This window comes from Populus nigra, chromosome 16, assembly GCF_951802175.1.
Source record: "Populus nigra chromosome 16, ddPopNigr1.1, whole genome shotgun sequence".
In the NCBI taxonomy this organism is placed as follows: domain Eukaryota; kingdom Viridiplantae; phylum Streptophyta; class Magnoliopsida; order Malpighiales; family Salicaceae; genus Populus; species Populus nigra.
This window is the reverse complement of record NC_084867.1, coordinates 916,046-970,891: the sequence shown is the minus strand read 5'-3', so window position 1 is coordinate 970,891 and position 54,846 is coordinate 916,046. Positions and strand designations below refer to the sequence as shown.

At 32.6% G+C, this 54,846-nt stretch overlaps 2 protein-coding genes and 1 long non-coding RNA gene across 5 annotated transcripts; all 3 read right to left on the bottom strand.

The window, feature by feature from the left end:
• Positions 1-8,599: 8,599 nt before the first annotated feature.
• Positions 8,600-9,370, bottom strand: LOC133675399 (uncharacterized). The gene is made up of 3 exons (XR_009835405.1): positions 9,216-9,370; positions 9,052-9,102; positions 8,600-8,966 (listed from the first exon to the last, which is right to left on the bottom strand). It is a non-coding gene; the product is annotated as an uncharacterized LOC133675399 (long non-coding RNA).
• Positions 9,371-19,997: 10,627 nt separating this feature from the next.
• Positions 19,998-29,295, bottom strand: LOC133676205 (histone-lysine N-methyltransferase ATX5-like). Its single transcript, XM_062097823.1, has 23 exons — positions 27,739-29,295; positions 27,549-27,604; positions 27,246-27,456; positions 26,205-26,333; positions 26,020-26,088; positions 25,851-25,919; positions 25,668-25,759; positions 25,465-25,557; positions 25,203-25,338; positions 24,763-24,869; positions 24,556-24,651; positions 24,033-24,157; positions 23,644-23,789; positions 23,173-23,277; positions 22,898-22,962; positions 22,512-22,725; positions 21,468-21,554; positions 21,286-21,342; positions 21,116-21,205; positions 20,908-20,994; positions 20,601-20,675; positions 20,369-20,469; positions 19,998-20,289 (listed from the first exon to the last, which is right to left on the bottom strand). The coding sequence occupies exons 1-23, from the start codon at positions 28,789-28,791 to the stop codon at positions 20,199-20,201; spliced, it is 3,354 nt and encodes a 1,117-aa protein (XP_061953807.1). The 5' UTR covers positions 28,792-29,295; the 3' UTR covers positions 19,998-20,198.
• An 11,420-nt stretch (positions 29,296-40,715) lies between these two features.
• LOC133675389 (zinc finger protein CONSTANS-LIKE 3-like) lies at positions 40,716-44,624 on the bottom strand. Of its 3 annotated transcripts, none has more exons than XM_062096731.1 (4): positions 44,296-44,624; positions 42,143-42,649; positions 41,343-41,489; positions 40,716-41,109 (listed from the first exon to the last, which is right to left on the bottom strand). In XM_062096731.1, the coding sequence occupies exons 1-4, from the start codon at positions 44,398-44,400 to the stop codon at positions 41,017-41,019; spliced, it is 852 nt and encodes a 283-aa protein (XP_061952715.1). In that variant the 5' UTR covers positions 44,401-44,624; the 3' UTR covers positions 40,716-41,016. The 3 variants fall into 3 exon arrangements, with proteins under 3 accessions (XP_061952715.1, XP_061952716.1, XP_061952718.1); XM_062096732.1 differs by having other exon boundaries at positions 42,143-42,634; XM_062096734.1 differs by lacking the exon at positions 40,716-41,109 and having other exon boundaries at positions 41,389-41,527.
• Between the last annotated feature and the right edge of the window lie 10,222 nt (positions 44,625-54,846).

Here is a 54,846-nt window from a genome sequence, read left to right as displayed (position 1 = left end):
AGTGAATATATGGTCAACACTTTTTTTAAAACTTAAACACCTAAGAAATGATCGAATTACATGTTTAACTAAAGTTTGTCTAATTAAAGTTTTAACTCCAAAATTCAAACAATAAGTAAAAAAAAAAAATATTGGCTAATTTGAATTTTAATGAAAGATTAAAATATAATCATTTCTTCCTATATATATTAATTATCTTTGAATCATAGGAATGTCAGTAATTGTTCTTTTAATTTTTTGCGACAACTAATTTATAAAGATTACACCAAGAAGAAATTTAATCTTAATGCAAAAATAAATATAATAATTAATGGTTAATTTGAATTAAGGCTAATATTCCCTTAATTAAAGTGTTCAACCAAGCCCCATATCCGTAGAGCTTTAACGTTGGACACCAAGAATCCAAATCCCATGTGAAGTCTCTAATCCCTTCAACAGAGGGACTTTGACATTTCTCCAGGAAAGAAGATTGAACTTGAAACAGACTAGGAGAGCTAAGTTCCTATCTTTGGAAGTTAAAATATTCAAACATATTGATTAATTTATCAATTTCGGATTTTTCCCTTTTCTGATTATTGATTCTTTTTATTTTATTTCTTAAATAAATAATTAATTTCATGTTTTATTTTACTTCTATTAATCGATCAAAATCAAACGCATACATACAATGTATTTAAAACTCAAAATCGAAATACTCACATTATATTACATGTTAAATTAAAATATTTCTACAGTTATGATTGGCTATTTCTTTTCTTTCATTCACTTGGATTTGTGGAGTTATATATTTTATAGATTTACCCACGAGAATGCTATACGATGACGTGACAAGAGCAGGATCATGGTCGTTAGCAGTTGTAACAGAAATCCCAACAGGAAAGGGTTTTGGTTTCTACTTGAAATGAAACTCTTTTTTTCTCCCTTTCCGTTATGGTTTCTACCTTGACGACGTGAACAAAAGCGGCTGTAAAAGCTTCATAATATTCTGACAAGGATTTACTCCCAAATCAAACTCTATCCTGACAAGAATTTACATCAAGTACAATGCCCTCCCTCTTGTCTTTATAAATACTCCTGCAGGCTTCAAGTCTCAAACACAGGAAGCAAAAGCTTAGTCACCATGAAAAACATTGATTCTTCAACATCCAGAGTCGACGAACGCGAGAAAGAAAGCGAGGAGGAGGTGGACGTTTTGTTTGTGACTGAAAAGGATTTGAAGGATGGAAATATCGATATGGATGCTAAGGTGACTGGCTTTGATGCTTTAGTGGCGGTTTGCCATATTGCTTATAAGAAACTCGAGCAAAAGAAGAGGGAGGAGAAACAGAAAGTGGATGCAATATTGGGGGATGGAAAGATAGACGGGCTGGTGAGGGAGAAAGCTCTTAAAAAGCCTGCTGATTACTTTGAATTAAAGAAGAAAGAAAGGTTTGCGGGAGAGAAGCTACTCAGTTCTGCTACCAAGAGCGGTGGGACAAGTAACGGGGGAGGAATACTGAAGCGGAGATTTAATAAGGTGAATGAGCCTATGTCTGACCAGGTTCATGATGGCTTTACTACTAGGAAGAGAACTTCTGAGGAGAGGCCTTCTTGTTCTACGGAGAGGTATAAAAGGAATGGTTTTAGACAAGGAATTATGACTGGGGTTAGTGATGGAGGATCAAAACAAGACTTGTTTTTGAGAAAGGATACCGTTTTCAAACGATCCTACGCTCAAAGCAAGTCAAATAAGAGATTGAAGGAGGAGATGCCAAAGTGTGGTCTTGGCTCACCAGCAGAGTTGCCTCAAGAAGTCAAGGAAAGAATTGCTTCTATGAAAGGCAAAGATGTGGAGTTAGTGGTGGACAAACTGTTGTCTGCAACTGACGTGAACGCTGGCAACAGTCGTCTGTCGATCCCTCTTAGACAAGTTATAGCTAAGAATTTCTTGACAGATGAAGAGAAGAGGGCTCTTACAGATGCTAATTGTCTGAAAGTAAAGATTCTTGAACCCTCTTTGGAAATGGTTAGTGACATGAATCTCAAGCAATGGAACATGTTTAAGGAGAAGGGCAGTGTTAGTTCATCATATGTGTTCATAACACATTGGAATTCTCTAAGGAGAAGAAGTAATTTGCAAAGGCTAGACAGAATTCAGGTTTGGTCTTTCCGAGTAGAAAACGACCTCTACTTTGCTCTTGTTAAGGTTGGTGAAAGATAAGAAGAACGAAATTGTTCTAACAGAAGCAATACCGGTTCATCAACTGGTAGCCATGCTGGTGTGGTTGAATATGCGAGTCCTAGTTTAAGAGAAGGATTAGAAGATGGTGGCGGCGGCGGCAGTAGTCAGAATGGAGAAGAAGATCCACCGTATTCTGCTAGTCTGCTTGAAGATGTTGATTAACAACTTAGTCTCATGCCCATGATGCGGGAAGCTTTTTCTTCTTCACTTTATTTCTGATATCCTTGTTTTTTCCTTACGATCTTTATAGTAATTAATAAAGAGCAATTGTGAAAGTCGGATTATATATGGTGCAAAGTTTTCAGATTTAAATGCTTCGCCAATTTATCATCAGATTAGATTTTTAATAACTTGATTAATTTAAGTAAAATAAACATTAAAACTTTTTTAAAAATTGAAACCATTAACTAAAAAGCTAAAACGTGCTAAATACTATTTAGTTTACATTGTTTATATTCTTACAAAACATTATAAATATATTGTTTATTATCTAAAATAACCCATTTTAGTCGTCAAAGTTTTATTTATAGCGATTTAATTATAATTAAAAACCAATTATTTTTTATTTTTTAGATAAGTGTAAAATTAAAAGAAATGAAAAAGGTATACCAAAATGAATGTTGTGCTAGAATGTTTTTTAAAAATACATTTAAGTCCTTAAATTTTAAAAATAACACAAATTATATAATTTAGATCTCTTGAGATTTCACAAAAAATAATTTTGGTATAAAAATATATTTATAGTATTTTTCAGTTTTTAAATAGAAAAATAAAAAAAAGTCATCATATAATTAACACCGTGCAAAATATCAAAAAAACAAGAAATCTAAATGTAAAAAAAAAAAACTACAAACAAGAATGAAAAGCTCGTGAAATCTCCAAGACCAATTATTATATAGCTTATTCATCCATTTAACCATAACAGTCAAATCAAATTCAAAGAAGAACTTACCTCTAATTAACCTATCAGCCAAAATGGTTAAACTTTAACATGAAATTACTATCAGAACTGATATTGTATAGCTGGCAAACCATTGTTGCTGATGGATTTTTAATGGGCTTCCTACCTGGACCAACAACTCGATGGCACATGTCTATCCTATAGCGTTAATGCTTATCCTGTCTATATAATTTCTTTTTTAATTACTCCATTGCCTCAGTCGGAAATAGGATATAACTAGTGCTAATTTTTTTTTAGTATAAAAAATATTAAAAACACTGATATCCAATAGCGTTAAGTTTATTTGTAAAGTTAGATTTAAAAGTCTTGGATCCGGCTATTTAAAAGTCTTGGATTCGGCTACAATGCTTCATCCAAGAATAATATTTATAATACAAATAATAATATTTTTAATATTAATAATAATATTAAACTTGTCTGATCCAAGTTCTTATAGTATTTTATCCATTAAAATCAAATTTATGATTTTTCTTCGATAGTAATAATATATTTTTTTAAAACTTATTAATGATAATGATAATGATAACAATAATAATAACAATAAGAATAATACTAATGATTATAAACTTGGGTCCGGTGTCCCAGCCAAACCCAAGTTTCTGGGATCTGGTTCCCCTAATAATAATAATAAAAATAATATTTATAATAATAATAATAATAAACTTATTTAACTCAAATTTTTATAGTTTTTAATCTATTTAAATTAAATTTATGGTTTTTCTTCGATAATAATAATATATATATTTTAAATTTAATAATAATAAAAATAGTACCAATATTAAAAATAAGAATAACACTAATAATAATAATAATAATAATAATAATAATAATAATAATAATAAGAATAACAACAACGACGAGGACGACGACAATAACAATAACTTTTAATTTTACCCTTCAAATCAAATCTATGATTTTTTTCAATAGTAATCATATTTTTTTTCAAATTTATTAATAATTATATTAATAATAATGACAATAATAATATTTATAATAATAATAAACATGTCTGACCCAAGTTCTTATAGTTTTTAATTTTACACTTCAAATCAAATCTATGGTTGTTTTTCAATATTAATAATATTTTTTTTCAAATTTATTAATTATTATATTATCAATATTCATTATAATAAAAATAATAATATTTATAATACAAATAATAATATTTTTAATATTAATAATAATATTAAACTTGCATGACTCAAGTTTAAGTGAGTTTGGATACAACACCAGGCTCAAGAGCTTTGAGTCCGGTTACAACATAAGAACCAAGAGCCTTGGATGTAGGTTTGACTGCAAAGTTATGTCATAAAAGTGTAATAACTAAATAGAAAAAAATTTAATATTAAAGAATGAAATCAAAAAGAAAAAAATTTAATTGAAAAGGAAAAAAAAGAAAAAAAAAACAAAGCACTATTCTAATGAATAGTACTTTTACGAAGAGGGGTACAATAAAATTCCTTTATGAGATCACGATAATCTAATGAAAAGTAAATAAAACAAAAGATGAAGTTTAATTCTCTATCAAATTGATATTAAAAGATGAAATTAAAAGAAAATAACTAATTAAGAAAAAGGAAAAAAATTAAATCAACATCAAACTAGGTTAACTCGTCAAACCTGAGATTCGTGTCATGAGAGTGTAATAACTACATAGATTTTTTTTAATATTAACAAACTAAATAAAAAAAGATTAATTAAAAAAACAACAAAAAAACCTATAACTAAAAGCATCAGCCTTTTTACTGTGGATTACACAATGCAATCCATAGTAAAAAGCTGATATCCTTTAGTTATAGTTAATTATACGATTCTTTTGATAAGTTAAGCCATAATTGTTTAGCCATAATTGTTTTCTTAAATAATTTTTAAATTTATGTTTAAATTAATATCACTTATCTGTGATTTTTTTTTCTATTTAATTTTCTTGGATAAAGTTTTTTTTAATATTGTTGTGTGTATTTTCACATAATGATTTTTTTTAATATCATCCCCTCAAATTATGTTGACATTGTTTAATGTTTTGAAATTTGTTTATCTTAGATTGCTTTGTCATATGCAAAGTGTTTGAGGAAATTCTTATATCGAAGTAGAAATCAACTTTATAAAATAGAATTTAAAATTATAGAAATTTTTTGAAAGAATAAGGATTACAATAAACAAATAAAAAAACAAAGCCTTTTCATTTTCACACTAAAAACTTTAGTTTGGTTCCTTAAGTTTTAATTTACATGTATTTGGTCTTTTTAGTTTGAATATTTATATTTTGATTATAAACATTATTTGTTGTATATTTTAGACCGTAGTAGTTGAGAGAAAAGAAAAAACATTGTTAAAAAACAGGAAAAAGAAAAAAAGCTTCTTAATTGCTACATTCTAATCACATAAAAGGATGACAATCTTGGTATCGTTGATTTTGTATTAAAGAGGAGTTTCGTGAATATAGCATGGAACTTTAATCTACAGAAAAATTAGATCAAATTCAACCTAGCAAGGTTCTTTTTTATTCTGTTTGATTTTGAGTTTTTTTACCAATTAAAGATTTTTTTTCACGTGGGAAATAGGTTTATCTAGCATCCTAAGATTTTTTTAAGTGTTTTTAAGTGAAAACAAGTTAAAAATATTTTGGAAGTCTGATGTGATCCAAGCATCAAAGGATCTATTGGAGGTTCCGGTTGGTTCAGTTACAAGGCTTAGAGCTAAGAGGTTCAAAGAGACTTTTAATGAATTAATCTTATTCATGTTCAAGAGAAGCTTGTTGGTGGAATCAAGACCATTACACAAGAATTAGGAGAAGAAGACTAAATTCAGACAGTTAGACCTTTCACTATCTTTTTTTTTTAATATCATAATTGGAGCTACATGTTGAATTTTAAGGTGATTCCAATTGGGATGGAAACTAGACTTACATACTTTTCCAACGGTATATGACACACCTTCTAATTCTTTAAGACGAGAGAGAACCATCTATTTAAAGTTGGACTTTGTTGCTGCTAGACAAAATGCATAAATAACCGAACTTGTCTTATTAAATTAATTGAGCTATTAAACTTTCTTTATTTTATGAGAAAACACTTGTTTGGGTTTCAGACTTGTTTATTTTATTGATTTAATTAGTTTGGGCTAGTTTTAGTGTGGGTTAATTATTATTTAAATTGGGTTTATATACGACCCATTAGGAAAACTAGGGCTTTTGGCTTGGGGTATAAATACTCTTGAGAATAATTTTTAGCACACTTTATTTTAGCTAATAATATTCTGATTTTTGTAGACTTTTGGTTGTCAATCTTGGTTCTTGATTAAACTTTTAACTCTTCAAAGAATTGACCAATCTTTATTATGAATCTACACTTCTTTTGCTCATCTCCAGGTATAGGCATTGTGATTGGGTTGGTTTATAGTCTTGTTGCCTTGAAGCATGTCTTTCATTGTGTTAAGCTCATGTTAATTTCAGCAAAATTAGGTTAGATAGATCTTGGGTTCGCGAATTCCATTCAATTCCGCTAGGGTTCGCATCAAAGTCTCAAAACTTGAACCTTTAATTTCTAGTCATTGAAGGTGGCTGGAGGCTGCAATAGTGAGTGCCACGTAGTTTGCTTATTTAAAAAACTTTCTACATACAACAAGTCATTTACATGTGATTGTGTATTTTTAGTTATTTGAATTTTTTTTGTTTGAGAAATGTTTTAATTTGACAAGTGTAACATATCAACACTTGATTTTTTATGTTTATTACAGTTATTGAGTGAGTTTCTTATACACACATTTTATTGAGAAATCTTTGATTAGAAAATCTACTGAAATTTTAGTAGAGTTTCTTTTATACCGAGAAATCTTAAATTATCGGCTAAAAATCTATTTCACTTCAATACTTAACAATTTTATATCACAATAATTATCCAATCATCCTGGACTTATCATAACACCAAATCAAAGTATCTCAAATCTTAATTTTTCAAAATCTCATTCATCACAAATAATCATTTCATATAAAATTTGCATAACACAATATTCACATGCAATAATAATTTTGACACAATAAAAAAAACTAATATAATATCATAAGTTTACATAAAAAAATCTAATTAAAGCAAAATAAACTTCAATACGATCATCATTTGTGACATAACCTATTACAATACAACATGGTTTCTATTACATCTTCATTCAAAATTAACAAGAGCTATACTAAATATTTATCGTTAGGCTCATGGTTGTGAGTTATCTATAAATAATATATCACAATAAAAAATAATATTATTTCATAAAAATTAACAAACAAGAAGAACAACCATAATATTTCATTTAAATTGCAAACTTGCATTATCAACAATTCTATTATATTAATCAATAGATCTATCATTGGGCTCGTGACTATGAAGTGCCTATAAATAATTTATCACAATAAAAAATAATGTTATTTCATAAAAATTAACAAGAAAAACAACCATAATATTACATTTAAATTATAAACTCGCATTATCAACAATTCTATTTTATTAATCAATAGAATTCATTTATCATATCAAAATTTCATGGTCATCTTTAACCTAATGTGACCAACTCATTTTAGCCCCTCGCTATATATCAAATTTCCCAAGCCCATTTTCAAGGTAATACCCTTCATTGGATACCTTGTTTCTTCATTCATATCCGAACATTAATCTAATTACCAGGAGATTAATTCTTTCACTCCTTACTAGATATTAATCTCATTACCGAGAATCTAATCCCATCACCTTTTACGGGGCATCAGTCTCATTACCGGACATCTAATTCCATAGCCCCTTACTAGGCATTAGTCTCATTTTTTAGAATTTAATTCCATCGCCCCTTACCGGGCGTTAGTTCTATTACTGAGAATCTAATTCAATCGCTCCATGTTGTTGCACAAGTATACCACATTACTTTTTATTTTGTGCTCATTCCACCTAATAATATTCTAGGTTTACTTCTTTCAATTTAACTTTTATTTCCAATTCAATCCTCATTAAATTTTATTTTTTGATTTTCTCATTCTATTCAGTTTACTAAACAAGAAAAACTTTAATAACTCTCACACACATTTGCTTTTTATATTCTACAGACCATGTGCCGGTGACGTTCTGATTATGGGGGCAACATTTGACAAGAATAACATGGGAAAGGAAATAGATTATCCTTAGCAACATTTGATATTAATGTTATTAAATGAGGTCTAAAAGCTCCCCCGTAAGGCGGTTGAAGGTCATGGAATTTGTGTGGTGATGATTTGACATGAACCTTTAAGAATTAAGATGGTCTAAGCATGTTTTTTTCCAGTAACAAAAATATTTGGGAGGATGGCTTTTTGTCGATTTCTCAAGGTCAGAAAGCAAAGACGCAAGCAAAAAAAGTAATCAAGAACAAGCTTAATGAACTAATCTCTAATGGCAATATTCTTGAGTTCTGGGGATCAGACTTTGACATAGCATCCATCACCAGAACATCATTCAAATATGGTTATAACTTTGAAAGCAAATCGAACAAGTAAATTATAGTTGAGGCCAGCCGGAATAGAAAGCACTCAATTTAACTCGATGAGATTCAACTAAATGAAGTTCTGTCACTTCGTAGATTTGTCTGCTTTAAGATACAAGAACCATTCTATTCTGCTGAAGGAACAAAATGAGGCAAGCTTATCTCTGGCAGCCTTATCAACTTCTGGTTTCAAGTTAATCCTGACGCACTAGATGCCTCCATCCAGTCAGGATAAATTTCCTTAATTATTTTCTTCTGAGGGTGGGCCGTTGAGGCTTTGATCACCTGACACAATATTGAAATACATTTCATCAAAACCAGGAGGCAGACAGAAAGTCTAAGAACTCAAAGGAAAGAACTGGAAATTTACCATTGCTACTTGGCTCTCGAGAATCAATCAATGTAGTAGAAGCTGGAGTTTCTGTTCAAATTATGAAAGAACATTCATGGACTAGTTTAGAAAGAAACATGTCCATAGAATTTAACATAGCAGAGAACCATGAATAGTTTCAGAATATGATGAGTTCACCTCACCTTGTACACTGGAGCCAGTCCCTTGTTGCTCCATGAAATGTTGCCCCTGTTGCTGCGTGGAAGGTTGCCCTTGTTTCTCAAATACAGGGGCAAGAGAAGATGAAGAAAATGGATCACGAGATAAGATGAAATCATATTCTTTCAGGTGACGTCCAACTGATACAGGACTTGGAATCTGAAAAGGTGGTGCTTCATTCTCGGACGACGCCATCCTTTAACAAACAGAAAAGTAGTGAACTTGTTAGAAATATATTTGAAGCGGAAAAGGAAAGCATGCTGGAAGACAAATCTCATTCATAAATATATTAATAGTCTCAATGGACTTCGACTTCGACTTAGAATACTCCATACTTATATTTATACTATTCTAAGGATAATTCAAAAAACTTAAAAGATAAATACATATTTAATAATTACATGCATTTAACTAGGAGACACCTAAGAAAACTAAAAAACACTTTGAATGTAGACTTCAAAATTAATATAAGTACTCCCCCTTAATTTTGAAAGTGTCACACTTCTTGAAACTTGAAATGTAATGGAGGTCTTATGATAACTTTCAATATCTTTTGTTTTTGCATCTATAATTAATTTTCTGGAATTAACTTCCATCTTTATCTTGGAAAGATCTCTCTTCCATCTTTGTCTTAGCCGCTCCTTTCATCATGGCTATCTAATAGCATTTCATTGCCATTTCTTGAATTTGCTTTTCTTCAATCATTAATTGTCTGAATATGGCTAGTCCTAGCCATATTTCTCCTCTTGTGATTGTTGCCATGATTCTCTAGCTAAACATCTCTTTTCAACATTTGCCTTCTTCTTGTCATGGCTCTTTGGTCATTTCTCATGTCTTGCAGGAAGAGTTTTTCTCTTCTTCATGTGTGTTCTCTCTTGTACCATATCTTAATCATTTCATTTCTCCATGCTGCTGCCTTCTTCTTGTCATGGCTCTTTGGCCATTTCTCATCTCTTATAGGAAGAGTTCTTCTCTTCTCTTCTTCATGTGATGTCTCTCTCGTACCACATCTTGATCATTTCATTTCTCCATGCTGCTGCCTTCTTCTTGTCATTGTTCTTTGGCCATTTATCATCTCTTATAGGAAGAGTTCTTCTCTTCTTTTCTTCATGTGTGGTTGCTCTTGTACCAAATCTCATCTCTTGTGGGAAGAGTTCTTCTCTTCTTCTCTTCTCTTTTTGATGCAAGGTCTCAATTCTCTTGTTGGGAGCTATCATCTTGCACCTTTATTTTTCTTTTTTGAATATCATTTGTCCATTCATTCTATTTTGGGATTTCACATTCTAGTCCCTCTAAAAGTTCACTAAATCGAATTAGCTTTGATACCATGCTAGAAATATATTTGAAGGAGAAAAGGAAAGCATGGTGGAAGACAAATCTCATTCATAAATATATTACTCTCTTATGAGAGAAAGATTCAATGGACTTGGACGTGGACTTACTATATTCCATATATATATTTATACTACTCTAGGATAATTTAAAAGACTTAAAAGATAAACACATATTTAATAGTTACATGGATGTATCTAGAAGACATCTAGAAGAACTAAAACACACTTTACATATAGACTTCAAAATTAATTCCAAGAGAACTTTCATTTGTTATTTTTCATAATCATAATGTGTCCATAGAATTGTGTTTAGAGCATCTGAACGAAATATATGGGGAAAGAATCATGTCCGTCCATTTTATACTACTTTTTTTTTTTGTTGGAAATGTGTCCATTTTATATTACTCTAATATAAGAACAAGAAATATGCAAAAAAGAAAAAAGAAGTTGAAAATTAATGAGAATGAAATTTCACCCTCTCTCATAATTCATCTGTGCAGGGTGGAAACTGGAGCCAGTTCCTTGTTGCTCCATGAAATGTTGCCCCTGTTGCTGCGTGGAAGGTTGCCCTTGTTTCTCAAATACAGGGGCCAGAGAAGATGAAGAAAATGGATCACGAGATAAGATGAAATCATATTCTTTCAGGTGACGTCCAACTGATACAGGACTTGGAATCTGAAAAGGTGGTGCTTCATTCTCGTACGTCGCCATCCTTTAACAAACAGAAAAGTAGTGAACTTTCATTTGTTATTTTTCATAATCATAATGTGTCCATAGAATAGTGTTTGGAGCATACTGAACGAAATATATGGGAAAGAATCATGTCCGTCCGTTTTATATTACTTTTTTTTTTGGAAATGTGTCCATTTTACTCTAATATAAGAACAAGAAATATGCAAAAAAGAAAAAAGAAGTTGAAAATTAATGAGAATGAAGTTTCACCCTGTCTCATAATTCATCTGTGCAGGGTGGAAACTTCCAGGTGCCGGGTTTCCATTGTGGTAGTTGGAAATAGAGCAGCTGCTTGACTCTTGAGAACCAATCAATGTAGTAGAAGCTGGATTTTCTGTTCAAATTATGGAAGAACATGCACGGACTAGTTTAGAAAGAAACGTGCCCATGGAATTAACCTACCAGAGAACCATGAATGGTTTCAGATTATAATGAGTTCATCTCACCATGCGCACCGGTCAACTCATATATTCTCCTAGCAGAGGACCAATCAAACCCTTGTTGCTCAATGAAATGTTGCCATTGTGGCTCGATGAAATGTTGCCATTGTGGCTCGATGAAATGTTGCCATTGTTGCTCCACTGGAGGGGGTAGAGAAGATGTAGACAATGGATGACGGTCTTTTGCACCAGAATATGATGTCTCTGTCAAGTTATGGTTACCAAAATATGGAGTTCTATCAGCTGCGTTACTGTCCAACGCCATCCTTTAACAAACAGAAGAGACGTAAGCTTACATCATGGTAAACCGAAGTATCTCAAACTATTCCTGCAATCCTATTTGATAATCTTCATAACTTGTTATCTGTATGCATGTCAATATTCAATCCCTTAATTTGAATCAAAATTTATCATGAATAAATTCATCTGCTATACCAATTGTATTCCAAATACCTCAGTTAATCAATATGTAGTTGCAACATATAATGGATCACGGTTCAGGAAAATTCTAACAATTTACGACATTGATGTAGATCTCTAATAACAATAGAATAGCGTTTAGAGTACACTGAATACGTATCATGCATGATTCATACTTGCCCAAAAGTTTTTTTTCTTGCTAACCATATGGAAGAGAAACGGTTAAATGAAAAGAAGAGAAAATTACCCTCCTCCATTATTCATATGTGCTAGGTAGGAACTGTTGGATGCTGCATCTTCACTGTCATTGCTGGAAACTGTGCTCCTCTGGAGATGACCAGATGATGAACTTGGAAACTGTAGCCGACTGTCAACTGTTGTACAGGAAATGAAAAAAAAGTTTATCTAGCCAGGTGATGAAGGCTCAATTTCAAGCCATCAGAGACCCCACTCCAAATCTTCCATTCAACCTAAAAGTAGCTAGTAGCCACTACCAATGCAATATATATACGGATCATGACTATATGTTTATCTGTCCATACAGCTCAAATAATATTCAAAAGTTGAATGCATTCAAATTTATCCAACTTTCTGCTAGCATTTCTTAAGTTCATTATGTTTTGAACATAAAAGAATGCTGTGGCAACAATTTACCAGGCATGTGCTGATTGCCTTCTCGAAAGGGAGCCAATGAACCTTTTTGAGATGCAAGATTCTGCAGATGGCACTGCCTCTCAACTAATCGATTAAATGCTTCAATTTGATCTATCAAAATTAACTTCTTGTAATACTCCTCGAAAAATTCTGCATTTTCTCTTGTCATTTGATCCCACACTATGTCACAAGATAAAAAAAAAAGATGTCAGAGCTAAAGGAAAAGGAACATAGAAAATTGATATTTCAAGAGTTTACTTTAGTAAAAAATCATGGAACTTTTGTATCATGAAAGTTATTCAGAAGAGGAGAAGCTACTAACAAATGTTTAAGGTATTTACCTCCACTTGTAATGTTAGGCTCGATTCCTACTTGTTCGAAGACTGTTCTAATCACTCGTTTTTTATTCATATACAGTTGAAGGCATCTTTCAATCAAATCTTTGGCCTACAAAACCAATTATCATAAACAAAGAAAAAACTTGAACGCATTAGTTTCAGTTTCACTTGATATATTGATATATCAACATGAATTTTACACTGATACAGGTGAACATCAAATAAGATGACTTACAATCATAATTTTTTTAACTAGTTCAGGGGATACTGGACCATTTGTGAAATTTTGTACGTTTCTTGGTGGCCCACGAGATTCCCTAGCAGGGAATCTTTTTTCTGCTGGATGCTGTGGAAGTTTATTTCCATTGACAAGTAATTAAGAAAGACAATTAACAAGTCATCCCCATCTGGGATACTGCGATAGATTCCAAAAAAGACAGAAATCATGAGTGAAGGGAGTCAATACCTTCCTGTTCATTTCAATTCAACGCAAGAAATCACTTCATGCTGTCAGAAACTGGGAAAACTCTTGATGCTGAACAGAAAATGAATCGTTATCAGCAATTGATAATAGCGAAGACAATTCTTCAAAATTCTAGACATTTATATACTGTTTGTTTTCCTTATTTATGAAGTAACCAAAATTAAGAGAAGAAGAAGAAGAAGAAATCCACTAGTGCTAAACCATCAATGAAGTTCAAGATTCCAAATTTTCTTTCTTGCATTTTCCTAGCAACCAAACACAGACAGATTCTAAATAAAAAGGCGGGAGATCCAAAGTTAAGATTCTTTGAATCAAGGTAAAAAGAATCAAATTCTTAAAACCTACTTAGTTGGATGCTCTATTTTCTTTCGTTACTCACATCATAAAGAAACAGAACCCAAGGAAAGATTGAAAAATGACAATTGAATGAAGTTCAAGACTAACTTTATTTCTTGTATTTTTCAAGTAACCAAACACAGCCAATTATCCCACAAAGAATCAAAAGTGAAAGGAACTTGAGAACTCACCTTCGACACTACTTGTTTTCTTGTCACTCCCGTTTCTCGCTAACCAGCAAGAATTAGAAAGAGGGTTTATCAGTTTTCTTGTTTTCTCTCAAACTCTGCAGATTTTTTTATCACTGGATTGAGAGAGAGAGTGAGTAATGTTTCCGGCTATTTGACAATCAGTCTTTTATAGCTTTTGTGCAAGGCTACCTAAGCTGTTTTCATCAGAATTACATGGGGCTCAATAGAAATGGAGCAGCTGAGAGTTAGGGGGCTCGTGGCAGATGGTGAGGATTCAAGCTGTTAATACAACTTAGTTATAGAGTTGTCTCGACAGTTATTTTTGGAGGGAAAGCAGCTAGTCCATTTGCTAGTCGCGCTTGATTGTGGGTCAACAGCATAGATTTGTTTGTTTCAATATGCATGAATACGCATGAAACATTCTAGTCTGCTGCAAAAAGAAAAGGGGCAAGATAACCAGTGGAACTTTTCTAGGCTTAATCTTGCGTTAGGATTCTTCTTGTGATTGAGCGTCCGAGGAAGGAAGATTTGGGTGCTCATCAACTGACACAATAATGAAACACATTTTTTCAAAAAAATAATAATAATTAATTTACATTAGTAAAAACTGTTGTCAAAATCTGATGAGCACCCAAACCTTTAAAGAAAAGAAAGTTGAGAGAACTTCCTTCCAGCAGAACCAAGTCTTTGAAATGCTCATAACAAAATCATTGCTTCAGTATTTGCTTTGAATCCAAATGAAAGACTCGCTAGCAACCTTTTCTTGCGTCAAAAGTAATCAGAGCCTCCCTCCCTTTTCTTGTTTCTCTGGTTTGTCAGTTAAGAAGAAGGGGAGGAGCAGCTGAGAGAGTTGGGGGACACATGCCAGGTGGAAATGAGGGTTCAGGAAGTTAATACAGTTAACAGTTGGCTAGTTATCAGCAACGAGACTATCCTGAGACCTTGTACTACTGTGCTTGTTTGAAATCAAGCGGCAGATGAAAGAATTAATCCACCATTTAGAAATGACCATGAACAAAATTTGAAGAGAAACTTTGAGGTGGTTTTGAAGAGGAAGATGGATTTCAAGGGAAGATGGTTTATGTTTAAGAATCTTAAATCTATTCGGAAAATATGACACATCCCAAACAATTTTGTGAGGAGGCCCTCTGGAATCTTAGTCAAATAAAAAATTATGTTTATTATCTTAAAATTGATAGAGTTATTTTGTCTCATCTCATTTGCTATTTATGAATAATATGTATAGTATTTTTTATGAATACTACTTTTCACATGTATTTTTTCATATATATTTTTAGATATTTTACATATGTTTTCTAAGGCTATATATTCTCATATTTTAAGAGAGAAAATGAAGTTATTTATCTAAACAATATTACACTTAACACCTTTTCATTATACAAAGAACATACTCAATAAGACAGAGAACACATTGATATCTTCTTTACACACAAAAAATAGATATTCCATCCTCTTGATTTTTTTACATGTTTGTCACTTGATTAAATAAACTCAAGTATTGACTTAAGTTAGCATCAGAGTGTATCTCATTCCATGAAAGACTTGTTTTACAAGATCAACTCAGGCCTAAAACTCATCAGCCAAGAAAAGTCTTTATTCTGTGAAGTTTTTTTCATGATTTCATTAGTGGCACCACTTATAGGAACTTGAATAAAAAGCCAGTCTATTTCCTTTCAACTTCTACAAAAAAAAAATGTCTTGGCTAATAAGACTTTAGTACATAAAAGATTAATTAATCTGCCCACAGAAACTTCAATTCCTATAGGTATCCAACTTCTCTTCCAATATGTAGAATTACTCAACAGCAATGTTATATTTATATAGGAATAACTTCTTTCTTTTTAGTATAACCAATAAAAAATTTCAGTCATAATATTAGATGCACAAAGATAACTCCAAAGAAATTGGACAAAACAATATACTAAATAGATACCATACTCCAACTATCCAAATAAGTCAACACTTCCCAGCAAATCAAAGACATAAACATTATTATTTCCATCAATCTTCTTCTAAGTCTCATTGTTTTCATTCACATGCTCCTTATCACAAGAAACCTAGGCACGACATGCAGGAGATTACACCAACCTCAATTCCTACACACCATTCCCATAAAGTGGAAAAGTTTGCACTTTGTTATAGAATATTATAGATTCATCTCACTAAAGATTGTGTCACTACTAAAACCAACATAGACAACTATAATAGCCTTAAAAACCCAAAGAATCACACATAAAATTTTAGAAGTATCCTCAAGCTAGTGACAGGAGATGTCATGTACAAGATTTTCCTTATAATTTTCAATGGACATTCTACAACTTCATCACTATGCTAATTAATTTAATAGGCTCAAAACTCATCAATCAGGGAAAGTCTACTATTTTTCTATGAAGTTTTGCAACGACTTGATCAACACGCTAGTTAATTTAACAAAAAAAAAGGAAGATAAACATGTATGCCCCATGTTTGCTGTCAAATATATATATATATATATATATATGTTCGCAAGCTAATTCACAGAGGATTGGAAGGTGGAAATCTATAGGTTTTTTCCCTGAATCCAATTTAACTTTTTCATTCGAACATGATAATAGATCGGCTTCCTAGATCTCTGCAAAAGTCATCATAAAATCTGAAGATTTTTTTGTTAACTTCTTTCTTCAACTACTGTCATTGGATGAAAATTAACATGCAAAAAAGATATAAAAAATTTAAATGCTATTAATTAACAGAAATCAACTTCAATGTAAGGGTTTTGAAAAATGAGGTCTGACCTATATTTATATTGAGAATGCACCTAGTCTATAGTTTATACAGGAAATTGATAGGCTAGCAGTATAGAAAGTTTGGTTACAAGATGATCACTCAAATAGTATATAGGAATTTTTTCTCTTTTTTATTTGGTAGGAATATATAGTATAGGATATTTGAATAGCTACAAGCTTACAAAAATATTTTCTTTTGTCAAGAATGTTACTGTACACCAAATTCGACTGTAACTACATATTTATGTATTTATCACTCCTATTTTTCAGAACATTTTAATACAAAAAAGAACTCGTAAATTAAAGAAAGCAACAATATGAAATTATTTCAGGTTTTAATGTTAACTTCTATAAAAGCTCTAAGCTCATTAGCATCAAACACTAACAAAGTAGAGAAAGCTATAGGATAATTTTGTAATCCAAAAGTTATACCAATGTTCATACAAGTTTAGATTATAAATATGAAGTTATGGTTAACTTGCAAATAACACATAAAATATACAGAGATTCTAGCGTGTATATTAAGTATATATCCAAAGTAGTATAAGAGACTGAAAAACAATCCTAGTATGCATACTGATTATATAATGAACAAACTAAATAAGACTAAAATAAAGTATTTACTTGTTGAAATATTTTAAAAATGATTAAGCTTTGTTGCTGCAAATTATTAAAACTTTATTGCTCCTCAGTTGGTTCAAATAATGTTTGCAATAAGACTTTCAAGATTCCAACAACAACACCTTATTTAAATGCACTTCAATAAAACTGAATCTAAACTCTAGATTGGAAGGAAAACCAATATTTAAAACAAAGCTAAAAAAAAATAAAACTTGAAAATATAAGGTGAGGAAGAGTTAAAATTATGAAAAAAAATAGTACATAAAACTCTTTTTACAACCCTCTTTTTATAATAGATTTTTTTGACCAAAACTGATAAGAATTAATTATGGTAAATATTAAAATAAATTTCCTCTGGCTTTGGTTACTCGCCATAATACCAAAACTAATCTTGGTTGTTTTTTGTTGTAAAGAGCTAAATAAATATTCAAGTTATTGAAGAGTCAATTCTAAAAAAATAAAAAAATTGATTAGACATACTTGGATTGTACAAGACAATGGACTGGAAAAAATATTTTTCATGGACCAAACTCAAGTACAAAATTAAGTTGGTAAAAAAAATTATAGCTCAAAGTTTTATTTTACAATACACCTAGGCTAAGGTCCTATTCGAGTCGCATGCATGTGAGAGTTTAGTTTCAAATTTCATTTTGCTTAGGTTTTCTCCCCTTCAAAAACTTAGATGCTTTTTGAGCTTAAATGTATCCATTAATCATGTTTTCAACAAAATCTTCAACGTTCGAAGTCGAAGAACAGAAGAAAAAAAGCAAGGAGAAGGAGGAAAATGATGTTTTGTTGGTGACCGAAAAGGATTTAAAGCAAAGAGATATCAATATTGATGCTAAGGTGTCTCCCTTTTTAACTTTAGCTATAGTTTGCAATATTGCTTATGAGAAACTCAAGAAAAAGAAAAGGAAGGAGAAACCGAAAGAGCATGCAATATTAGATGATAGAAAGATAGACGGGTTGGTGAGGTAGAAAGCTTTTAACAAGCCTACTAATTAATTTTGCTTAAAGAAAGAAAGAAAAGTTGTGGGAGAGAAGCTACTCAATTCTGCTATCAAGAGTTATGGGATAACTTATGAAGAAAGGATAACATATTCAAGTGATGCTATGCTCATAGCAAGTCAAATAAGAGATTCAAAGAGGAGATGCCAAATCGTGATTTTATCACACTAGAGTTGCCTCAAGAAGTCAAAGAAAAAATTGCTTCTATGAAAGGAAAAGATGTGGAGTTAATGGTGAAGAAACAATTATATCAAATAGATATAAAAGATGGTAATAGTCGTTTGTTGATCACACTTACACAAGACATGGCTAGAAATTCCTTAAAAGATGAAGAAAAAAGTGTTCTTAGATATGGTAATTGTTTGAAAGTAAAGATTCTTGAACTCTCCTGAAAATGGTTAATGATGAAGTAGAAAAATCTTCATACAAACAAGGTGTTTTTCAAGGGGCCGGGCCATGATTCTAATTAAAATGCGAGCTTGATTATGAGTTTTATATTTAGACTCAAGTGTTTTTGGAAAAATTAGTGATTCATAAAATGAAGAATTTTTTCATACTTAAGGTACTAAATGTAAAAGGAAAAGGAAAAAAAAAACTTGAAGAAAATATTGAATCTGAAAAAATTATAATTTATAAGAACTTATCTTGTTTATCTAATGACCCAAGATATTAAAGATTTTTATTGATTTTTATCATGTTAATTTATCTCGGGAGATAAAGAGTTACACAATAATTGATTAGTGAAAACATTAGTATATATTTTTTTGTTATAGTACCTTTCACTTCATGGAAGATTATCAATTATATATTGGTGAGAGAAAAAATTGGTCGAGAAAGGAGATGCCTAACTTATATTGAATGGGGTGCATGTTTTACTATCGAGCATTGACTAGGAACAAAAATACTTATAGAAAATATATTAAAAAATATATTAGTTAATCATGAAAAATATAGTATGCACACAGTGCGACGTCATATTTCTGATTCCTCAAAAATAAAAAACAAAAAACACAATGATATATGCATGGAAGCAAGGAATTTTGTATTGTACTAGATCGGGACCAAAACCTGAGACAGCAGGAGAGAAACGAGGTGCTGTCCCCGCTCGGGTTGTCAACCCAAGCGAGGTGGCTGCGGCCAGTATCATGGTGGCAGCGGTCAGGTGGCAGCATATTCTGCTGGTCATCTTGAAGATATTGATTAACAACAAAGTCTCACACCCATGATGGGTTCCTTTTTCTTCTTTAATTTATTCTGAGATCTTTGTTTTTTTTTTTTTTTTCCTTTTGACGTTCATAGTAATCAATAAACAGCAATTGTGAAAATCGGATTATGGAGCAAAGTATTCTGATTAACAATTTTAATTCATCATAGAATGGATTAGCCTTTAACTATAATAAGAGAACTGTGAGGAGACAAATGTACACCATGCCTGACCTAAAACAGCAGGCAAGCCTATAAATTTTATTAAGCTCAGAGCATGTCAAAAAAAAAAAAAAATTACATTTTTTCTTTTGGCAAAAAAAAATTACAAATTACAAATTCTGTATGACTGTAAGATCCCCGGGCATGGGATAGGGTTAGAGCTCCTTGTGGAGAAACAATGGCTGATGTGTTTGCATCCTAATTCATGAACTTCCGGCAATTTGGAGCTTTACATAAACAGGGAACCTTGAATTCATCAGGCTCATCAGGATCGAACAAGTAATCGTACCTGCCACATGCAACTAAATTTAGTGAGCGATTGAACAGTTGAAAATTTATGAACTCTGACTGACAGGGAAGATGTATACGTTAGCTCATCGCCAGCAGGTACATTTGTCTTCGCGATAAGGACTATACGACTTTCATTATCGCCCACACTCATGATCCTTGCATAGCAATTTGGCATACACTGGAACACAGGCAAATACATCATGATAAGGAGAAAAGTAACATTATACTTCGCGCATAGAAGAGATAAAACATGTTTGAATTGAAAATTTGTAAATGCAGAAACGAAAGTTCAACTTGGATGCGACTCACAGAATGGTTTATTAAGCGCGCTATATTTCCTTTATCTGTGGCATCTACCACTACCTCTTCGCTGATCTTGAAAAGCTGTAAAAGAAAATTAGACCACAGTTTAGCTCAAAAAACGATGAAGGTAGATGAACATGGGGAAAAAAAGGAACAAAAGCAAGGAAGGTGGGGAAAGCATGTTCAACTTATAAAACTTCTTTCAATTTATTGGGAACCAGTATGATCGTAAGCAGAGGCTAGGGTAGTTACTACCACATAGTTTGCATCATCTTTTACTTAATACAAAGAGTAAAAGAAGAAGATAACTTACATAGCAGTCTTTGCCTTCTAATCGATAGCGCACCTCCCTCAGATCCGCAATACTGCCTCTCACTTGTTCACCCCGATACTCAAGAACCTGGACACAATCATGTATCAGCGATGGATTGCATTTCAGTTTTAGTGATTACACACACATGGAATTCACATCTGAAAATCACATTTCATGGTTTTTTCATTCATGAAAAAATCATATATACCATTTCTCCTTCTTGAATGTTTCTTCGTGCAAAGAGGCCCCATCCATGTATTCCAGATCTCCCAAAGCAAACTCGGTCATTTTCAGTTCTCTGTGATCATATGTACATCCAAGAGATATTTAGAAGGCAATCTAGAAAGTAATATTATTAACAGAAAGATGGAGACCTACCTGTAAGTGGTAAAGCCTTTCCCTGAAAGAAGAAAAACTTTTCGGCTCCTCTACTAACTGTCGAAGAATAAAACCAGGCACATTACCACTTACTTTGTTTCTCTTAGTTTCCATATCAAAAAAGATGAGAAGATAAAAAAAAATATGATATAATACTGAAAGGTAGGAAAAAGAAACTTTACTCTGAATGCATTCAAACTCTGTATCTCTAAGAAAGGATGATGACAAGGTCTTGTCAATCGATGGTAAATAGCTTCTTCTTCTGTTCGCTGGAAAATAAAAAAAATAAATAAATAACGGGAGGATAGATTTGATCTGAAGAGCTAGGAACTTCTATTGTGGTTGGATTTCGAAAATTCACAAGAAAAGGTTTTGTGAAGTACATGTATCATCTGTATACTAGGTATATCAATTCTGTTGCTATTCAAGGGAAAATTGTTGCAAGTTAAAATGGCTGTGTAATATGGACAGTTAAATAATTCAGTGGATGAACAGCCCACGGCTAGTAAGACTACAGCTTAATTCACATTTTCGTTTGATTATCTAAACTCTATAGTCTAAACCAGCTATTGATGATAATAACCAATTTCAGATCCATATAAAATGCCCACAGGTTAGGGAATATAATATGCTAACCTGCAACTCCTAACCATACCTGTTCATAGAGCCCCAACATTTATTTCAAGCACAAATTTGATATTGATCAATTCAACCAAATAACAATACCACAATATGTTTCCATAATTACATCCATCGTTTATTCATTCTTTTTAACAGCAACAGAGCACAATATGTTACCCCTACTTCCTGAATTTTTTTTCAAGGCAACAAATCTAGCCAATTTTCTCTTGCTCAACTGGTATCTTGTTTGTGCTTTGTTCCTTGTATGATCCCCTTCATAAGAAGTTTACCACCATGTCTACTTCTTAAAAGTAGGGGTAAAAGAGCATGAAATGGAGCCTCCCAGCCCACAGGATTGGATTAATCAATTATCACCCCAGCAAGCAACTCTTACAATTTCTAGACAATCATCCCCAACCCCACACCCCCCTAAAGTACCCAGAATATGCAATAGCTGGACCAGCTACAATATCATGTTCAGTTGAACTAACCCTCTTGTGTTTTATAAATGCATCGCAATCCCAGTGAAAAAAGCAGGAAAGAAAAAAAGAAGATATATCCACACACACAAGAAGAGACAGGCAGGGAAACAATTGTTTAGGTACCTTCTTGTTGCTGTTCACTCTTTTGAAGACCCGACACCTCGCAGCAGAGTGTGGCTCAGACTTTGTAGCTTCTTCCATTGACTCATCTTCAAGTTTTATTCTATTAGATGAAATTAGCCTTGTACCAGCCCTTTTCTTATTTTGAACAAGGCTTTTGGCAGAAAACACTCCTGCAGGAGTCTGTATGATCAAAACCGTGTCTGGATTTGGAGCCCTGCATCATGAAAGAAAACAATAAATTATTATAATATAGCTATAAATGATGTATATGTTTCTTGACAAATGTGAAGGTCAACAGAGGCTTTAATGTGCAAATTGACTCTAAACATCTAAGTATAGGAAGAGGAATGCTATTGGTTTAATCATAAAATATAAGGACTCTATACCTGTGATATGCACAATATGAAATCATTCTTGTTGTCTGTCTCCCATTTTTCTCCAAGCAGTGCAACTGCGATTTAGAAGGAAGATAATTTAATAACAAAGAGAGGATAATTGAGAGAGAGAATCCAATCCATGCCAATTGAAAGCTCAATAACTTGAACTTGTGAAAGAATTTTGCCAGGTGAAAAATGGTATGCATGCACTTTGCATGACTGGTAAAACAGGTGCATACAGCAAGTATTCCAACCCAAACCATTTAGGAGCAAGAGCAACTCACCTCCATGCGAAATCCTGCCCTCGAAGCACACATTGCATGGTAATAAGTGGAACACTTGCAACATTGAGTACACGAACCATGAATTTGTTGACAAATAACACAAATCTGGAGTTCCAAAAAAAGCACAATCAGAATTCATCAGCTACGATTTCAGATGCACCAAAGAGCTCACAAATCATAATTCATTGGCATATAGTCATTGATTAAAATCAGTAAGCAGAAAATTAAAGCAGGTTCAAAGCTCAATACAGTAGCAAAAAATGCAAAAAAATTAAATGTAAAATGACCAACTTCCAACTTATTCGCCACATGGTTCATTGAGTAAAGTAGGATGATGCTTTAAAACCACCAGTCCTCACATGATGCTAATTGAACTTCTACAGATTCCCAGGTTAAGTATGAGATGCATAAGATTTTCCAAGTTAAACTAGAGCAGCTCCAATGCAGTTTTTATGAGAATGAATATTCTACCTTTACAAAAGAATTTGAAGGGATGCTTAAAATTCCAAGAGCAGGTTCCATCTTTTCATCACTTGCAAATGAGACTTCGGGTTGAAACCAGGCACATGTAACATGAACCCATAATGACTCAACATCAGTTGGCTTTAGAGCACCACCTATGAAAAATTGGGAAAATAGATATAAGCTCAAAGAAAAAAAAATCACAGCCTACATGAAAAGCAACTAAAGAAATTCTCATATGAGTGTAATAAACCTATTAGTACATAGCAAAAAGTTTCTGGACAAATAACAGAGAGAAACTCGTTATAACCACTTTATGCAGAAGCAATCTATTTGTAACTGGCTCAAACCCAAGATGGAAAAAGAGAGATTCACTGCGGGATGACCAAAAAACAAACCTTTAACAGGACAAAGGCAACACTCCCTCCTAACATCTGGTGTTTCACATGCTTTGCAAACCCAAGAAGTAAAATCCTGCACGTTTCGTGCTCCATAACATTCTTGATGAACAGCTATCTGACATCTGACAGATGGATAGAATAACAAGTGATACTAAACATTACTATGAAATCTCCAGCCAACAAAAAAATTCCTTGCTCTAATTAGCAGATATATAAGCAGGACATTGTTATCCTCTCTTTTGGGGTCATTTAATCAGCAGACTGCATCAAATTGTAGCTGAAAGCAGATGATTGCGCCAAGAAAGAACTCTAATAATATTTAAATTATTCTCCATAAAGTTCTTTTCTTGTTAAGATAGCTTTGTTGCTTTAGACGTCAATGGAGATTTCTCCAAGTGTCAGAAACATGTCTAAAATACAGTTCAAAATTGGCTGAAGTGTCTTTAGCACCAAACATTTCCACCAGCACATGGTATTATGTGCACAGTAATTAGAATCCCTATTAAAATAGTCACAATACCTGTTGCAGATAATAATCTTGTTGTAGTCCCAATCTTCTACCCATCTACAAACAGCACAACGTTCTGTTGTCCACTTTGTAAAAACAGGATCGTATCTCACTGTCATGAAAATGGTAATAAAAAGCTCATTGAACAGAGCGAGAAATTCAGACAGTGTAGCTCAAGATAACATACTGATCAGGTTGTATCTATGCTAGAAAAGAAACATGCCTTGTAAGAAAGCATGCAGCTTCTGCTTCCGCTCTTTAATGGAAGGTCGTTTTTGAGGTTTAGTAGATGAGGCATGCGCATGGTACTCTGCTAACTGCATCATCTGCAAAGTCCAAGAGCAGCTCTAATGTTCGAATTGAAAATGATTGTAAGAAACTAAGTTTCATGATCTTTCTTTCTAAAAGCAAGTAATATACTTTTAGAGGTACAGCACCATGTAACCATCAAGAGACACAAACTTGTAAAAGAAAAAAGAAATATTCACCAGATACGGATAGATGCTCAGAAGATTTTGTACAAACCCAAATTGTAAAAGAAATAAGAAGTATCCACAGGATAAGGAAAGCAGCTCTAAAGATTTGGTACAGAACCAAACTTGTAAAAGAAATAAGTATCCACAAGATAAGAAAAGAAGCTCAAAAGATTTGGTACAAACCCATTGCTCTAGCAGTAGCATGGAATCTTTCACCCTAATACTGATCCTCCAATTCTTAATTTTGGAACCTGTGTGCTGTTCCCATTCACTAAGGGCTTGCTTTTCTGAACCACAGAACCCACATTTGCAAACAACCCTAAAAGAAGAAAGAAAAAATCTGTAAATAAACTTGACAAAAACACAGGAACCAAGGAAAAGGGAATTTCCCAGAAAGTGCAAGTGCTCAATATTCATGCACTTGTGAAGCTGTATTCCTTCTTACATGTGTAGACTTGGGAAATATGTGCCTTCCATTCCTGAGCAGATAACAGTAACCTTATTAGGTAGCGCTTGTTGACCATTAATTTTGTTTGATCTGTGCCAATGGCTCTAAGATATTAGATATAAACCCTTCAAATAAATTGTGAAAAGAAAATTCAAAACCTTTTGTTTCTTAATAAAAAAACAACATCAAAAGGAACCTACTTGCATTTCAGCTGCGATTTTTCTGAATCTGACAATTCAAAATTAAATTTTGCTTTGCAAGTAGGGCAGTAGTAATCAATGCCCCCCAGATCCTTCAAGCAAGAAAATTGACAAGGAAAGTCAGAAACTTCCATCTATGTTCTCATTATGCAGGTAGAAAAGAAAGTACAAGTACGGACAGACCTTAAAACGATTGCTGGAAATCCTGTCACACTCTGCATGGATCCAAACTTTACAACCATCACAGCGTGCCTGATTCAGAGAGAACAAGAAGACCAATTTGATAAGAAATAAACATTAGTTATGAGCAGAAAAAAATCACAACTCTAATATAAGTTGTAGGTTGACTCACCCAGCTCCCACTGTCTGAATGATTCCAAACCTTCTTGCAAGTGCCACAAAAATGTTTTAATTTTGTTAGCTGCAATACCAATTATGCAGATGTAAAAATTACCAATAGCCAACACACATATGAGTTAGACTATAGAGACAGGAGTTATTGCATAAAAAACTGAAGAAAATACAGGTGGTACCAACCCTAGCACATTTTTTACATAAGAACTGGCCACCAGGGTTTGAACCCTTCATTTTCTTTGCAGTTTTTAAAGAAAGGCTAGTGCCACAACCTTCACAGGGTCCCTTGTCTTTATTCTTCCAAATCATGTCCTGCATCAGAGAATCCAAATTTTATGAGATTCAGAAAATGGAAGGACAAACTAGCGCTTCCTATTTTCTTCTTTGTTTTTATAAAAATAGAAACCTTCATTTGAATCAAAACCTGAAGAAAACTGAGGAAAGCTAAAATTAATGTGAAAACATTTAGTTCGGTATCTCAGGTTCCATCACAGGAAAGAACCAGTGTAAAGAAAAGTAACAGCTGTTTCAAATGATAAGCTTCCACGCTAAACTCCCAATCAAGGAGTTAAAGAAATCACAAAAATTTGAGCATGTTTTGGTTTATTTTGTAAAATGGTAATCACAAAATCTTTCCAAGAAAAAGTGGAGGGCAAGAAATGTACAATTATACTGTGTTTTGGTATCTGTTCTTCTCAGTGCAAAAGAGACTGAGAATGTAGGGCTTTAGGAATGGTATTCCAAGTTCCCTAACTTGCCAAACTGTTTTCATGTTTCTAAAAAGGGAAATTACAGTTTAGAAAACATAACAGCTCTGCTGCTGAAAGCTGGGAGCTGGGGACCACATCCAGATTCCAGATCAACACTCCCCTAAAATCCTTCCAGAGGCGATAACACTAGAATGGCCCCCTAATCATTACGAGCAATCAAATCAAGCAAGCCTACACTCATGTGATAAAACATCCAAATTCTGATGCAAACCTACTTTTGACGGCCACAATATTGAGAGATTTGGCCCCCATATCTGTATAATTCATGCATTTTCTGAGCCTGCTAACTTGGTAAATCTCAAGGTATTGATTGTACCAGGTGCCAGGGATCAAAATTCCATTTACACCTAGGAGTTTAAGACTTTGAAGCCTAAGCACAGGACTAGAAAGAATGAAAATAACAGACAAGGGAGTTTCAAAGAAAAGAACTTAAGAACTACACCATGAAACTTGCCTGGTTTGGAGAATGAAAGTCCTGATCCTGGTTTGAGCCAGTAGCCTCCTGAAGGCACCTATACACAGATTCATCATAAATCGGATTCCCAGCTGCTGTGTTCATATCTTGTATCAACTTCTCGGTGAACCCCTGTTCAGCCAGAAATGCCTCCTCAAACGCCATCTGGAAATCACCATTGAAGCCATCCAATTCAGACTGTTCCTGGAACCTAAGCCAAGAAAAAAAAATTCACTTGAACAGAAAACTCAAATCCCAAGTTACCAACCTATACGACAACAAAAACAATGACAAGTAACACACCTGTCAAGAAAATCCATAAACGGAAAGATCATCCCTCTCTGAACCCAAGCATAATCCTGGTCATGATCATTCAACTTACCATAATTAGCAATCACATCCATCCAAAAGATAACAACACAAGATGTCCATATATCCAAAGTAACCTCTCTTTACATAGCAAGTAATTCATAAATTTAAAATCCACACATACCCTTTGATTCCCATCATTTCCAGAGCAACCAAAAAACATCACACAAGCTGCATCAGCAATACAAGACCTCAAAACCAACTCGGGTGCTTGTGTCATTGGATCAATAACAATAGCTGGCCAAAATGGATATTTGTTTCCCGACTTCGCCCACACTATATCCCCCGAATAAAAATCCTCCGGCCCAAACAACTCATCTTCTTTCCTCTCCCCGCTACTTGAATCCAAAACCCCACCACACTCAGTATCATCCACCACCAGATTCTCATGCACCGAAGTAAGCGTGCTACGTGAACAACTCGAATAATACTTCTTCATATCAAAACCACCCTTAAACTTCACTTCATCATCCTCTTTCTCCTCCTGTTCCTCACACGTATCCACATACTTGCCAGCACAATGCCTGCTTTGTTTCTTCACTTTACTAACATTTCTGCCCATTCTACGCAATCCGAAACCCATTTTTTCTTTCACTTTAACCTTTCTACTACTATTACTATTAAATTGAATATCATAATCAACATCGTCATCATCGTCATCAACAACATCTTCGTCATTATCATTATCATTATCACCAAAGCTATAATCATGCAAATTAGTCTTACTTTCTTTTCTCCAAATTTCAATAACTGAATCATTAAACCTCGAAGGCAATACCTGAACTCTCCCTCTCGATGTCCGCACTAGCGGTGGTCGCGAAACCTCCACCGTCCGATTACTATTACAATTACCATTGTCATTCACCGCTCTTCTCTTCGTTGAATCTCGGGCATTGGATTCAGGTGGCGAGCATGATACCTCCGTACACCAAGAAGCAGCAGCAGCGAATCCATTCAACGACTTCAAACTCACCGGAATCACACCGGCGGCGACCTCGCGGAGCAGATTGAGAGGATAATAACCACTACTTCCGTGGTGGCTGTTGCTCTTAAGCTTGCGTTTCTTCCTCCGAGATAAAGGTGAGTTGTCGTCTTCTTCACAAGCTGAGTTGTCGCCGAGTTTGTTACACCGTTTTAAACTCCGCATTTGAGATTTCAAGTTCCGCTTAATTATCATCGTCAAAGAATCAAAACCAAAACCAAAATTGATTTCAATTAAGCACCGGGAACCCTAATTTCGAAGGTCAAATTCGGCGAAAACGAATTGAAAAGGCGCAGCATAGAAGGCTGTAGACCAAACGAGCGAACGAGCTATAGAGAGAGGGGCAATTCTGTCAGTAAAAAAAAGAAAGGAAGAAGAAATAGAAGGAGATAATGAACAGAGATCTGAAATAGAGAGAGAGAGAGAGAGAAGGAGCTTTGTGTTTCTCTCTCTTGTTTTGGTTGTTTTTCTTCTTCTTCTTCTTTTTTCTCTCTCTCTACAGTTAGAGAGATACAGTGTAGAAAAAGGATAGAGGATTATTATATATAAAAATAAAAAATAAGAATAATTTTGTAATAATAATAATGTGGAAAATTGGAAGAAATTGGGGATCGGATTTGTAGAGAGAGAGAGGGAGGGAGGGAGATGGGGTTTACGTGGTGGTGGCGGAGGTGATTATAATAGGCTAACCCACGGGGTTTTTTTATATATAATAAAGTTACAAAGATATAGATTTCTTGTATTTTTCTTCTTAAAACTCTGAAATTGTGAGGAAATTCTTGACAATGGTGACGGTGTTTTTATAGTTAGCTCCAAGAATTTTGGAATTCGATTTATCTATTTATTTATTTATTTATTGGGATTTTGGGAAATTAGTTTCATAAATTTTGATTGAAGGAGTCACTGAATTTAACACAATTCAACGAGCTTAATTAAGTTTCAATCGGCCAACGCGAGGAATTAAGATTTCCCTCTGTATTATTTTTTTATGGTTTTGGTCACAGAGATGGAGATGATGACATGAAGGGAAAGTTTCTGAGACCCACGGAGGTGGAGTATGGTGGAGGAGAGTCTCTGAGTGAAAATGGGGTGGCGGGCAGTATTGAGAAAATGTGACCCCATTTTGGTGGTGGTGCTGGGAAGGGAGATGGGGGAGGTGGTGTTTTTCATGGTGGTTCTCTGGTAAAATTGGTTCGTATTGTAGAATGGGATTTGAATTTTTTTTTGGGTATATGGAGTGTAACCATGGCAAACACGAATTTTCCCACCATTTTTCTTGGAGGGTATTTTGGGTAGTTTGTTTGTATATTAATGAGCTGCCTGGACATTTTAGTTGTATAAACACTGTTTAGTTTCAATTTCAATTAATTAATTAATTAATTTTGATCAAAAGTTGGTTTATTTTCAGATAATTTTTGGGTTGATTGGTAAAAGATTATGCTAAATAAGGATGATAATTTGAGGGATCAGCAATTAAAAAAAAAAAAAATTGGTCTGCAAATTTAGGCAGGAAGATGGCAACTTTAGTACTCCCTCCAAGAGCAACCCAAAAGGGAGGAGGAGCCTGCGCTGGCCGGAACAGGGAGGATGGCCAAGGACAAGGCCTACCATCTGCTTTTGTGCTATTACAATTGTGGAGGGTGGCTTTTTTTATTTTTTATTTTTTTTAATGGACGGGTTTTGATGGGGACAAGATTATGAATTTTAGTTGGGGAAATTTTAGAATAAGATTGTACCAAAAAATTTTGATGGATTGAGATGAGCTTATCAGGGTAAGAACATTGGTAAATGAGTTGTTCGTTGAAGAATTTTAATTAGGGTTGTTGATGCTAGCTAGCTACCATTTTTCCCATGATTTGGCTGCTGGTAGATCAATATACATACACGTGGATCTTCAGAAGAGTGTTTTTGCCATATATTTTTGAAGATTTTGGAGAGATCTTGCCGGATATCATGATTACAGAGATTCTGAAGAGGTAAAAGGCGGTAACTAAAAGAAAAAGGGGTAAGTCAAGGTACAGAAAGGACGGGGAAGATGAGTGCTTTCTTTGAAAGGGTTGCTAGTGCTACTGCAACCACAGATGCTGGTCGTGCACCTGTAGGCAGGCAGTAGGTGGCTGCCTGCCGTGGTGGTCGAAGCCGGCTCTGAAGTTTTAACTTTGCGGTAGTACGGTGGGTTTGGTGGCAATCTGGTGAGGAAAGAGTTCGTGGTAGAAGTCAATGACTAGACATCATAATTTGTACTCAAGGGAACTTCCAAGAAAGACGGACGGTTCACATTTGGGCAGTGCCTTGATTTCTTAAGAGAGATAGAAGGCTTCAAAGGAGATGGATTCTACAGAAGCAGCAACAAAGGAATTAGTCAACGGGTTTTTGTTCTCTTTTTGGTACCAAAACGTGGACTCGGTGAAAAAACACTAGGATGATGCAATCAAGGAAGAAAGAAAATCCTAAGAGCAAGATAAAGGCGGGGAGAAAGGATGATGGGACAACGGCAATGCGCAGGAGGTTTCAGATGGATACAAATAATATTCAGCCTGGAAAGAAAGGAAGAAAGTGGGAGAAATCTGGTCGGCCGGGACACCGTGTTGAAGCTTTCCATGCAACCTCACTAATTCGGCGGCGGAATGTTCATGGTGGCGAGCAAACTGTACTCTTAACATGAAAAATCAAAGGATACAGTTCGAGAATGATGTTCGTAGATGATGATGATGATGATGCAAATCATGCTACCATGCACGCCGTGAATGGCTAATCAGATGCGCTAAAAGGGACCCAAAAGTCAACGTTCTAGACCGGAACTAGCTTTAAATAATAATAATAATAATAATAATAATAATAATAATAATGAGAGGGAGTCGGTTAAAATGGTGCCGTTTAAATTTTTTTTTATTAAGAAATTAATCAAGTCAGTTGCTAGGTCAATTTCTAGTCTGATTCAACTATAGAAATCTTGTTGGAATCAAGTTTTGAATTTTATTTTTTAAAAACATCATGTCAAACAAGTTTAACAACTAGGTATTGTTTTACCATGAAGATAAAGGCAACTCGGAAGCTTTTTAAGTTCTTGATAACATTAACATAAACCTTAACGATGCAATGCACGTAACTAAATTTGTGAACTTTGCACCATAATCCGGTTTTCACAATGGATCAAAAGGGGGGAAAATTATATATATATCAGAATAAAGTGATGAAGAAAAAGCTTCCCACATCATGGGTATGAGACTAAGTTGTTAATCAACATCTTCAAGCAGACTAGCAGAATACGGTGGATCTTCTTCTCCATTCTGACTACTGCCGCCGCCGCCGCCATCTTCTAATCCTTCTCTTAAACTAGGACTCGCATATTCAACCACACCAGCATGGCTACCAGTTGATGAACCGGTATTGCTTCTGTTAGAACAATTTCGTTGTTCTTATCTTTCACCTACCTTAACAAGAGCAAAGTAGAGGTCGTTTTCTACTCGGAAAGACCAAACCTGAATTCTGTCTAGCCTTTGCAAATTACTTCTTCTCCTTAGAGAATTCCAATGTGTTATGAACACATATGATGAACTAACACTGCCCTTCTCCTTAAACATGTTCCATTGCTTGAGATTCATGTCACTAACCATTTCCAAAGAGGGTTCAAGAATCTTTACTTTCAGACAATTAGCATCTATAAGAGCCCTCTTCTCTTCATCTGTCAAGAAATTCTTAGCTATAACTTGTCTAAGAGGGATCGACAGACGACTGTTGCCAGCGTTCACGTCAGTTGCAGACAACAGTTTGTCCACCACTAACTCCACATCTTTGCCTTTCATAGAAGCAATTCTTTCCTTGACTTCTTGAGGCAACTCTGCTGGTGAGCCAAGACCACACTTTGGCATCTCCTCCTTCAATCTCTTATTTGACTTGCTTTGAGCGTAGGATCGTTTGAAAACGGTATCCTTTCTCAAAAACAAGTCTTGTTTTGATCCTCCATCACTAACCCCAGTCATAATTCCTTGTCTAAAACCATTCCTTTTATACCTCTCCGTAGAACAAGAAGGCCTCTCCTCAGAAGTTCTCTTCCTAGTAGTAAAGCCATCATGAACCTGGCCGGCCATAGGCTCATTCACCTTATTAAATCTCCGCCTCAATATTCCTCCCCCGTTACTTGTCCCACCGCTCTTGGTAGCAGAACTGAGTAGCTTCTCTCCCGCAAACCTTTCTTTCTTCTTTAATTCAAAGTAATCAGCAGGCTTTTTAAGAGCTTTCTCCCTCACCAGCCCGTCTATCTTTCCATCCCCCAATATTGCATCCACTTTCTGTTTCTCCTCCCTCTTCTTTTGCTCGAGTTTCTTATAAGCAATATGGCAAACCGCCACTAAAGCATCAAAGCCAGTCACCTTAGCATCCATATCGATATTTCCATCCTTCAAATCCTTTTCAGTCACAAACAAAACGTCCACCTCCTCCTCGCTTTCTTTCTCGCGTTCGTCGACTCTGGATGTTGAAGAATCAATGTTTTTCATGGTGACTAAGCTTTTGCTTCCTGTGTTTGAGACTTGAAGCCTGCAGGAGTATTTATAAAGACAAGAGGGAGGGCATTGTACTTGATGTAAATTCTTGTCAGGATAGAGTTTGATTTGGGAGTAAATCCTTGTCAGAATATTATGAAGCTTTTACAGCCGCTTTTGTTCACGTCGTCAAGGTAGAAACCATAACGGAAAGGGAGAAAAAAAGAGTTTCATTTCAAGTAGAAACCAAAACCCTTTCCTGTTGGGATTTCTGTTACAACTGCTAACGACCATGATCCTGCTCTTGTCACGTCATCGTATAGCATTCTCGTGGGTAAATCTATAAAATATATAACTCCACAAATCCAAGTGAATGAAAGAAAAGAAATAGCCAATCATAACTGTAGAAATATTTTAATTTAACATGTAATATAATGTGAGTATTTCGATTTTGAGTTTTAAATACATTGTATGTATGCGTTTGATTTTGATCGATTAATAGAAGTAAAATAAAACATGAAATTAATTATTTATTTAAGAAATAAAATAAAAAGAATCAATAATCAGAAAAGGGAAAAATCCGAAATTGATAAATTAATCAATATGTTTGAATATTTTAACTTCCAAAGATAGGAACTTAGCTCTCCTAGTCTGTTTCAAGTTCAATCTTCTTTCCTGGAGAAATGTCAAAGTCCCTCTGTTGAAGGGATTAGAGACTTCACATGGGATTTGGATTCTTGGTGTCCAACGTTAAAGCTCTACGGATATGGGGCTTGGTTGAACACTTTAATTAAGGGAATATTAGCCTTAATTCAAATTAACCATTAATTATTATATTTATTTTTGCATTAAGATTAAATTTCTTCTTGGTGTAATCTTTATAAACTATTGCTTATGTATGTTTATGTAAGCATAACTCTTTATCTACTGGGATTGAAACCTAACACGCATACCGATAACAAATTTTGCAATGCTTTTGTTTAATCTGCCGTAAGCTTACTGCTCTTCTGTTCGTTGAAGGATGGTGATGGGAAGCAATGCATCTGATTCGTTTAGAAAGTTGGGGACTAATCAAGCTTTATCAGATTTTGTTTTTGGTGGTAATCAAATTACACCGTATCTCTACCCTCCCCAGCAAAGATGATTAAGGTGAGTCTTCCTAATCAAAATAATTTTGTCCTCTTCTTTTTATGTTTTGAGTGATTTATATTGGAGATGATCTTACAAATTTGCTGCAAGGATGGCTCATTCATCATACCATTGTTCTCATATATTTCAGGGCACGCTACTCTGAATTCTGTTCTATAGATATATAAATCTTCTTGAACTAGTGCAGATTAAAGAATTTTCAATTATCGAAATGTTATAGCAGAAGTTGTTGGAAATCTTATATATACTCTAGTAATTTTACTGCTCTTCTGTTTATTGAAGCGTGTTGACGGACAGAATACCATCAGTCGCAAACATTGATCAAACACTGATGTCACACCTTGGTGCAAAAACAGATGGGCAAACTTCAACGAGGAAACGAGGGCAAATTTTCATGGAGCAGCGAGGGCCTGGCTCCAGTGATCAGTTGACAAGGGGAAAAGGTGAGATGAACTCCTTATGCATATATATTTTGAAACTATTCATGTTTCTCTTCTATGTTAAAATCTATGGAAATATATATATATATATTTCTTTGTAAACTATTCCATGTTCTTTCATATTATTAACCAGAATTTTATGTTCAGTTACCTTGTTTGATTCTCGAGAATCTAGTCCCAAGGGCAAATAATAGCCGCCTTCTTCTGTTCTTACAGTTTCTGTCAGCCTCCAGGTATTGATTAAATGTGTTTTATTATTTTTTCAGCTGATCTGTACCACGACCTTCCTTCCTCAGAGTCCTCGGAAGAAGAATAAGGCAATGCCCTTGCAATATTAAGGCTTTCAGTGGTTACATCAACTAGCTAGAAGTAGTTCAAATGTAGTGATATAAGATCAAATGATACAGGGGTGAAAGAAACGAGACACAGTTTATGTCAGACGTTATAGCCTAATTTTGTTCTGGATTAATTCCTCTCTCTTCATGTGTTTTCCGGTTCATTGTCTCTTCAGCTTTTTCTAGAATTAATTCTTTAGTAACTAAAAAGTTTTTGGACAATTATTATTATTATTGTATGTATGTACGTGGATGTTATTATATATATATATATATATTTCTTTTATATTATGCTTTTTACCGTGTTTTGAGTTTATTTAACCTAATTTGAAGTTATTTTTATGAGCTTGACATGCCTAAAAGACTTTATGAATTAATTACTAAAAAATAAAAATTTCTGTATTTTATATTTCAGACCTTACTACTTGTAACTAGTTTTTTATCAAGTTATAATTTCAGAATGTGAATATGGAATGAATGAAAGTTAAAGTACACATATTAAGCTTTTTAAAAAGGTATTATGGGCAGAAATTCGTTTGGACCTTTAATCAAACTTGTAAAACCAGGCTGAAATTCTACTTGCAGCAAAATTCTTTGCTTTCATAATATAGATTCAAACAAGTATATCTTGAGCTTCAAATATCATAATCATGCGATTCAAAAGTTGAAAATCATATACACATTCAGGACTATAACTTTTGTGAAGAATTTCAAGTCAGATAAAATCATTTTAAAGGTAAGAATATAGACGCAATCTGAAGAAAGAGATTGATCTCCTGATCTAATGAGAAAACTAACAATGACGAGCATATTACTATAGCTAAGAGTCTGACATAGAAACAGTGGGTCTTAGGATCCAAGAAATGTAAAAATCAAGCCTCTAACATTCCATGAATGAAAGAATACAGTTGAAATGGTCGGATATTCCAAGAAACCAAGTCAGAAACAAAGTTTAAGTTGCAGTAGAGTCTAAATTACAACAGATTTATGACAACAATTAAGTCAATTTTGAACACAAATTCTGAGGGATTTAACCAATTTTAATGACCAAATAAAAAAAAAGGAATTACATAATATTAAGTATGTACCCCTAATCAAAAGAAGAATCCTAACAAAAGACAACAACTAAGAAAAAGAATAAAGGAAGCAAATCACGGCAGAAACAACCCCTCTTCTTCTTCTCTGCAACATTCTTTTCTCTCTATTTTTTATTAATTTTCCAATAGTTATGAACTAAACTTTGGCTTTCGGTTCAAAAGAGTTTTGTTCTATTATTGTTTTAGATTGTGAGAAGGGATATTTATAACTTTATTTCTGGATATTAATCAAGTACTTATTTTGCTTGAATTCAGTACGTAAGCTATTGTTTTCATTCAAGCTTTTTGAATGGTCTCTGCAGTAAATATGTTTTTTTATGTGAATTTTTCAATCCGTAATTATTGATTTGAATCAAAAGGGAAGAAAAATAAATGAATTAGGTTGATTTAACTTTTAGGTTAAAAGAATAAGACAAGTAAAAATCATTAAGCTTTTTAACGATAGTTTAGAATACTTGATCATTTTTTTTTCGCTCTTAAGGCTTTCTTCATCGAATATAAAAATTGTTTTTCAATCTTTAATTTGATTGACATTAAGAAATTAATTGGGGGCTTTTATAATTAATTTAATCTTTTTTGGGATATTCCTTGTTTAAATAAATTTAAGTATTTGCTTGAATTAGAAAAATATTTATTTTTCTTTGATGATCAATCTAATTCGTTTGAATATACAAATCACTTTTGAACCGAGCATATTACACTGAATTATCTTTTAAGTTTTCTTTTCAGAATTTTAATTTTTTTTAAATTTCTTATAAAATCCCCCTTTTTTTTGTTAGTATATTATAGAAAGACTAAAAGAAATTTTCTTTAGTTTGACTTCTTGAAGAAACTCTGCTAGTAAGCCAACACCTCAGTTTGGCATCTCCTCCTTCAATCTCTTATTTGACTTGCTGTGAGCATAGGATCGTTTGAATACGGTATCCTTTCTCAAAAACAAGTCTTGGTTCCATCCTCCATCACCAACCCCAGTAATAATTCCTGGTCTAAAACTATTCCTTTTATAGCTCTCCGTAGAACAAGAAGGCCTCTCCTCAGAAATTCTCTTCCTAGTAGTAAAGCCATCACGAACCTGGTCGGACGTCATAGGCCCATTCACGTTATTAAATCTTCGCCTCAATATTCCTCCCACAGCTCTTGATAGCAGAACTAAGTAGCTTCTCTCCAAAAAAAAACCTTCTTTCTTCTTTGATTCAAGGTATTCAGCATGCTTTTTAAGAGCTTTCTCCCTCACCAACCCGTCAATCTTTCCATCCCCCAATATTGCATCCACTTTCTGTTTCTCCTCCCTCTTCTTTTGCTTGAGTTTCTTATAAGCAATATGGCAAACCGCCACTAAGGCATCAAAGCCAGTCACCTTAGCATCCATATCGATATTTCCATCCTTCAAATCCTTTTCAGGCACAAACAAAACGTCCTCCAGCCTCCTCGCTTTCTTTCTTGCGTTCAGGATCAATCAGTTTGTGTTTCTTTTTTTTATAGTAATCGAGTAAAATTTATATTTAAAACAGCACTATTAAGAAAGACAGTGACTGAATGAAAAGAGAGTTTACAAGCGGGCATCTAAGAGAAGGAGAAAACAAACAAAAGATCAATCTTATCATGGTGATTCAGCTTTTGCTTCCTATGCTTGAGACTTGAAGCATGCAGGAATATTAAAAGGATCTGTAACTGCTTATTTCAGCTATAACTAGTTTTACATTTTATTATAGAATGCAATAGTCTTATATAGTTTATGCTCATGCATGACAGATTTTACTGAAATTATTAAATGCTATGACCAGGGACGGATATCCAATTTCAGCAGGTGCAAAATAATATAAGTATATAATTAAATTAATTAAGATTCAAAAAATCCAAAAATTATAAGCTTTTGATGTAAAATTCAAAAATTTACATATATTATAAAAAAATACTCCATAAAATCATATTTTTTTATAATTCACAATTGCTCTCTATGAGATTTTACAGGTTGAAAACATTGTAGAATCTTTTCATTAATTATCATACTTTCAAAAAACAAATTTAATATAAGTAACCAAACAATCATTCTCATAACTAACCATAAATTATTTATTTTAACCAACTAACACATAATCATAAGTTATTTATTTCATCAATTACTCGGATTCTTTTTTCAAACTATATTAAAAAATCAACTACAACTAAACAACAAAATTAAATTCATTTTGATCTTTCTTCAAAACAATAACACATACTAAATACACATAACTAACAAATATTTATTTTGGTTCCAAAAGTTCTCATTTTCTTTCTCTTAAATAGTCGACCCTACTTTCATTATAAACACCTAATTTTTTTTTTCAATTATGCTTTATTTAGAGTAATTTACATCTTCTTTCATCCCAATAACATCACAATTTCACTTTTTTCTAATTTAACATTTAAGAATCCTAATTTAAAATTTAAGATTTTTATATAAATTTTCGTTAAAATCTTTACTTCAACTTGTTCAATCGAGTTTATAATGTCTTACTCGATAATAATATGAACTTTGAATGTTAACCAGTTGAAGTTTTTTGTTCTTTTTTTTTCTCTTAATGTCAGAAGTTTCCTCTCTTTATTTGCTTTCCTTCACTTGATTTTTCCCTTGATTTTTTAGTTAGATGTGTTCAATACTCACTCATTCATCCATCTTGCTTTAAATCTATGTTTCTTTTTAGGGTTTTAGCGAGGAAGCTCTTAAAAAAATTTTCTCTTCTAATTTTTTTCAGAACTAGCCAGCAGTTAAATGGGCAAGAAGAAGTTAAATTTCTAGTTTTCCGACTTTTTTATAAAAATACCATTAATGACCCTATTAGTTATTTTACTAAGTTCTCATGACCATTTCCTTATTTTAAGATATATTTATTTATTATTTTTATTATTTATTTTCTTTACAAACTTATTACAATTTCATGGTAACATTACTAATTTTTAACAGGGGTTTCTATCAATATTTTTTCACACAATTCTTTCTTAACTTTTATTTCTCATTTCCATTATAATTCCTCAGGATTGTTTTTTTCATTCTCAAAACGCGTTTATTTTTAAGTTTTTCTTAATTTTTCTATTCGTTGGAACCATTACCGGTTTCTACATGATATATACTTCATTTAATTTTTTATTTTTTATTTTGGCAGTTTAGGCAAGTGCTTACATTGCCCACATGCTGGATCCATCCATGGCTATATGAAGTCCTTCAAGTTATGGTCGGCTCCTGTGCTTCTTCCACTCATTTCGGTACTGCTTTCTAAGCTCTCCTTGATTATCCCACTGGGATGTATGTATTCCTGTATGTTTTATGCCATATCTGTCTTCTTTCTGTCCTCGCTTATCTTTTTGTTAGCTTCAGAGTTCTCTGCAGGCAATCCATTTCCAGCTTCTTTCTGTTCTCGCTTATATTTATAAATAAAAAACATTTAAAAAAAAACTCTATTTCAATTTCAAACGTTATGTTAGTAATTTGGAAGGAAAACAAGATTCTAGTCCATTGACGCACGCATCAAAGTCAAATTTAAGCAGACATATAATCTTTGTTTTAACAAGGATAGTCACATCTAACCTGAACATAGTGATGCTTCGTCAAATATTGCATTCTGTTGCAAGCTCCATGCCTTTACGCAAAATATATAAGAAACCTTGTCCAAGAAGTTCTTAAATATATTTGGTGGGAAGCTCAAAATATATATGCTGTTCTGTTCTGACATCCTGAAAGGTGAAATCCTAGGCTAATTTGCTGCTTCAATTGGTGCCACAGTTTATGAAAACGATATGATTCATAATTATTGTTAAACCAGTAAATTAATAGAAAAACTTGAAATCTAGTTTAAATCAATAAGATATTGATTGTGAAATCTAACTGACTTGACTAAATTTTTAATAATTTTATTGATGTAATAAAAAAAATTTAGTTCAAATTAGATTAAGAAAAAAAGTATTTTAATAAAAATAATCAACCTAAAATAACCTAGGAACTCCCATAACACCATGATCCAAACCTAGTTTTAGGTCCGTCCCGTCATCACATCTGACAACCATGCCACTAATGCCATTATACTAAGGAACTGCAGAAAAAAACCAGTTAAAATCTATTTGGAAACGCAATGCAAATTGTATTTCTAAAAAAATTATTTTTTTTATTAAAATTTAATATGATTTGTATATTAAAATTTTAATATAATTTATATGTTTTGGATTATTTTAATATACTGATTTTAAAAATAATTTTTAAAAAATAAAAAAATATCATTAATATATATTTTAATATGAAAAATTATTTAAAAAACAACCACCCTCACATAAATACAGGGCGTTCTTCCTGCTCGCAACGAAGAGCATAACAAAGCTTCCTGCTTGTCAACAAACGCAAACTCATCGTGTTTGACGGTTCAAAGACAAGGATAGTATAGACTGAAATATTAACAGGGACATGCATGGATCGCCAGTGTGCTCGTTTCCTTCTCAACCTTAGTAGTAAGGACATAGGGAGAAGCCACGAAATAGATTCGTCAAACACAAATAATGAAATGGAACGTTTCCATTTCTAAATATCATGGAGCAATGATGATTAGAATAGTTTGGACACCATAACAAATATCGTGGAAGCAACAGTAGAGGGAATACAATATTTCCATTTCATAATATACATGAACAACTACAACCTTTTCTTGCTTCCTCAACTTATTCAACACAACCCTATGTACAGCACTGCTTGGCCATTTTGTTCTACTGAGGAGGTTATTACAGCATATAAGAGATCAACTACATAGCGCGAGTTGGGGTCTAGTTTATTTAACAATAGTTGCTTGGTTTTCTGCCAAATCTATTTTCCAGGCTTATGCTATTACTCATTTCTTCCATTGCTGCATGGGAGTATTTCGCTTCTACTTTCTTTTCATGAATTAGTTGATAGTTATTGCCTCTTGGAAACATCGCATTCTTCAGTCTTTGCAAACCTTCCTCGGATCCTCGGTTGACTGTCTGCAAGAGCCTTCCTGCAAGCATACTGAAACAAACATATTGTGAGTTGAATCCAGTGTGGAAAATCAGGAATGGATACATCTCACCAAGTATGATCTGAGTTATGCAAGTTTTGATGCCTTTTATAAGCAGACCCCTTTGATTTTAAAACACAGGCAATGAGTGACTGAATTTTCACGGGGCTGATACTTTTATTTGAAGTTCAGGCAAGTCAGAAAGTAATATACAACAAATCAACAATAATACTTAATTATTTACCTTTATTTTCCTGCCAAAGTTCCTCTTTGTCTTCTTATTCCTGTACCTTGAAAGCTTTTCCCGGCGGTCCTCAGCAGAGCAGTTGTTGATAATCAATGGTCGGTCAAGAGTAGAATGGATGAGGCTTGTATTACCGTTATCAAGTGTCTGTCATAAAAACTCAGTATCAATGACTCAGCCCCATCCTGTGCAAATGGCCAGAAGCATCTAAACAATTCTCAATCCGTAGACTTCATTATAGAGCATATTCATGCTTGGTGCTGAATTCTAGAAATGTTCCACTGGAATCTGGTGGATTATCCGAGTGAAATGATATAGGAAATAGAATTAAAACTGAAAATAAAAGCAACAGATTCTGCTTTGGAAGTAGTGGATATTGTCGTTCTTCATCTACAGTTCCATTTTACGTGGGAAAAAAATTGATTAAATTCTTGATAAAGGCACCAAGAGAAAGGTGTCAATTATCTGTCCAACTGGAAGGGCTAACAGGAGCGGCAGCATTATGGAACAGTACTAATAAAGAAAAGCTGGGAGTTCCAAGTGATTCATGTCAGTGGCTTGACTTGCAACAATATCAGAACTTATGACTACATTTTTTCCAGAAACAGTAAAAAAGCACCACAAGCACAATGAGAATCCTTGTGCAGAGTTAACTGCCAAGATATGATTCTTTTCAGGTAAAGGTCTATGTTTTCTGCCACATACAAGGAGGATCTAAGCAGAAGAGAAAATCGTTCAAAAGTGCAACAAAGGCCTATAATCAAATACACACAGAAGTACCATAATGGATTTGATCTAACCTTTATGTCTCCTTCGCTGTATGCTCTCCTCATTCCATAAGCATTTTCAAAATCAATTCCAGGAAAATCCAGAAAACTTGGCTTCACTGCAGCACCATGCAGCCACTCCACTGACCTCAAACATCCTGAGCTGACACTTTTTAATAGTGCAGCATCAGGGAGCAATTTGTTTTCTTGAATGTTGTTTTCATCAGTCCTCACAATAGGAATCTTGATATCCAGAAGCTCTGCAAGTGATGGTGTTTCCATGGCTTCTTTTTCCAGGATGTCCTTCTTGCATTCATAGAAAACCTCATTCAGAAGCTGCTCATTTTGAATGGATTCAATATCTGCCGCCTTAAGTCCTTGTGAAGAAATGACTTCTTCCCCACAGGAGATCATTGAAATGGCGGCTGTCATGGGATCAATGACCACAAGTGGCTCTTCAATGATTGGTTCAGGTGCTTTGAACAGATCCCCCTCGCCTCCCAGATCATATTCTGTTATGGTGGTCTGAAGTAGGTTGCTCTACATTAGACAAGGTTGTCAACAACAAACAAGATGAAATAGGAAAATTAGGTAGAGTAAATATTGATCTAAACACTTCACCAATTATGTTAGCCTCAGTCTTAAGGTATTCTTAAATAGGTTGAAAATAAAGTCTTGATATATATTACAGCTCAATCTGGTAAAAGTGCTGATACGAGAACACGTCTATACAGCAGTAAATAGACATGCACCAGTAAATAGATACAGAAGCTGTAAATATGCATTTTCGAGGAAATCCAACAGATTTTTAAAAATATGTTAAAGTGATGAATCACTTGATTAATTCCAAAAACCATACACAATTCAAAGTTTTTTGAGATTTTTTTATTATTGAATTTTGTTGATTAGCTTTTCTTTGTTATTTTTCTAGTTTGTATCTTTGAACGCTTAGTTTGTATCTTTTAAATTTGTTGAGATTAAACCACTGAACCAAATTGAGACTTCTTTGAGTGAATAACAAATTGAGAGACAAATCCAATAAATCCTATAATTAGGGTTCAAGAATTCCTCCAAAGAAAAGAGCAAAAGAAGAGTCCTCATTGTAACTTGTTAAGACCAAATTTTCAATACAGATTAAGTGATTTCTTTATGAGAAGAACACTAAACATCTCAACCTAAGTAAAGATCCTTTAAATGGCTGAACACCTATGACTCAAATATCCCAAACTTATTTGCATAAATATCAACCACTTTCAGCTAAAGCAAAGGTCTAATGAAACTCTTTCAAGGCTAATTTTCTTTTAACCTCCTTTATCCAAGTTCTATTTCAACATCGAACAGAAAGAGAAAGTCAGCAAAAAAAAATAAAAAAATTAGAGATGGAGAATGCTTTCTCTTTCTCCACTTTCCAAACTTTTTCCCCTTCTTTATGCTAAAAAAATAAAACAAGACTTTTTTCATATTTTAACTCTCTTAGTTAGTGGATCAAAATGCCAACAAAAATCTAAGTATTGGTTCACCATCACACAATTGGAGCGAGAAAATAGAAGAAAGCTTAGAGAACACGTTCTTTGAAACTATGAAATCATTTTCCCTTTTGTAGTCTTTCTTTTGCTTTATGTTCAAGATTGAACATGTAAAGAGAAAACAGTCCTATTTGGTTGCTTAGTAAAGGTGGAGAACAAAACCTAAAGACATTCATACTTGTCTAAATACGCACAAACCCACTAGCATAAAAGACAAAGCTTTAAAAAAATCAGTATTTTCCTCCATGTTCTCAACAACCAAACAGAGGAGTAATAGACACAAACATCAAGAAGACAAGTTCCACTGAAAAAATCAAGTCCTCGAGATCGAGACTTTGAACTTTCAATATGAAGTTTCACAAAGAACCAAGAAAAATATGAACTTTAAATTGGGTTTCCATAGAAAAACATAGATATTTCCTACCGATGCACCCCATTTTCTCAGAAACCAGACAGAGCAGGTTAGAGCAGAAAGCAAACACCAAATCGAAGTACACAAAAACGAAAGCTCGAAACTCTAAAACAACCAAAGCCCAGTTCGGAACGGATCAAATTAATGCAGATCACTCAAATAGACAAAGAGAAGAGAGCCAAAACACAGAGTGAAAGAGGCATATAAGTACAAACAAAAACAAGTAAAATAAAGAGAAAATAGAGTACCATTGAAGCATTGGTCTTTTGGCACTTGCAATACTCTTCAAGTTGTTGAATATCTTGAGAGAAATCCTGCATGTAGGGAAACAATAGCCACGTCTCTGCATACATTTTTGTCTAAAATTGCAATCACTCTGTTTTTCCAATCTTGAAACAGAGAAGAAACAGAGCAAAAGGGAGAAATCACCTCTTGCAAAACAGAGTAACCTAAAAACAGAACACAACACAACACTAGCTAGCTTAGGACTGCTGAAAAGCAGGCAGCCAAAATGCAACAGAGAGAGAGAGAGAGAGAGAGAGAGAGAGAGCGAGAATGGTCCTGTTTTGGCCTTTGATTTAAGACAAGAAGGAAAGGGTGTGTATATATATATATATATATAATAATCATATGGATGGGGAATTAATAATTAATTTCTTAAAATAGAAATCAAAATAGATGATGTAGTATATAGTAGGTTTGATAAGAAAGACAATGTGTAAAATGACATTACAAAAAGATATTAATGATTTACTGCGTCGCTAGACATATATTTCTATTTATTGAAATAGTATTTTTACAGTTTTATTCTTATAGAAAAAATAGTTAGGCTTGTAATTAGGGACACCATTATCTTTTTCAACTTATTTATTTTTGTATTTTAAAATTATTTTAAAAAAATAAATTTTATTTATTTTTTCTTTGCTTCAAATTATTTGTTTTGAGTGTTTTTAAATTATTTTGATATGTTTATATCAAATATAATTTTTTAAATAAAAAATATTATTTTGACGTATTTTTTAATAAAAACCACTTTAAAAAGCAATTATTACTACACTTTCAAATATCCTCTTCAAATGATGCATTAGTCATTGCAAAATTAATTAAAAGCAATTTGATTTAGTCACCTTTTTTTAATACAGTTAAATAATTGTTTTACCCTTGAGAGCAAAAAAATATAAAGCTTTCATAAAAGAACTTTTCAGTCATTTCTAAAAAATTTACATAATTAAGTTACAATCATACCCCTTGAAAGAAAAATAAAATCAACATGCAAGGGGCTTCTACACCTTCTCCTTTTAAAAAAACAATGAACTTCAAAACTACCTTTAGAATCCACAAAACATAAGGTTAGTTTCAAGGGTATCTTGGTCTTTTTCTTTTAGTTTTGTTGTTATTGTTTAGTCTAGTTAATGGTTATTTGGTAATTTTATGTTATTAAATATTATTAAGAAAATTTTGTTAATGCATGCAACGTATGCATCAGCGTATGATGGCCTTTGTGACATTCATGTTGCGTGTGAAGTCCCTTTCGATTACTGAAAACCTGCTTTCGCAGCTGCGTTGAGAGCTGCAATGTGGCGCGTGCTAGCGGAGGAGGTTCAGTTGGGCTACGGTGTGATTTTTTTCTTTCTCTATTCTTCTCTCTCTCATCCCCTAAAACTTCGCACCTAAACTTCAAAAAAATAATTATGTCCTCCAATTTATGATTTGATTGATTTTGATTCTTCTTTTTTGGATCACTGTTTATTTAGCTTTTGATGCTTTTTGAATTTTTTTTAATTTTATCTCTGGGCATTTTATTCAATTTAATTTTTTAATTTAATTTAGTCCCTTTACTTTTGATTTCTCTATTTCTGTGTTTTATACTTTTCTTAATTATTATTTATTTGCAAGTTTATCCCTTTCAATTTTGTTGCATTTTTTTTAATCCGATTTGATATGTTTCATTTTGTTTTAATACCATATTTGGTTTGCATTGTTTGGATTTTTAATTGTTTTACAGTCGTATATTTTATTTTGTTATTTTTTAATAGCTTCCTTCCAACAAGGCAATTCATTATTGAAAATTGTTTTTTTTTTCAAATTCATAATTTGACATTTTATTGTGAAGCTCTTAGATTCATTTTTTGTTCCACTTTCATTTCTGTTGTGTTATCTCGATTTCATATCTCGGGTAATAGGTTAGTCAAGTTAAGACTCAAATTTTTTTCCTCAATTTGTTTTTATAGTTTATTCTTCGACATTAAATTATTGGCTCTTGAGTTATGTGATTTTTTCACTATTCTTTCTACTGGGTTATCCAAAGTACGGGTTAGTCAAGTTAACCCGGGTTAACTTGCATTTTTCTTACTCGATTATTTTATTTAACTTTGGTCTTTTTTACTAGGTGCTTTTTTTGGAAATCTTTTTTTTAATCCTGGTCTCATGTCACGAGTAGCGAGTTGGTCGAGTCAACTCGAGTGGACTGGGTTTTTTTTTCTCTCAATTTTTTAATGATTTTTTTTTATTTAATCATTTTACATTAAATTATTTGACCTTGAGCCTTGTCTTTTTCTTTTTTTTTTTGCATTTCTTATTGTTTTGTTATTTTGAAAGGAGGTTAATCAAGTTAACCAGGTCAATTTACATTTTCTTTCTCAATGTTTTTTTCATTAAACTTCGATCTTTTTTGTTAGGTTCTTATTTTGTAAGTTTTTTTTTATCTTGATCTCATGTCACAAATGGCGGGTTAGTTGAGTTAATTCGGATTGACTCGGATTTTTTTTCCACGATTATTTTATAAGTTTTTTTTTTCAATTTCATCATTTTGTATTAAATTATTTGACCTTGAGCATTGTAATTTTTTCACTTTTTTTTATTTTTGGTTATTCTGAGAAAGGGTTGGTAAAGTTAACTTGGGTTAGCTCAATTTTTTTATGTTTTTTTTAATTGAACTTTGTTTTTTTTTCTAGGTTCTTCTTTTGAAATTCTATTATTTTTATCCCAATCTCTTATTGTTGGTTATGAGTTTGTCAAGTTAATCCGAGTTGACTCAGATTTTCTTCTTCGTCATTTATTTTTTGAATTTGCTTTTGTTTTTGTTTTCATCTATGACATTAGGTTATTAGGTCATGAACTTTACAATTTATTTTTTTTTATTCGGGTTCTTTCAGTCTTATATCATGGATTGTGTTTTATTAAATTAAATTTGATTTGTCTCGTATTATTATCACCTGAATATTATATTTTTAGCATTGAAAAAATTCAGCCTGGACCTGTGGTGTAATGTAGGTCATCTATCTAGTGATGATAGTATACATGTCCCTCATGTCTCCTATCATGCACTTTTTTATTAGTATAAAACAATTATTCAATTTGTAGGTGTTTTATAACCCAAGAAGGATTAATATATTTATATTAGGTTAATTTTATTTATAAAAATATTTTAAATTTGATTTTGATATTTTTTTTATATTTAGTGATGTATAATGTTATGTAAAATCAATCAATGTAGCATCATTTTTTTTGTACCAAGAAAGTAATATTATGGTGTGTGTGTGTATGTTTCTTTTTTCTTTTTCTTTTTTTCTTTTTTATTTTGGGTGTTGAATTTTTACCAATGTTTAAATAGGAGTGTTGTTGTTGTTGGTGGTGGTGGTGGTGTTCCACATGCTTTTCTTTTCTGCTTGTACATTCTTTATATTTCTTCTATTTATTATTAAGATCGTGATTAGTAATGCTGGGTAAGTAATTAATGTTATTTTATTTTTTATTTTTTATTTTTTAAAATATATTTTCAAGAAAGAAAAAGAAAATCAAATCTAAGAATTTATAAAAATAATAAAAATATCTTCATTTAAATTTTATTTTTATTCTTCCTGTGACTATTTGTTTTTTAAAATTTGGTAAAGAAAAGTAACCAATAATATGTTGAAGAAATTATATAAAAAAAAAACTTCACATAGAACAATTAATTTCTTTGACTAACTAAGCCCATGAGTGGTTCTTATAAAAAATGGATCTTTGTTAGGACAAGAAACACTTTGATTCTTAAGTTAATACTTGTATGGATGGAGAAAATAATGGGTGGTGAGAAAATAATGAAAAGTGAAAGGAAGAGCGTTGTAGGATTATGAACTTGGTATACTAGAAAAATTATCTCCCTTTTAGCAGGTAACTAAATGTATTTATACACTCAAGCATGTGATTTCTTCATGGAGAAAAGAATTGTGTTAATGGCTAACCAATGTGACTCATTGGTTGATGTAATGTTGTGTATGAGTAATGTGTCTAGTACATGATTGAAGGAAAAGTTAATGTGGTATGTTTGTGTGATGAAATATATTTATTTTCATAGGTGTTTATATTGACTAAAATGATAAAAATGTAGTTATTTGGTGATAAAAAATGGTATGTATCTTTCAAAAAGTTTATATATATGAGATCAGACATAAAAATTATGTGTTTTGCATTAAAATTGTTAGTGTTGGAACAAATAAATGTGAGAGAAAAAACTAGAGAGAATTAAAAAATATAAAAAGAGAAAATAAAAATTATATTGGTTGCTAAGCAAGCCAAGCAGACCAAAAAGTCTGGTCGATCGAGTCAAACTAGACTCAGGATAACTAGAAGGGTTGGTCATTAGGCTTAATCCAAGTAACCCCAAACAACTCTATTTTATTTTATTTTTGTGTATATCAAATAGGTCCTAATTATTTATTGAGCATCATATAATTGCTTTTTTTTTCAATCTAAGTGTATATTTTTATGTTGTTATTCACAGTTAAAAATGCAGGTAGTTTATGACAAACAACTGGATAATTAATATAGGGTTTAATGGGAAAAGAATTTTCGAATGCATCAATTTGAGTGTAGATGACTTGTTTATATTCATGCTTATGGTTTATGATTATCAAAGATGCAAGTTGAATGAAAAAGCAAATTAATTTAATTGTTTCAAATATTATTTTATATTTAGACTTTACAATAATGTATCGGAATTCTTCAATTTTTGTTGTTGCTTGTCGGTAGGATTTGAATTTTGAAAGAACAGGTGCAAATTTAAACCCGAAAACAACAGTGAGTTTGCTGAACGTCGTCCTCATAATATTTTTTTTATTAAAAAGTTTTTGTAATATAGTTATTAAATCAAACCCCATACAAAGATGAATCCAAAAAATTCACAATCCTATATAAATTAGTTTTTAATACAAAATATTAACCCTATCCAAACTTGATTAAGTTTATATCTTTTAAAAAATAACTACGATGTCATTTTAATAAAAATAATAGATCTAATAATTCATAAATTAACTTAATATTCATTGATTCATATTTATTTCTAAATCAGTTTCTAAACCAGGTTTAACATCTAATTAATCCTTGAAACGTTGAAGGAAGCTTTGAACTTATTAAAAAATAAGAATATTTTTGCAAACATATAATGTATCTTAATTAATTAGGTCTCTTGTTGTCCCTTATGAAATTTAAAAATGAGTGGTAAATGGTGATAACTTGGAGTGTGGAGTTCGAAACTTTTGAACAGGTCCCTCTCTTGATTTATCTAGTGATTAGACCTCTACATTTGTAATGTTATGCTTCTTCTTCTTCCCTTGAACGAGGGAATTCAAATTGTATAATTATTATAGACCAAGGTGTGTTCATCCATATCCATAAATCAATGTTTTTTTTCAAGACCTATAGTCAAATTATGTTGATTTCTTTTCTTTTTTTATGGTGAGGGTTTTTCTTATTAACTTTAGTATATTGACCAATTTTCTTTCTAATAAATTTTTTTTTATTCGAGAAAACTCTACTTCTTGAAAAGTATATTTTATAGGTTCAAATGAACGAATAAAATCCCGATTCTTTCAGGTTTTTATAAGAGATACATAACTTGATTTAAACTCAAAACTTATCATCATCACGCTACCTTTTCCTTGCATGAACTAGAAAAGGTTTTCTTGCCTTTGATTTTGAAATGTTGAAACATTTGGCAGAATTCCTTTACGCTAGCCCATAGGACTTCACCTTATGGAATCGTTTTCAAGTCAGCCTAGATCCATACCTAGAGAAGAAAGTTGGGCAAAAAACGGTCAACCGAAGATACCACTACAAACAAGGCGTCTCTAGACGTTGTAGTTAAAATTATCGTTGCTTAATAGGGTTTTGTTTTTTAATATTACTATTATTCTTTTTCTATTTTTAGTTTAGAGTAATTAATGGGAGTGGGTATTTTCTTTCAAGCTTGTCGGTTTTCAAGGAAAACAAATGTATCTTTAAACTACCACCCATTTTCACTCCTTTTGAACTCGTACATGACCGACATGTTTATCCTAGATACAGCAAACCTGATATTATTTAGATTAGTCCAAGTTAAGCTGATTATTATTAATCTGTTAATTTTTTTTTATTTTTGTTAAAATAACAATATTTTTGGTTTTTTCTTTTTAAATAATATTTTTTTTAAGATTTACCTCTTTAACCGTGACCTGGATCAATATTCGGACTGATCAGTGTTTATAAAATTAGAATGTTTAAAATCTCTAAATGAATTTTAATGTTTAGATAATCACTTTAAAAATGAATTGCTTAATACATAATGACAACAAGCATATGAATTTTTTTCTGAGTTGTTTCTTTAATTGATAAGTGGATTTGCTTTGTTAGTTATTACCTTATTTTAAAATCTAATTAAAAGGAGATAATTAAAAAAGAATTAATCTCATAGAAAAACCTTCAAGTTTTATTAAAATATAAAAAAGTAATTCTAATTAGTTCAACCATTTGTGGTTATCAAAAGCAAAGTTACCCATGATCCATTGAAGGTTTAATTAGGGCATGAAGGAAAGGTCTATATATTTGCCAATGAAAACACAGTTTAGTTTGCACCATGAGCCCTATATATATATATATATATATATTAAGTACTTCAACTAGGCATGATAAATTAAGGAAGGCTAGCTCCTCCGTCATGTAATGCCTCATACTCCACTAGTTAATTTAACCTAAAATAATTATCTTTTGAATAATTGTGTTACGTATCCATAATTACTCAAATGTTATTGGTTATCAGTGATCAAGGATGATATAATCAAATGTTAGAATATAATCTAGGAACGAAGAAGGACAGGATAATCTAAGAAATTATATGTTGCACTCAGTTTCTAGTGAGTTAAATACTGCCCATCAGCAAGTTACATTTAAAAACAATATTATTTTTGGACATTATAGTATAAGTACATATGTAGGATATATAATAATAACATGCAAACAGGGTAAAGCATGCCAAAAAAGGCATATATATATATTACTTCTTACGATCATATGAATCATAGACGGTATAACCATCGAGCCAGCTAAAATGTAATATATATTTTTTTTACTTAATTAAGCGCTATCTCTCTTTCTTTTTTGTTTCTTTCTTTTTTTTATTTGATCCTCTTTTTTTTCTTCAACAATTATAAGGTTATTTTTGACTGAATTATGTCGAAATAACTCTCACACGAATAAAAAGGTTATAAGGTTTTTTTCTTGTCAATTTCATTTTTTTCTCAATTTTTTCCTCATATTCTTTTTACTGGGCAAGCCAACCAGTTCATGTTAAGATAATTCCAGCATGATTTAATTTTAAACTCGGGCTAGACAAGAAGTTGAATTGAAAGATTTGTTTTCTATCATTTTTCTCTTAATTTTATTATCATATTTTGTTTACCAATCGCATGGTCTCCTCTTATACAATTTAATTTTAAATTTAGATTGGATAGAAAGTTAGATCGGGAGATTTCAAGATTGATTCGTTGAGATGAATTTAATAACAGTGTAAAATAATAATGCATGACATGAATATTTGTTATTTTTTTTAAATATTAATCTAAATTATAGCATAACACAAACAGTTAAACTAGTTAGTCCTATTGTATTATGGAGATTATAAATATCTAGAAAAGGAATTTATTTATCGTTCAATTTGAGAGAATAGTTTATTATTGATAAAAAAAATATTGGAAAGAGTGCAATTTAAGTTACCACTTGGTTTCTTCATTTCAAGTTTCAACCTTATCATAAAGGCCATGGATGTGTAGTCCTTCACGGGTTAAAAAAACCCAGAAGAATATGTAATTTATATGTTAATTAATTAAAATGGAAGATCCAATGAGATTTGTTGGTTTCTAGCATGATGGCTCCAAGAAATAGTTAATGTGGTGACTTTTATGCTATATACTATGGTTTTGATCGATGTATTTGCAGTATATGACAGTGTACGACCCCCCGTGCGCCCTCCTCCCACTCAGAGCTTCTGTGTTAAACCACAGGAGTGCACGCTTCGAAATGCAAAACAATCATCAAAAGATATTTTCTAAAAAGATATATTATTTTAAGCTGTAAAAGAAAAAAAAGAGAGAGATGGAAAATAAAATAATATTAGCCGTAAAAGAAAAGAAAGAGTAGATAGATTCTGCATTCCAATTTGATCAAATTATTCAAATTCTCTTTCAATATATTCCTCCGCATTGCAATTTGATTTTAAATAATTATTATTTCTCAATTTCCAACCTATCTTTCGCTTATTTCTTGAATTTAAAAATATATTTAAAAACATGATTGATATTATTTTTTTATATTAATACATCAAAACAATTTAAAAATTAAAAAAAAAATAAGAGTTTTTCAAGACTGCAGTTGGACCGCACACATTAAAACATAAAGTGAAGGAAGGATCAGCTAGCGTTGCAGAAGCAAGGACATGGAACCTGAAAGCAAGACTTCAAGCAATGTTGAGTCTAAAAAAGGAGAAGTTCTAGCTAGAATCGTGCATTTGATCCAAGCAATGCAGGTCATGCTTAGCACAAAGTGTAACAAATAAGGGAAGACCTCATTAAATATCATCTCCAACATATAAAGTAAGAAACTCTCAATTGGATCGCTAATATCTAAAGATAAAATCACATCAAATGATGTTTAAATGCATAAAATTTAAAAAAACTTTACTGAATAGAACGAAAAGACCCAATAAAAAAAATGTATGAGACAAGGCAGCTTCAATTGAAAATTATTATTATTATTATTATTATTATAAAATATTAATAAGGATGAAAAGACCCAATAAAATAAATAAATGATACGTTGCAGGATCAATTAAAAAATATTATCATCAAATATACATATATATAGATAAAAAGATCCAATAAATAAGATTTAAATATGCTCCTAAACAATTTTAATTTTTAAATTAGGACAATTCCTGTTATAATTTCTCAGTAGAAAACGTTGTTAGAGAATAATATAAATTATATTCTGGAACCTCACTTAACAGGTTAAGCTATTGAGTTGAGATGGTTCTTTGACAAACATTTTTGTTCCACACAAAAGAAAATATATTATTTCTTACAAAAACAAAAAGTAAGTGTGATTTGGATGGAATTCATAGTCAAATATAAGATAAAATTGATACAAAAACTTGTTGGGTGAGAAAATTGAGATTAACTATATACTTAGGGGGCATATCATGCAAATTAACCTCCTTAATTAGGCTTGACTATCCAAAGAGTTTCCTTTCGTATAGCAATGAATTCATGCATGGAACTTTGGTCTACTTTACAAGAGACTATTGTATGTGAAAGCAAGATAGATTCTGAATAGCAACGCCCATTTTGAGACTTGTCTTTCACAAGTGTAGCTGTGAAATTCATTATTGAGGTCAAATAACTTTCTATTTCAGAAGAAAATTCATGGGAGGAATATATATTGGATCGAGTTGGGGTGTAAAGTTGGAAAAGATGCAAGAGAATTTCAACCCATAATGCCTTGAAAAGAAAGAACAATGAAGTGCATGTACGCTCTCTCTTTTGAGCAACGAGTTGTAAGGAATGTACACTTTATGATTGGAAAAACGAAAAAAAAAAAACCAATTCAAAAAAAAAACAAGAGAAAATCCTTAAATTTCCACATTAGGAAAGAAGAATTTTATGGAAAAAAGCCTTCTCCGTGTTAGGTTGCACTTGCACCTGCGCGCAGGATAATTTTAATTAGTTCAGTTATAAATTAAAATATTAAAATGATGTTTTTTATTTAAAAAATACAAACCGACACTAAGTTATTTTCGTAAGAAAAGTCTTGACGATGGAAACATTTTTTCTCTGATGAGTTAGAGGAATTCGATTGGCGATGGAGGTGCTAAAGGTTAGGAATCAAAATTGTGCAAGAGCTAGACAGAAGTGAAAAGGATGGAGCTTTTTTTAAATAAATAAAAAACAGCTGGAGGGGATTGTCACCTATGGTGACTGAGTCTTTCTTGACAAAATAGTAATGGGAAAATGCTTTGGTATAATACTAGGTGGGCCAGATCCTGACGGTCCAGATTAACATTCTTACATGGGTCCTCTTAAAAATTAATTTAATTTTAATTCTTGTTTTTATCACCAAACTGGGTAATTAATAAAAAAAAACTGGTCAGGTTGTGAGTTTATTTCTTATAGATCACCAGTTTAAGTCTCATAAACCTCATGGCCACTGGACGCTTATATGGTCGTTAACTTTAGGATCCGTGAGATTAGTCGAGATGCGTGTAAGCTGACTCGAACACCCACGTTAATAATAAAAAAAGAACAGTCCACTCCTTTAGAGGTCACCAGTTCAAGTACCACAAACCTCAGGCTCACTGAAGGCTTGCACGGTCATTAACTTTAGGGTCTCAGGGGATTAGTCGAAGTACGCGTAACCTAACCCGGACACCTACAGTTACCAAGACAAAAGAAAACGTAGTTCACTCAACCCTGAGGGGTGTAGCTTAATTAATTAGATCCTGAATTTGCTCC

Coding starts and splice junctions, on each gene's coding strand:
- LOC133675389 (XM_062096731.1), bottom strand. CDS start 44,400: ATGTATGCAGAGACGTGGCTATTGTTTCCCTACATGCAGGATTTCTCT. Junction 42,650..44,295: donor AAAAGACCAATGCTTCAATG/GTACTCTATTTT, acceptor TGTCTAATGTAG/AGCAACCTACTTCAGACCAC. Junction 41,110..41,342: donor ACTTTGGCAGGAAAATAAAG/GTAAATAATTAA, acceptor TGTTTGTTTCAG/TATGCTTGCAGGAAGGCTCT.
- LOC133676205 (XM_062097823.1), bottom strand. CDS start 28,791: ATGATAATTAAGCGGAACTTGAAATCTCAAATGCGGAGTTTAAAACGG. Junction 24,652..24,762: donor CATGCTTTCTTACAAGGCAT/GTTTCTTTTCTA, acceptor CATGACAGTGAG/ATACGATCCTGTTTTTACAA. Junction 23,278..23,643: donor CTTCAAATTCTTTTGTAAAG/GTAGAATATTCA, acceptor TTGGAACTCCAG/ATTTGTGTTATTTGTCAACA.